This window comes from Carettochelys insculpta, chromosome 22 (assembly GCF_033958435.1).
Source record: "Carettochelys insculpta isolate YL-2023 chromosome 22, ASM3395843v1, whole genome shotgun sequence".
Lineage (NCBI taxonomy): Eukaryota > Metazoa > Chordata > Testudines > Carettochelyidae > Carettochelys > Carettochelys insculpta.
The window spans coordinates 5968754-6035140 of record NC_134158.1 but is presented as its reverse complement, the minus strand read 5'-3'; the positions used below and the strand labels follow the sequence as shown (position 1 = coordinate 6035140).

General features: G+C 56.8%; 2 protein-coding genes across 4 annotated transcripts; both read right to left on the bottom strand.

Moving 5' to 3' along the window:
- Nucleotides 1-8585: 8585 nt before the first annotated feature.
- Nucleotides 8586-22360, bottom strand: LOC142024936 (killer cell lectin-like receptor subfamily B member 1B allele A). The gene is made up of 6 exons (XM_075017301.1): nt 22239-22360; nt 16616-16702; nt 10985-11161; nt 10188-10342; nt 9557-9669; nt 8586-9053 (listed from the first exon to the last, which is right to left on the bottom strand). The coding sequence occupies exons 1-6, from the start codon at nt 22321-22323 to the stop codon at nt 8930-8932; spliced, it is 741 nt and encodes a 246-aa protein (XP_074873402.1). The 5' UTR covers nt 22324-22360; the 3' UTR covers nt 8586-8929.
- A 14826-nt stretch (nt 22361-37186) lies between these two features.
- On the bottom strand, nt 37187-51640 carry LOC142024938 (uncharacterized). 3 transcript variants are annotated; one of them, XM_075017304.1, is made up of 6 exons: nt 51338-51589; nt 49087-49659; nt 47659-47778; nt 46439-46623; nt 39054-39157; nt 37187-38847 (listed from the first exon to the last, which is right to left on the bottom strand). In XM_075017304.1, the coding sequence occupies exons 2-6, from the start codon at nt 49271-49273 to the stop codon at nt 38718-38720; spliced, it is 726 nt and encodes a 241-aa protein (XP_074873405.1). In that variant the 5' UTR covers nt 49274-49659; nt 51338-51589; the 3' UTR covers nt 37187-38717. The 3 variants fall into 3 exon arrangements, 2 of the variants coding, with proteins under 2 accessions (XP_074873405.1, XP_074873406.1); XR_012648533.1 differs by lacking the exons at nt 37187-38847; nt 39054-39157 and adding exons at nt 39165-40261; nt 41759-42789 and having other exon boundaries at nt 51338-51640; XM_075017305.1 differs by lacking the exons at nt 37187-38847; nt 39054-39157 and adding an exon at nt 41268-42789 and having other exon boundaries at nt 51338-51640.
- Nucleotides 51641-66387: the final 14747 nt, after the last annotated feature.

Sequence of the window (66387 nt, the reverse complement as noted above, 5' to 3'; positions counted from 1 at the left end):
CCAGGGAGCCCTGTGTAATCAATGTCTTACCCAGCTATGGTGACTGACCTCTCCCCCACAACAACCCAGAGCGTTGGTGAGATCTCACAACTCCCGCATTCAGTGTCAGCATAAATTGTGATTTTACAACAATGTGTTCACAATAGACCAAATCTCATGGCTGACTTGCTACCCGGTAGGCTTTGCCTGAAAGGTATCACCCATGCACACCTTTGCATTCTCATGCAAATGATCTCTGGGAGACACATTCAACCCATCCTTCAGCAGCATTGGGTTCCTGATGCCACATTCCTTACAGATATAAGAACTCATCCCTGCCAGGGACAGGTGTGGCCTGCAGCCACAGCCACCCTGGTATCGGGGAAATGGCACAGCCCACCTGTGTCGGGGCTTCAGCCTGCCCCTGTCACTAGCATGCGCCTGCCGAAGTGCAAACTGCTCCTCTTTCACTAAAATGTGCCACGCCTGAGTGCCGGAGGGGTTCAGTTCACTTTTGGGATGGTCACTGCGGCAGGGGGAGTCTCTGGTTGGTTTTGGTTAGCTCCTGGGGGGAGCTAACGCCCGTTAGCACAGGATGTGCTATCACGCAAGCTGTCATCTTTGCCACAGAGGCACCAGCTTGAATATTTACAGATCCAGGCAGCTCCCTTGATGGAACTGTGTAGGGAGGCTAAGCTGGAGTGGTCTGGATCAAGCAGTGCCTGAAGCTCTCTCTGTGCACCGCAGGGGACACTCATCCAAGGCTCAGTGCCGGTCAACCCAGATTTTAACAAACCCTTCCTGGTGTTTACCAGAGCCTCAGACACTGGGCTGGGCAAGGTGCTGATGCAAACTGCCTAACGGGGAGAGACAGCCGGTTGTGTACTAGAGCAAGACGCTGCTGCCCTGGGAGCAGCACAATGGGAGAAGGAGAAGGAATGCTTGGCTCTGGTGCGGGCCCTTGAAAACCTACATACGCATTTATCGGAGCAGCACTTCCTTGTGCGCACTGAGCACTCTCGCCTGCTGTGGCACCATCAAATAAAAGAGGCCAATGCCAAGCTGCTGGAGTGAGTTTGGGCCTACAGGATTCTGACGTGGAAGTGGTCCATGTTAAGGGGAACGCCAGCACAGCCAAGGCTTTATCGTTGAGTGGTAGCCCTGCAATTCCCCAGGTCACCGGCTATGTGACCCTGCTCAGTTCAGACCGGAAGGGGGAGTGATGAGGGGAAGTGGAGGATTTGTGGGGCTGTCCAAGGGGATGCAGACAGAGAGTGGGGGGACTCCATGTCCCAAGGCATTACTGGATTATTGAGGTGAGTGAAGAGGTAATTTGCTGTTACAGGGACCAGCATGGAACTGGGGACCCACAGCAAATGGGAGCCGGGAGGCCCAACTCAGACAGCACAACTGGTTCTGGCCAGTGGGAGGACAATAGGCTGCAGAGAGAGGAACCCCAGTGACCTGAGCAGCTGGCTCCCACCGGAGGGGGGACAAAGGACAGAGCTGAGAGGAGAGATGGAGAAGAGAGGCCCAAGCGATTCTTTTTACCTGGACTAAAGACAAGGGCCAGGGGAGGGTCTGCTGGGGAAGGGGTATCGGGCTGCACTGAAAGGAAGGGTAAGAAAGGTGAGATGTTCTCAACAGCGTTTATTACATATTGCAGATGTGTTGGACAAACAATTTCCTTCCCAAGAGAACGATTTTGTTTGATTTAAAAATGTAAAAAGGTTCACCGGGTTTAGAGTCTTTGAGTGCAGACGTGTCCTTACTGAACGGAGTAACGTCGTCAGCGCCTCGTAAGAGCGCGTCAGACTGCTGCGTGTATAGTCCTTTCTCGTAGCTCTGAGCAGCGATCGGCTCTTAACTAGATTTCCAAGCCTGGTGATTTCCAAGACCAGCATCTGAAGAAGTGAGTCTGTGCTCACCAAAGCGCATGCTCAGAACTTTTCTGTTCGTCTAGAAGGTGCCACAGGACCCTTCGTTGCTGTTACAGATCCAGGCTAACACGGCTCCCCCTCCCATACTGGTTCTTAACTAGACACTTGTGTCTTCTGTTCAAGGCCAATTGCACCTGGACACGCCCTCAGGAGCAGCCCTCTGATGGTCTGCGTTCAAACACCACTTTGAAGAGCTCTTACTAGGCACTGACAATGTTACTCCGTTCAGTAAGGACACGTCTACAATGGAAGATGTTAAACCTGGCGAACTTTTTTACATTTTCAAATGGATCCTCCTGGGTTACCTGGTTTTATTTTTGTTTTAAAAAGAACGATTTTGACCTGAGCATTGGTACTTTTCATTCATTCGTTGTACCTTGAGTTTCATGAAATAATTTGGCTGTTTTGTAAATATCAAACACTGAGTTGGTCTTCAGTTTCTAAATCCCTGATAACATTGGGTCAATGACTTGATTAGCTTCTTCCTGCATTACCTAATTAACTTGGCTTTTTTCTTCCCTTTCAATGTCAACCTTATTCCACATTGCCAGTCCTCCACCAAATATGCCTGTGAGACTGTGCAGAATTCTCAGAGGACTGAGCCCTTCTTTTCTCCTAGGAACATAAAGCTGTGTTTGACTCTCCAGACTGAAGTTAGCAATTCGCTGTGGTCATTATTCTTATTCACAAGGCCTGGATATTACTGAAAGCTTCCAAGCCTGCTTCCAAACTTAATCCAGCTCTGTATCTGTTCTGTATCTGCCCACACAAAGAGCTCCCCCAGCAGCTAACGCTTCAGTACAAAATCCCCCTCTCTGCCCATCGGCTCACCCAGCTGCTCGCCAGCATTCAGTGGAGGTAGTGAGTTTTACCCAGGAAAGTTCATGACCTAATAACTGTGCTGAGGTGCTACAGGACGGCTTGTTATTTGTGAAGCTACGGACGGCTGCTCCCTGAGACTATACAACAGGTCAGAGTGAGGAGTAAACCCCGAATTCCAAGCCGGGTTTCTAGCAGCACAGACACCTTCAATGTCTGTGCAATAGCAGCAACCCCCAGCCCTGACTGAGAGCTGCCCAGCAGCAGAGCTCCGAGCATTTCTGCTGGGGGAGCTGAAGCGCAGAGCCCAAATGTCTGACAGCCAGTCGCCCACCGGACTCGTAGAGCCCTGCAGGCACCCGTGCTAATGGGGAAGGGAGGAAGGGCAGGAGCCAGGGGCCAGCAAATGCCAGCACGGCCCTTCTGCAGCAAGGCCAGGAATGGAACACAGAACCTTCCACGTCCCACGCCAAAGCGCTATCCACTAGGCCCTGCTGCCCCCCTCCAGCGACATCACCGTAAGCCTAGCGCAGGGATCAGCAACCTCTCTGAGGTCGAGCGCCGAAATGTGACCTTTGCCCTCTCTGTACAGTCTGAGAGCTGGTGCCACGTGAAGCCTCCCCATTACCCTTCCCCCCATCTGTGGGGCACGTGTGTGGAAGTGAGACTTACCCGCACCCCAGACTTTGGGGGAGGAGGAAAGTGTGGGGCTGGGCCAGCCCTGGTGCATGTAGGGTTAATTAGAGAAAGTTAATTAGTCCTATTTGATTATTCCTTTGTATCGGTTTATATTTGTACAAATTCATATCTAGTTCGGTTATAACTGCAAAATCATTTGAACAAATCCAGACCCCTTATTGTACCAGACTCCATCCTGCATCCTGTGAGCTCTCTTGGGGCTGAACCCTGGCCTAGTTCAGTGACTAGGGTGTGAACTGTAGAATTGTGTTCGATGTGTGAATGGGGTTTGTGTGATTGACCCTCCACGCCAGCCTGTCCTGAAGATCAGACACCAGTGGCTGAAGACGCTGAAGAAGTGCAGACAACGCCCTGAAGGTGAGAAAAAAATCCACCCCCAAGACAAAAGAACAAGGTCCCACTAAGGACAAGCCGGAAAGTCGTGTCTGGACATGCCTCTGAGGCAGCCTGACACAGCAGGACCCATAGGCTGACATCTAGCCTGTGTCCTATAAAAGAAGGGGTGAGAAGGAAGGACCTCTGGGTAACATTCTGCCTGCAACACCAAAGAGCATCGGTGCGCGCCCGACAGAGACCCGGCTCTTCCCTGTGCCCGGCGTTCCTGGCCCCTTAGCCGCCACAAGCTACGAACCCAAGCTGCCAACTCAGGACTGGTAATTATGCAGCAGCTGCAGAACATCTGGGATGAGAGAGAGAGAGAGAGAGAGAGAGAGAGAGAGAGAGAGAGAGTGTGTGTGTGTGTGTGTGTGTGTGTGTGTGTAAGGGGTACGTAGGTAGGTATTAAGTACTCTTATGATAAACGTGCCAAACTGCCCTGTCCCCCGAAAAAGCTCCTGTCTGTATTTTCTGCATAACACGCGCGCCCCTCTGCCCGCCCGGCTCCGTCTCTGCTCCCCCACTGCCTGGTGGGAGGAGGCCGGAGCTGAGCTCCCGCCACGTGCTGCTGAAAAGCACTTGGGTGCTAGCAGGGGCACTGCTGGGGGTGGCCGCTGCCTCTTGGCCTGGTGTGTTCACCAGCTCTGGGGACCAAGCCGTGAAGGGGGCAGCGCTCACCAGCCCCCTCTCTCCTGCACACCGGACACGTTCTCTCCTGTGGCACCCACAAGCTCCCTGGTCTTGCGGGGGAGGGCTGGCAATGAGGCCCCTAAAGACTTGGTTCCGTTCAGCAGGTCGCCCCTGAGCCTGGCCAGCCACCTGCCCTCCAGCTGTCCCAGGCCGCTCCCTCCTGGGGTGCCGGACTACTGAGTAACGGGTGTGTCGGCCCCCAGCCCTCTCCCTAGTGCCCCCCCTCACTGCCACAGAGCACCAGCCTGGCTCCTCCGGCAGAGAGCGACGCCAGAGAGCGTCAGGTGGCACACGGGGAAAAGGTCCCTCTGGGGTCCCGGGCAGGGTGGGAGGAAGGATCTTCCTGAAGCTCCTCCAAGGAGGCGGCAGTCGGGCAGCTCGTCAGGGCGGTAGAGCTCTGAGCTGGGGCCTGACTGGGGAAGCCGAGACCCCGTCGTCAGTGACTGGAGTTAAGGACCCATTCGGGTGAGGTGGGCAGAGGTGTGACGCGTCACAGGCTGGACGGGAGCGACGGACGGGCGAGGAACAGAGCTGAGGGTGGGACCTGACAGCGGTGCCAGGAACCTAACAGGAGTGAAATACAGGTGGAAACCCAGATCCCCAGCTGGTGTGAGCAGAACGGCAGGTCCCTTCATGTCTCTGGGCCCGATCCCCAGCTGGTGTGAATGGAGGCAGAGCTCCCCGGTGTCACTGGCCCAATCCCCAGCTGGTGTGAATGGAGGCACAGCTCCCCGGTGTCACTGGGCCAGATCCCCAGCTGGTGTGAATGGAGGCAGAGCTCCCCGGTGTCACTGGCCCAATCCCCAGCTGGTGTGAATGGAGGCAGAGCTCCCCGGTGTCACTGGGCCAGATCCCCAGCTGGTGTGAATGGAGGCAGAGCTCCCCGGTGTCAATGGCCCAATCCCCAGCTGGTGTGAATGGAGGCACAGCTCCCCGGTGTCACTGGGCCAGATCCCCAGCTGGTGTGAATGGAGGCAGAGCTCCCCGGTGTCACTGGCCCAATCCCCAGCTGGTGTGAATGGAGGCAGAGCTCCCCGGTGTCACTGGGCCAGATCCCCAGCTGGTGTGAATGGAGGCACAGCTCCCCGGTGTCATTGGCCCAATCCCCAGCTGGTGTGAATGGAGGCACAGCTCCCCGGTGTCACTGGGCCAGATCCCCAGCTGGTGTGAATGGAGGCAGAGCTTCCCGGTGTCACAGGGCCAGATCCCCAGCTGGTGTGAATGGAGGCACAGCGCCCCGGTGTCACTGGACCCAATCCCCAGCTGGTGTGAATGGAGGCAGAGCTCCCCGGTGTCACTGGGCGAGATCCCCAGCTGGTGTGAATGGGGGCACAGCTCCCCTGTGTCACAGGGCCAGATCCCCAGCTGGTGTGAATGGAGGCAGAGCTCCCCGGTGTCACTGGCCCAATCCCCAGCTGGTGTGAATGGAGGCAGAGCTCCCCGGTGTCACTGGGCCAGATCCCCAGCTGGTGTGAATGGAGGCAGAGCTCCCCGGTGTCAATGGCCCAATCCCCAGCTGGTGTGAATGGAGGCACAGCTCCCCGGTGTCACTGGGCCAGATCCCCAGCTGGTGTGAATGGAGGCAGAGCTCCCCGGTGTCACTGGCCCAATCCCCAGCTGGTGTGAATGGAGGCAGAGCTCCCCGGTGTCACTGGGCCAGATCCCCAGCTGGTGTGAATGGAGGCACAGCTCCCCGGTGTCATTGGCCCAATCCCCAGCTGGTGTGAATGGAGGCACAGCTCCCCGGTGTCACTGGGCCAGATCCCCAGCTGGTGTGAATGGAGGCAGAGCTTCCCGGTGTCACAGGGCCAGATCCCCAGCTGGTGTGAATGGAGGCACAGCGCCCCGGTGTCACTGGACCCAATCCCCAGCTGGTGTGAATGGAGGCAGAGCTCCCCGGTGTCACTGGGCGAGATCCCCAGCTGGTGTGAATGGGGGCACAGCTCCCCGGTGTCACAGGGCCAGATCCCCAGCTGGTGTGAATGGAGGCAGAGCTCCCTGGTGTCACTGGCCCAATCCCCAGCTGGTGTGAATGGAGGCAGAGCTCACCGGTGTCACTGGCCCAATCCCCAGCTGGTGTGAATGGAGGCAGAGCTCCCCGGTGTCACTGGCCCAATCCCCAGCTGGTGTGAATGGAGGCAGAGCTCCCTGGTGTCACTGGCCCGATCCCCAGCTGGTGTGAATGGAGGCACAGCTCCCCGGTGTCACTGGCCCAATCCCCAGCTGGTGTGAATGGAGGCAGAGCTCCCCGGTGTCACTGGCCCGATCCCCAGCTGGTGTGAATGGAGGCAGAGCTCCCTGGTGTCACTGGCCCAATCCCCAGCTGGTGTGAATGGAGGCAGAGCTCCCCGGTGTCACTGGCCCAATCCCCAGCTGGTGTGAATGGAGGCAGAGCTCCCCGGTGTCACTGGGCCAGATCCCCAGCTGGTGTGAATGGAGGCACAGCTCCCTGGTGTCACTGGCCCAATCCCCAGCTGGTGTGAATGGAGGCACAGCTCCCCGGTGTCAATGGCCCAAGCCCCAGCTGGTGTGAATGGAGGCAGAGCTCCCCGGTGTCACTGGGCCAGATCCCCAGCTGGTGTGAATGGGGGCAGAGCTCCCCGGTGTCAATGGCCCAATCTCCAGCTGGTGTGAATGGAGGCAGAGCTCCCCGGTGTCACTGGCCCAATCCCCAGCTGGTGTGAATGGAGGCAGAGCTCCCCGGTGTCACTGGCCCAATCCCCAGCTGGTGTGAATGGAGGCACAGCTCCCCGGTGTCACTGGCCCAATCCCCAGCTGGTGTGAATGGAGGCAGAGCTCCCCGGTGTCACTGGCCCAATCCCCAGCTGGTGTGAATGGAGGCAGAGCTCCCCGGTGTCACTGGCCCTATCCCCAGCTGGTGTGAATGGAGACAGAGCTCCCCGGTGTCACTGGCCCAATCCCCAGCTAGTGTGAATGGAGGCAGAGCTCCCTGGTGTCACTGGCCCAATCCCCAGCTGGTGTGAATGGAGGCAGAGCTCCCCGGTGTCAATGCCCCAGTCCCCAGCTGGTGTGAATGGAGGCAGAGCTCCCCGGTGTCACTGGCCCAATCCTCAGCTGGTGTGAATGGAGGCAGAGCTCCCCGGTGTCACTGGCCCAATCCCCAGCTGGTGTGAATGGAGGCAGAGCTCCCTGGTGTCACTGGCCCAATCCCCAGCTGGTGTGAATGGAAGCAGAGCTCCCCGGTGTCACTGGCCCAATCCCCAGCTGGTGTGAATGGAGGCACAGCTCCCCGGTGTCACTGGCCCAATCCCCAGCTGGTGTGAATGGAGGCAGAGCTCCCCGGTGTCACTGGCCCAATCCCCAGCTGGTGTGAATAGAGGCAGAGCTCCCCGGTGTCACTGGCTCAATCCCCAGCTGGTGTGAATGGAGGCACAGCTCCCCGGTGTCAATGCCCCAGTCCCCAGCTGGTGTGAATGGGGGCAGAGCTCCCTGGTGTCACTGGGCCAATCCCCAGCTGGTGTGAATGGAGGCACAGCTCCCCGGTGTCAATGGCCCAGTCCCCAGCTGGTGTGAATGGAGGCAGAGCTCCCCGGTGTCAATGGCCCAATCCCCAGCTGGTGTGAATGGAGGCAGAGCTCCCCGGTGTCAATGGCCCAATCCCCAGCTGGTGTGAATGGAGGCACAGCTCCCCGGTATCAATGGCCCAATCCCCAGCTGGTGTGAATGGAGGCAGAGCTCCCCGGTGTCAATGGCCCAATCCCCAGCTGGTGTGAATGGAGGCAGAGCTCCCTGGTGTCACTGGCCCAATCCCCAGCTGGTGTGAATGGAGGCACAGCTCCCCGGTGTCAATGGCCCAGTCCCCAGCTGGTGTCAATGGCCCAATCCCCAGCTGGTGTGAATGGAGGCAGAGCTCCCCGGTGTCAATGGCCCAGTCCCCAGCTGGTGTGAATGGAGGCAGAGCTCCCCGGTGTCAATGGCCCAGTCCCCAGCTGGTGTGAATGGAAGCAGAGCTCCCCGGTGTCAATGGCCCAATCCCCAGCTGGGACACACTGGATCTGGGCTGATTTACGTGAGATGGGGATCTGGAACAGACTCTTCTCTCCCAGTCTTACGGGTGTTAGGGATGAATTTCCCCAGGGCTCTGCAGAATCGGACGCCCCCCAGCCCACGCCTGCCCCTGCAGCGCTCTCCCACCCCTGCATGAGCAGGCAAAGCCCGAGTTTGGAATCGCTCTTCTACAGGCTCATGTAGGATCGGGAGCCAGGAGTCCTGGAGTCTAGTTCCAGCTCTGGGAGAGGGGGAAGGGCTGGGAGCCAGGACTCCTGGGTTCCATTTCTCACTTTGCCGTTAGTTCTCAGTGCGATTTGGGAACGTCCGTATCTGTGGCTCAGTTTCCCCAGACGTCACCAGGGGATTGTGGCATGAGGACAATAGAGCCGCGCTCTGAGGGCTTCTCCAGGCCCTGCTCAGAGTGGGACGGCTTCTTGCTGGCAAATCCATTGAAATGCAGCACTGCAGCTTCCTGCACAAATCCGGTTCCCCTTCATTGCACCACAGTTGTCCCCCTCGGCTCGGCCTGACACCGGGAGCCTGCAGGACAAAGCAGAGAGTCCATGGCAGGGCCTGGGGCTCCATGAGCTCACTTGGTGGCAGCTTTATTGTTAGTGGGATCTATGGACGCCCTGTCGTCTCCTCCATCAGATCTGCCCTGGGGCTGCCCCCTCTCTGCCGCTGCCTGGTCAGCGTCTGTAATGGCCTCTCCCTGTCCAGAGCCCAGGGACCTGCTCCAGCCTCCTCCTCCCTGCTGTGGTAGGCCCAGTCCCTCTCCTGCCTGCTCCATGGCTCCTCCCCCCCAGGCTGTGCTCACACTGCCCCTCCTGGTCCCCTCCAGCCTCTAACTGGTCCATGTCTGCCCCTCCCGCCCCACTCTCCGGGGGGATCCCCAGGGCTCTGCTCCGGCCCCCTTGCGCCTCTCCCTGCACACCCCAGCAATGCACAATCTCATAGTCATTCCATACTGAACCTCCTCCTCCTCTTCCCTCCCCTGCCCCAGCCCCTCTGCCCACAGAGTGGTTGACTCAAGAAGCACTCACGGGCTCTGATCCAGTCGGGAGCCGTCCAGCCAGGTCCAGGCCTCCCCCGGGGAGGGGCGGGACAGTCCCACCCAGAGCTGAGCTGGGTCTTGTGTCAGGTTCTGGAGGGACTCCTGCAGGGAGGGTGGGACAGGCAGCTGGGGGCCAGAACCGGCTCTCAGCCTCTTGTCTTGCATGTCCATAGCGTGAACCGCTTCAGCACCAGGACTGCTGATTCTAGCCCTCCTCACACCCCGCCAGCATCTCTCGGTATCCCACTGCTGCCGCCCACCCCCACCACCCCAGCTCCGCCTTTCGCCGGCTCAGACACCCAGTCCCTGTGTCTCGCTGGGCTGTGCTGGGCACACCCCAGAAAGGGCGGGCGGGAGTTCCACTGGCAGATTCGCAATACCTGTGTGCGCCCCAGTCCCGAGTGTAATGCCTGAGGCTGGGATTGTCGAAGCTGCCAAAGGCTTTCGACACCCCATGACTAAGAATTAATGGGAACAAGTTCTCAGATCCCCTAGACAGCTGTGAAACTCCCAGCCCTAAAGTGTAGCTAACGAGTCCCCACCGCCCCCTTCCCTGGACTCTGCTACCAGGGCCCAGCCCTGCAGGGGCAGCTCCAGCAGGGTGTTACCGGCCCCTTTACCAGCTCCTCCTGCTCCTGGATCACCGGCAGCTGGGAGCCCCTCGCTGCGCAGTCGCTGCGGCTCTCGTTCCACGTTTTACTGTCCTCGGAGACCCAGTAGCACTTGCCCCCGTGCAGCCGCCAGTCCGTGGGGCAGAGTTTGCACCCGGAGCCCCCTGCAGAGAGACAGGCACCAGTGATGCTCTGAGAGCTCCCGGCCGTTCCCTTCCTGGCACTGGGGCATGGATGGAGATAAAATGGGGCTGATCTCCTTTGTGCTGCCTGACACCTGGGGCTGGGCTGAGCCCTGCCTGGTTCTCCGTGTCCCTCACAGCAGCCCTGGGGCTGCTCTGTGTGATGCTTTCCTCTCCTGTGGGCCCCGTAGTGCACTGCGCTCTCGCCACACCTCCACTCTGCCCCCGGAATGGGGGCACTGGGAGGAGGAGGGTTCCGGGCTCCGCCCCCAGTGCAGTTGCGGGGGGGTCTCGGGGCAGTGTGCGTTACTCTGCCAGAGTGACCTAGAAGGGGCGTAGGAGCACTGAAGAGGCGGTGGAAGGAGGGTGTGGGGAGAGGAAATTTACTAGGGTGCGGAGAGGGGCTCTGGTGCCTGCCCCAGGATTAGGGTATTTTAAACCCCACGTTTTGTACCCACCTGAGCAGTACCGGGCATGGCCACTAGATGTCGCTGCCCCACACTCAGGCCCAGCCAGGGGCAGCGCGTCATTCACCTGCAGGATTCCCACGGCCTGGGACGGCAGCTGGGTTCCCACGGGCAGTGCCAGGGGAGGGCGGCTCAGAGACACACGAGCTGGGGTTACCTGCTGGGCCGGGCTGGGCCAGGGGACACAGCTGGGATCGGACACGATCCAGGCGGGCGCTGCAGGTTGCTGTGCTGGGGTCTCCCCTCCCAGGGGGTGTCACTATGTCTCTGCTCCCGGCTCCGTCGCTCCCAGGAGCTGCTGGGGTTGTTCCTTTCTTGGGCACCAAGTGGTAAACTGCAAAGCAGGGTGGGTGGATGTGAGGATGGCTGGCCAGTGTGATGGGTGTTGCTGGGTAAAAGCACTGCCACAGACCTGCAGAGACACAGGGCCTGGCCCAACGCCCATTCAACCCATCCCCTCTGGCTCCCATGAGCTTCAGAGCAGCCCCACTGGACTATGGTGTAAAAAAGTGGGTGGGATTGGAGATCAGGGGCAGGGTGCCTAAACCCCTTGGACCTTTTTGCAAAACTTGCCCATTTTTTCATCTAAGTTACCCACTGCTGTATCAGAACGCCTCAGGACCAGCCCTAGAGCTCTCTGATTGACACCAGCTGCCAGCCAGACAGGGAGCTGTTGATCACCACCCATTGGGCCCAATGATCTAGCCAGCTTTCTGTCCACCTTGTAGTCCATTCTTCCAGTCCATGCTTCTTTAACTTGCTGGCAAAGATACCGCAGGCCACTGCACCAAAAGCATTGCTCAGCTCAAGATATGTCATGTGTTGTCCACTGCTTTCCCCATAGCCACTGAGTCAGTTACGGCGTCATAGAAAGCAATCAGAGCGGTGAGGTACGGCTTGCCCTTGCTCAGTCCACGTTGACTCTTCCCAATGACCTTCCTCTCCTCCAAGTGCTTCAGAATGGATTCCTTGAGGATCCCCTCCTGGATTTTTCAGGAGACAGAGGTGAGGTTGACCCGTCTGTAGTTCCTTGGATTCTCTCCCTTTTTAAATGATGGGCTCTTATAGTCACCTTTTTGCCATCATCCGGGACTCCTCTGATCTCTCTGAGTTTTCAAAGTTTCTGGCCAATGGCTCTGCGATCACATCAGCCAACTCCCTCAGCATCTTTGGAAGCATTAGATCCCGTCCCATGGACATGTGCTTATCCAGCGTTTCTAAATAGCCCTTAACCTCATCTTAATCACAACCTTTAAAGAGACGGTGACATCATTTCTCCCAAGATTCATCTAACTGTTATCTCCTCCACATCTCCGATCACTGTCTCTTAACATGGCTAATGACTAACAAGACAAGTAAATACATACATTTAGCATCACCTCGAATTCTCTAACAATTCTTGTTTACACTTGCTGTGTGTCTGTGCAGCGCCCAGCCCAACGGGGCCCTGATCTCAGCTGGGGCAGGGACTGTCTCTCGCTGTGTGTCTGTGCAGCGCCCGGCCCAACGGGGCCCTGAGCTTAGCTGGGGCAGGGACTGTCTCTTGCTGTGTGTCTGTGCAGCGCCCAGCACAACAGGGCCCTGATCTCAGCTGGGGCAGGGACTGTCTCTCGCTGTGTGTCTGTGCAGCGCCCGGCCCGACAGGGCCCTGATCTCAGCTGGGGCAGGGACTGTCTCTCGCTGTGTGTCTGTGCAGCACCCGGCCCGACGGGGCCCTGATCTCAGCTGGGGCAGGGACTGTCTCTCGCTGTGTGTCTGTGCAGCACCCAGCACAACGGGGCCCTGAGCTCAGCTGGGGCAGGGACTGTCTCTCGCTGTGTATCTGTGCAGCACCCGGCACAACAGGGCCCTGATCTCAGCTGGGGCAGGGACTGTCTCTCGCTGTGTGTCTGTGCAGCGCCCGGCACAACAGGGCCCTGATCTCAGCTGGGGCAGGGACTGTCTCTCGCTGTGTGTCTGTGCAGCACCCGGCCCAACGGGGCCCTGAGCTCAGCTGGGGCAGGGACTGTCTCTCGCTGTGTGTCTGTGCAGCACCCGGCCCGACGGGGCCCTGATCTCAGCTGGGGCAGGGACTGTCTCTCGCTGTGTGTCTGTGCAGCACCCGGCACAACGGGGCCCTGAGCTCAGCTGGGGCAGGGACTGTCTCTCGCTGTGTGTCTGTGCAGCGCCCGGCCCAACGGGGCCCTGAGCTCAGCTGGGGCAGGGACTGTCTCTCGCTGTGTGTCTGTGCAGCGCCCGGCCCAACGGGGCCCTGAGCTCAGCTGGGGCAGGGACTGTCTCTCGCTGTGTGTCTGGGCAGCACCCGGCACAACGGGGCCCTGATCTCAGCTGGGGCAGGGACTGTCTCTCGCTGTGTGTCTGGGCAACTCCCACCAGCCTTCAGCTCAGGTGGGTGTCTAGCTACTAGTGCAATGTTAATAAAACTTTCCATTGACATAAATGACCTTTGTAGTTGATTCAACTGCTCACTGCCCAGTCTAATGTCAAACCAGCTCCTGTTCTCATTTCACTTCCTCTGGAGTACTACAAAGAGAAACCAGCAGCATCTCCCCTACCGCCCAAGCAAACAAGATTATGAACAGGGATAGAGCAGCAATTGTCATCTTCTACCCAGAGCCCAACTGGTTCTGTACAGCCCAGCACAGATGTACAGCACAACTCTTCCTGAAGGGGAGCTCTAAAAAGGAGGGTGAGAAACTGTTCTCAGTGGTGTCAGATGGCAGAACAAGGAGTAATGGTCAGAAGTTGAAGAGGGAAAGGTGTAGGTTAGATATTAGGAAAAACTTCTTCACCAGGCAGATGGTGAAGCACTGGAATGCGTTGCCTGGAGAGGTGGTGGATTCTCCATCCCTTGAGGTTTTTAAGTCCCGGCTGGACAAGGTCCTGGCTGGGATGACTTAGTGGGGGTTGATCCTGCTTGAAGCAGGGGGCTGGACTAGCTGACCTCCTGAGGTCCCTTCCAGCCCTGTGATTCTGTGATTCTAGGCTGCAAAGAGGCAGTAGGCCGTGGGCCTTGGAACAGCCTTTGATTATTCCTATGTCTATTGCCCTAGCTGAGCTGAGGGCCCCCGTGTGCTGGGAGCTGCCCAGACACACAGCGAGAGACAGCCCCTCCCCTAAGAATTTATACTCTGTGTAGACACAGGGGCATGATCCCCAGATTGCAAATGGGGAAACTGAGGCCCAGAGCAAATGAGTGACTTGCCCATCATCACACAGACAGAGACATACTGTGGTCCCAAGAGGTAGATGCTTACAGCATGGGGATATTTAACATCAGTGTCAACATGATGTGCCTCAATCCCTCAGGGGCGTCGCTTCTGGGAATCTTTCCCAAAGTAGACAAGGGAAACCCTGCTGAGAAGGGGGGATAGAAACAAAGTGATTTAGGCGCGGTCACCCAGCACACGTCGGAGCAGAATCCTGGTGTCTTCAGAGATCTGGTTCTCTCACTATGCGGCCATTGGTGTGTGTCTCTCTCCATGTGCGCGCGTATTAGACAGAGTAGGGAAAAAATCTATGAGAGAAAATTCCCAGTATCTCCACATTTGTTTATGTCCCAAAATTGGCACAAAAAGTGAGACGTGTCCGAAATGTGTTGTAGAAGGAAAGTGCAGAAATAAATGTGGTTTGGAAGTTGTGACGTATTTCTTGTCTAGTTGGTTCAATATTGAAACTCATCTGCCCAGGCTACTGCAACGCCTCATAGGAATTGTTCAGTGCCTCATGTCTGCCTTAGGAGCTGGGCTCCATGGCTGGACTGCATCTTCCATGATGCACCGTGGGCACAGGTCTCCCAACATGCCCTGTAATGACTCAGCCGGAGAGGGGAAGGTTTTACCCACAGGTCGGAGACCCTTGGGAACAGAGGACGTCAGTAACTCTGGAATGTTCGCAGCTCTGAACGAAACCTGGGGATTGGTCTTTGGAAAGTTTGCAACTGAACATTGACCTAATACAGGCCTGAAACCACAGCTGCCGACCACGCAGGCGCTGCAGGGCTGGAGCACCCACAGGCTAAAATTGACACACAGTAGCTGTGTCTACACGTGCACGCTACTTCGAAGTAGCGGCACTAACTTCGAAATAGCGCCTGTCACGGCTACACGCGTCGGGTGCTATTTCGATGTTAACATCGACGTTAGGCGGCGAGACGTCGAAGCTGCTAACCCCATGAGGGGATGGGAATAGTGCCCTACGTCGACGTTCAACGTCGAAGTAGGGACCGTGTAGTCATTGCGTGTCCCGCAACATCGAAATTGTGGGGTCCTCCATGACGGCCGTCAGCTAAGGGGTTGAGAGACGCTCTCTCTCCAGCCCGTGCAGGGCTCTATGGTCACCGTGTGCAGCAGCCCTTAGCCCAGGGCTTCTGGCTGCTGCTGCTGCAGCTGGGGATCCATGCTGCAGGCACAGGGTCTGCAACTCGTTGTTGGCTCTGTGTATCTTGTGCTGTTTGGTGCAAGTGTGTCTGGGAGGGGCCCTTTAAGGGAGCAGCTGGCTGTTGAGTCCGCCCTGTGACCCTGTCTGCAGCTGTGCCTGGCACCCTTATTTCGATGTGTGCTACTTTGGCGTGTAGACGTTCCCTCGCAGCGCCTATTTCGATGTGGTGCTGCGCAACGTCGATGTTGAACATCGACGTTGCCAGCCCTGGAGGACGTGTAGACGTTATTCATTGAAATAGCCTATTTCGATGTCTCCGCGTCGAAATAGGCTACTTCGAAGTAGGCTTCACATGTAGACGTAGCCAGTGGCAGCCAAGCTCCCCAGTGCCTCTCCCTGCTGGTGTCCCTTCCTCCCAACTCCTCCCCTTTCTCCCAGGGTCTCTGTAGCACTGCAAACAGCTGTTTTGCAGCATTGGGGAAGTTTTGTGAGGGAGGAGGCGAACCAGGGCTGGGACCTACTTCAGGGAGGAGGCAGGAAAAGACAGGGGCTTGGGGAAGGGCCTGAGTGGAGTCGGGTGGAATGGACTAGGGGCGGGAAGAGGCAGAGTGGGGCTGGGATTTGGGCGAAGGGGTGAACCGGGAGCAGGGCCAGGAGTGGAGTGGGGAGAAAAGCCACCCCACCTGCGCCCACCAGCTAGCGGGGAAGTCAGCACCTACGTGTGAAACTTTATTAAGTTAAAGAAAAATGCTGCTTTTAACCCTCTCAGTTTAATTGAAACCAGCAAACAAAAAACCCATTTTCCTTCCCTTGTCAAATCGCGTGTTTTAACTTTCCCTTTTGCAGCACATACGTAACAGGTACTGGCTGGGCTTGCCTTTCTTTTCTTTTCTTTTCTTTTTCTGTGTCTTCTTCTCTTTCTCTTCCTATGTCTCCTGCTACCCGCTTCGGGTTCACAATGAGGAGTGTGGGTGAGCTGGCACGTTTACTATATCTCTCATAACTGAACGCAAGGTCCGGGTTTGGTTGTGCCTGGAAAATGGGCTGTGCCTGGGATGGGATTGCTTTTCATAACGCCACACAGAGACAGAATTAGCAGGCAGGTGAAAGGGGCTGGCTGGGGGCACTTCCCCCCTGCCGGGACTGCCCCACCCTGAGCCTCCCACCCCTCAGGCTCCATTTAAGAGGTCAGAGGGGCTGATGCTCCCTCCCCACCCCACCCCTGTGGAGATGGGAACATTGCTGGCTGTTTCTCTTCATCGGGAAGCGAGGGGAAGGTGCAACCAGAAGCATCAAAGATATTCATCAGCTAGTGGGAGGGCGCCAAGGGATTCTGGAGGGACAGGACAATCCATGCCAGTCACTGACAGACCCGCACAAATCACTGATGGCGCCGTCAGCTACTCACCCCAAATCCCCAGCACTATCACAGCAATCACCAGGACAACGTTCCCAATCCAGCCGACCCACAGCGCTGTCCGCTGCCACCGGGCACCTGGAAGAGCCAATGTCTGGTGAGACACGAGCAGGATCCGGTTTCAAAGAAAAATCCCGCCCCAAACACCCTGCGGGCAGAGTTCTGTGCCTGTGTGGAGCTTGTTACAGGATTGGGGCCTAGGTTCCTTCTCATGTTTTCCATCCATGTGTGCATTAAAGTTTGTGATGCGCACCGAGGTACGTGCAGATGTGCGGCACTGGTAGAAACAGACCTCGCTGTGGGCATTCGGCTGGTTAGCTGAGCGGCAGCTGAATCCTACTGGGCAGCTGCCCAAGTGCTCAGCTTACAGGTGAACCCTGACCGAGGCACATACCCTCCCCTGCTCCTCCTGGGCTGTGTAGGCTGGCGGGGGCGATGGCGGAGCTGCCTGGCTCGTTTGTAAAGGTGAGGGAGGTGACATTTTGGCCACTTGCTTGAAAACGGGAATTGGAATGAAAATAGGGACGTGTTCTGGGTATTTCACATGTTCCACATTTTTAAGCAGAAACTTTCTCCTCTTTTATTTATTCCCCACCGTGTGTGTTGGTTGTTCCTCAGGTTCTCTGTTTCGCTGCACTGTTCTGAGCCGTGACAGTTAGCTGTTGTGCGTATTGTCAATGTGCATGCTTGGGGTGGGGTCTCGGGGTGTGGCGGGGTCTCCAGCCCCCGCCCCAGAGCTTTGTGAGGGCTTCTGCGCTCTTGCGCCAACGTGGGGCTGGAAGGTACCTGGTGAATGCGCCTTCCCTCTCCCTTGCCCAGTGCTGAGGCAGGACCCAGTTTACCCTGCACCCTCCCGGACAGGCAGACCTGCCAACGGGGCAGGGGCAAAGGGGACGTTGCCGTTTGGCCCCTTTGACTTGCCACAACAGCACTGTTTCACGTGGCTGGGGCGGGCAGTGCTGAGGTCCGGGCGGTACTTGGGGCCGAGTGCCCTAGGCCGTGCCCCTTCTGCCCTGGGCCCCGGTTCCTCCCGGGGCGTGGAGCCAGGCCCCCGCACGTAGCTCTGGGGCCCACGGTGCCGGTCAGCGCCGCTGTGCCAGGCGTTCGCTCTTCTTCGAAACCGCCAGTGACTGACATGGCACAACCTCCGCAGCTAACCTGCTTCAGAGCTCAGCTGCCCTGACTGGCGCCAGAAAGCTTCTCCAGTCGAACGCGAAATCCCCTGGGCGGCAGAGTAAAGTGGTTACGCTTCATCCCGCCTGCAGCAGCCACTGAGAGCAGCTGGTCAACATCCTCTGCCTCGTATCCTGTCTGAGAGTGGGAGACTGGCATCATGGCCCTCCCCCAGGCTCTTGCCTCTCTGAGACAGAAGCCCGTCCACTTCCTTCCGCCTCCCGTCCTCCGTCTGATTTCCAACCCCTTTCTAAACGGCTTTCGGTCTTCAGATCAGGACCGTTCCCCGTTTCAGAATGATGGCGTCTGGAAACAACACCTGGTGATTGACAAGCGTCTGTGCTACAGGGGCAAGAACAAAGCTACCAGCCCCTTTCAACCGCAATTGAACTACAAGCTGCTGCGAGACGCAAGGCCGGAAGGGACCGTTCTGTTCATCGTCTCTGACTTCCTGGATCACACAGCCGCAGAGTGTCCCCAGAACGCTTCCCAGAGCAGAGATTACAAGGAACGTATCCAGGGGTGATAAAAAACTTGTGAGGGATGGAGAGAACCCCCCCTCCCAGGACCCTGGGTAAAGAGTTCCCACGACTAATTACTCTCACCATTAAAAATGTGCCTCTTATTTCCAGCCTGAATGTGCCTGGTTCTGCTTCCAGCCATTGGCCATGTCAGACCTTTCTCTGCTAGACTGACGCACTTTATTCAGTCCTGGGTTCCTGTGGGTATTTATAGACACTTCCTGAGACGCCCCCTCATGCTCTCTGTGTTAAACAGCCCGAGCTCTTTGCGTCTCTCATTGTAAGGCCGGCTTGCTAATCTTTTAATCACTCTCGTGGCTCTTCTCTGACTCCTCTCCAAATGATCAACTCTCTCCTGAAATTGTGGGCACCAAAATTGGGCACAGGATTGTTCCAGACGCAGTTACGCCAGTGCCAGAGGTCGAGTAACATAATCTCTCTGCTCCTCCTCCAGATGCCATTGTTTATAACTCCAAAGATCTTACTAGCCGGTGTGGCCACAGCACCCCACAAGGATCTGATGTTTAGCTGATTATCCCCCAGGCGGCACTCAAGAAGTCATCTTGGGGTTGTCCCCTGGTGCGCTGATGAAGCCACTGACACCTGCCTTCCTGCCCTTCAGGCCACCCCATCACCCTGTCCTGCTGGACCAGAATCTCTGGTCTCCCCCAGCAAAGGCACAGAGTTGGGGTTACCCCCTTTCTGCAGAGCTGCACAGACACTGAACCAGTTTTGCTCCGGAAGGGCTCAGCTCTAAGGGCTCCACTCCCAGGAAACCAACCTCCAAAGGGACCAAAACCCCAAGTAAATCCATCTTGCTCTGTGTAATCTGTGTAAAAGATTACACAGAGAACACTCATAAGTTCTGCCTCCTTATCAACAGCAGAGAGAGATGCACTGTGGTTTCTCCCCCCAGTAACTATTATTTACACTGGGCCGGATAATAAACAAAAGTGCTTGTGTGAAAGTCGGGCATAGGTGGTTGCTCGTGGAAACAATCAGCTCAAAGTAAGTCACTGAATAAAAATGCACAGCGAGTTCTAATCCACTAAGAAACTTGCTACATGCAGATCCTTACCCTAACCAGCTCTTCTCATCTCATGTAACAGCTTCATATCAGAGTTGATCTTTTACTCTGACTTGGGTCTCGAACTTCTTCAAAGTTCTTTGCTTCCCCTGAGGCTGGGCCAGGCAGTTTCAAAGGCCAGCTGATGACAAAGGCTGATGGCTTCCCATTGCTTAAATAGACTTTCTCCTGGGGAGGAACCTTTTGTTAGGCATTTGCCATCCCAATGGAAAAATACCTGGTTCAAGATGGATCCCAGTCCCAGGAGTTATGGCCCCATGTTTTTCTAGGACCAACTATAGTTTGGGCTTTCAGGACAGATAAGACTAAGACTAGTTACAGGTCATTGGTTTGATCACCAAGCCATTAGGTTGACAGGACACCAGTGACGGCTCTCATTACCACATTTAAAATTGTAAACAGATACACACATCGTATGTCTAACTTCATACTACAAGCATGACAGATGAAATTCACCTCATGTAAAGAACCGACACAAAAGCAAGACACCACTTAAGATTCGTCAGACAGAGACAAACATCACAAGGTCTTTACCAAGCTTTCCTCAAACTACAATACTCACCTAAGGAAGTGAAGAAACAGATTGACAGAGCCGGACAGATACCCAGAAGCCACCAGCTACGAGACAGGCCCAACAAGGAAAACAAGAGAACACCACTGGCCATCACATACAGCCCCCAGCTAAAGCCACTCCAGTGCATCATCAGTGATCTGTGACTCATCCTGGACAACGATCCTTCACTCTCACAGACCTTGGGAGGCAGGCCTGTCCTCGCCTACAGACAGCCGGCCAACCTTACACAAATTCTCACCAGCAACTATAGACCACACACAGTAACTCCAAACCTGGAACCAATCCCTGCAACAAACCTCGCTGCCAACTCTGCTCACATATCTACACCAACGATGTCATCACAGGACCTAACATCAACCACACCATCTGGGGCTCCTTTACCTGCACATCTACTAATATAATATATGCCATCATGTGCCAGCAATGCCCCACCGCAATTTACACTGGCCACGCTGGCCAAACGTAAAAAAATAAATGGACATAAATCAGACATACAAAAACCTGTAGGAGAACACGTCAATCGCCCTGGACACTCAGTAACAGATTTAACAGTAGCCGTCCTACAACAAAAACTTTCCAAAAATCAAATGGAGAGAGAAATCTCTGCGCTGCAATTCATTTGCAAACTTGACTCCATCAGCCAAGGATTAAACAGAGGCTGGGAGTGGCTGGCCCCTTACAAAAGCAGCTTCTCTGCTCTGGATGTTCACACCTCCACATTAGCAACTGACAATGGGCCACATCCCCCCAGATGAACTGACTTGTTTTCTCCTCTCGGTGTATACTACCGGTAATGGGCCATTTCCACCCTGACTGAATAGATCTTATCAGCTCTGGTCATCCCCTTTACTGAGGACCCACCCCCACACCTTTAAATCCTCCTCTGAACCCTGCCCCCATTCGTGCATCTGATGCAGCGGGTCTCTGCCCACGAAAACTTATACTCGAAAATCTCTGTCAGTCTATAAGATGCCTCAGGACTCCTGTTGTTTTGAAGATACACACTAACACGGCTCCCTCTCTGACACTTAAGACTTGCTTTTCGGGCTCTGAGGAGGGCATTGTCCTTTGCAGTGGGCGGAGAGGCAGCAAGCTCAAAAATAGCCCCTGTGAAGTCTGCACTGCCCAGAGTGAGGTTTGAACCACAGCCTTCTTGTTAGTGCCGTGCACTGCAGAGACTCTGTGCAGCACCGGATGTGTGACCTGGGTCTTGTGAGTCTGGGCTTCTTCAAAACAGCCCCAGGTGTCAATTAGAGCAGCCTTGGGGCTGCTTTACTTTATGCACCGTCCAGAATAACTCAGATTATCTGGAGCCCCAGAAACGCTCATCACTGCTCCATAAGCCATCCCAGGAACCCCCCGGGCGGGGAGGGGGTGTAATTCATGGCCCCCCTACATTGCTCCTGCACTGGGGAAAATTCCCCTCTGGCCACTTGCAGCAAACTCCTGCCCCTCTGTGCTGCCAGTGGTTGCACAGGGACGAGGCCACCTGGGCACTGAGTTATTCAGTGAAAACTGGCTCCAGCTGTGGCAGGGCTGAGCACTGGAAAACTCTACCTCTGAGTAAGACCCACCAGGGCCAGATTCCCATGCAGCAGCTGAAGCCGGAAGCCAGCCTTCCTCCCACCCAGCTCAGCTTTCTAACGCGGACCATCCCAGGAGACCCCTGGCTGCAGCATTACAATTGCATGTACCAGCTTCCCTCTGAAGGCGTGTCAGTCACAGCAGCACCCTGAGACCTGCGTGAAAGGTGGGCCCAGCCTCAAAGAGCTGGCAGGAGGGTGAACAGAGGCGTAGGGCGACTACTCCGTGGTGCAGCCAGGCCTAGACCACCTGGAGTCAGCTGCTAACCCCTCCTGCCCCAATAGCACTGAGGGTTCATATAGCACCCGCAGCCGATCCCCCTCCAGGCAGGTGTCTGAGCTGTTTTTATCCTTTCCAATTCCCCAGTAGCCTGGATCCATCCTGTGACCAGCCGGAGCTCGGTGGGTCGTCGCTGGAGAAGTGTCGCCTCAGGCCCCCTCCTGACTGGCGTGTGGGTGTCTGCACTTCCCCTTTCCACCCCGGTGTTCTGCACCAAGAGACCTGCACACGCCAGTGAGCTGTGACCGAGAGCTGATCACAAGTACCCCTGCCACAAACTGCCTCCCCTGGCACAGCCCTGCTCTGGCGCAGGCATTGGAAGGAACTGGCTGCCCAGCAAAACCCACCCTTGGGTTATAATGAACCCCACCGCCCTGGGAAATCAAAGCCACTTACCAAGGGGCTGAGCTGAACGGGGCATCCTGGAGTCAGGAAAGCCAGAGGGGAGGTTCAGATCCACATAGACTATCTCCCCTGCCATGGTGCGAACAGCTGATAAGAGCACTCCCAGCTGGCTGTGTCTGCAGGGCAGCCGGCAGTGCCTACGTGCATGAAATTAACTTCAATCCTACTGTGCCAGGAAGTGTCACCTCTCAGAGAGCTGAATTCCACTCCCCTCACATGTGACTCTGAAGGGTCCCTTCAGAGCGAGAGCAGACTCGGTAGTACAGCCCTAAACCCATGTCACTGGCTGGCCTTGAAACGCTGAGACTGGGGCCCTCCTGGGGACAGGGCGTTCAGAGGCTCCACAGTTTTGAGGGAGCTGTTCTAGGGGCTCGGCACAGGGGCTAAGCTGCTGGGATGGGGTTAAAAGATGCTGGCTTCATTTGACATGTTGGAGGGTAGAGAGAGAATCCAGAGGGACCTGGATAAATTGGAGGACTGGGCCAAAAGAAATCTGATGCGGTTCAATAAGGAGAAGTGTAGAGTCCTGCACCTGGGGCAGAAGAATCCCAAACATTGTTACAGGCTGGGGACCGACTGGCTCAGCAGCAGTACAGTGGAAAGGGACCTAGGGGTTCTGGTGGATGCAAGGCTGGAGATGAGTAAACAGTGTGCCCTTGTAGCCAAGAAGGCCAATGGCATATCAGGGTGCATTAGGAGGAGCCTTTTGAGCAGATCTAGAGAACTTGTTCCCCTCTGTTCAGCACTGGTGAGGCCACATCTGGAATATTGCATCCAGTTTTGGGACCCCCAGTATAGAAAGGATGTGGATGTGCTGGAGCAGGTTCAGTGGAGGGCAACAAATGATTAAAGGGCTGGAGCCTATGACCAATGAGGATAGGCTGAGGGATTTTGGGCTTATTTTGTTTGCAGAAGAGAAGACTGAGGGGTGATTTGACAGCAGCCTTCAACTTCCTGAAGGGGAGATCTAAAGAGGATGGAGAGAGGCTGTTCTCAGTGCTGTCAGATGGCAGAACAAGGAGTAATGGTCTGAAGTTACAGAGGGAGAGGTGTAGGTTGGATAACAGGAAAAACTACTTCACCAGGCAGATGGTGAAGCACTGGAATGAGTTGCCTGGAGAGGTGGTGGATTCTCCATCCCTACAGGTTTTTAAGTCCCGGCTGGACAAGGTCCTGGCTGGGATGACTTAGTGGGGGTTGATCCTGCTTGAAGCAGGGGGCTGGACTCGAAGACACCCTGAGGTCCCTTCCAGCCCGGGGATTCTATGAGTTCATGATCTGAATCTCCCTTCTGACCTGAACTGTGAAAAATTGCAGAGGTCACTTCTGTTCCCTGTGCCCCCATTTTCCCTCCTGCTTCCTGTCGAGTTGTATAATGAGCTCTGTGGCACGGATGCCCTGTGTGTCTGTGGAGTGCCTGGCCGGCACAACAGGGCCCCAGTTGCAGCTGGGGCAGGGACTGTCTCTCGCTGTGTGTCTGTGCAGCGCCCGGCCCAACGGGGCCCTGATCTCAGCTGGGGCAGGGACTGTCTCTCACTGACTGTGTAGCGCCTGACACAATGGGGCACCAATCGCAGTTGGGGCAGGGACTGTCTCTCGCTGTGTCTATGCTTTGCCCCCCACAATGATCTCAACTGCCTTTGTAAACCCCCCTGAAAGTCTGGCCCTGAGTGACTTACCATGTTTGCACTCGAAGTTACTAGCAGAACTTTGTAATACAAACCTCCTGGCTCTCAGTGCAGTGCATCTACCAGAAATCCATCTTCTGTTCCTTTCCCCCAGCACTCGGGGGCATTCGTTCTGCCCGGCAATGATGGGCCCAGTGCCACCGTTGGGCCTGGCTGTTGTGGTTACGAGGTTTACTGTGCTGTACCTTTACAACTCAGCAAAGGGTCTATTGGAAGAACTCACTAGGCAGATCAGTTGTTGACTCAAGTCTTGGATGATCTATTTTGCAAGAGTGGCCCGAGCACGTCGGAAAATATTACTGTGAGCCCACAACTGGCCGGGCGAGAAAGGTGATGTGTGGCTGTGGTTAACAACTGCTAACAAGGCACTAGGACTGGACCCCCAGCGGCTGTGAACAGGCCCTGTTTCTGCAAAGCCGGAGCCGCAGCCAGAGTGAAGTAATTTTTTCCAACATACCAAGTCGTGCACAGGAGAGAAACAATTCCAGCTCCATCGAGGGAACACCGGGCTCCACGCTGGCGGTTAAAGAGATTTTGGCATCTCCGGGGATTGTTTTCTGGAAATGCCGCTCGGTGCAGAGCAGGCGCCATCAGGGAAGTGAAACCAAGAGTACTGTAGTGCCCCTGGGCAGGTATCAGAGGGGGGCCATGTTAGGCTGCTCTGCAGAACAAGGATGAGTCCGGTGGTACCTTAGACACTAACAGATTTATTTGGACCTTCGATGTGGCAGGTTTTGCCCTTGGAAAGGTTGTGGACAACTAAATTGGTTAGTCCCTAAGGTGCTGCAGGACTCCCTGCTGATAGTGCCCCTAACTCCATCCACAGAGCTCGTCAGCTCACGGGATGGAGCCAAGGGCAGCAGGGGGATTTTAGCCCAAATCCCCACAGGTCCCTCAGAGCAGGAGTTCAGCATACGCCTTAGGGGTGCGGATTCACAGCTGCCTAGGGGATTTGGACACCCCATTCCATTAATTATTAATGACAGGGTGCCCAAACACCCTAGGCGACATGGGCAATCGCCGTCTCGGTCACTGGCATCAGCGTGAGAGGCACAAAAAGGCGACTTAAAGCCACTGGCACAATCCCTCCTCTGTGTGCGCCCAACACAACTCAGCTGCAGTGGGGGGGCAGGTGGGGGACAGAGAGCGGCAGAGGTAAGGGGACGAATGGATGGATGGTGGTTGGGCAGATTTGAATGGGGACAGACAGACAGACAGTAGTTCTGGTGCCGAAGTTTTTCAAGACTGCAAGAAAAGCGAGTTGCGAGAAAGCCTGTGAGCCGGTTCTGGACACGACCGCCATGTTCCAGGCTCCCTGCAGGAGTCCCTACATCACCTGACGGAAAGCCCAGGGTGGGACCATCCCACCCCTCCCCATAGAAATTCTGGGCCCAGCTGGGCAGCTCCTGGCTGGATCAGACCCTGTGAGGGGTCCTTGACTCAAACCCTGCCCTGTCTCATCGGGGGCAGTCGGGGCTGGCGGGGGTGGGACGGAGATCTGGAGTTCAGGCTTGTAGCAGAGGTGGAAGGACCTGCTGGCTTAAGTCGCGTCTCTGGAGTGCAGCCCTAGTTGGCAACACTAGTTGAAGGGGCCCTGTCCCGCAGGCTCCCGGTGCTGGGCCTGGCCGAGGGGAGCAGCTCTGGGGCAGGGAAGGGGAATCGCTTTCGCTCTGATGCCTGGAGCTCTGCATGGCCATGGGTTTGCCAGACACCATCCTGCACTGAGGGGGAGGCCACGTGGCCCTGTAATAATGGACCGGAGCCTTTCGTCAGTAACAGCATCAGAAAAGACCTTTTCCACTAACTATCACAGGTGTCACATGAGGGACTTCAAGCAGCTCCCAGTGCTCAGTCAGCGCCCATCACCCCCTCCATTTCACAGCTGGGGAAACTGAGGCACTGTGCATCCTGCTCATTTCACCCAGTTGCACCGGGTAAGGGATGCGGGGGGGGTTGACACCTCACACCAAAACCCAGGGTGGGAAATTCATGGGGCTGCACAGAGCACCTGGTGTCATCAAAACACCCCTCCCCTCCCCTGATCCAGCTCTCCCTGAACTGCGCCCCCCATGACCCCTGCTCACCCCCACCCTGTACCCTGATCCACCCCTCCCTGAACTCCATCCACACACGTCCCCTGCTTACCCCCACCTGCGTCCTGAGCTAACCCGCTCCCGGCACTGCCTGCGCACGGCCCCTACGCTGCCCGTGCCAGGTGCATTTCTCTGAGCGCCTGTAACGTGGGATTTCTGCCACTGGGGTGTTTGCGTTGCCAGTGCGAAGGGAACGCGGGCGCTGGCTGTGTGCAGCAGGGCAGCTGCTGTGGCTGTAATAAATAAAATACATGAGACGTCCTCATGCAGTGCCGAGGGCGGCCCCAGCGCCTCCTGCAGTGCCTGGGGCAGCCGCGGGGGAGCGGCTGGGGCAGCCCAGCCCTAGAGGACACTGTCCCCAGCCAGGCAGAGCTGTGTCACTAAGGGCTGGGTTCCAGCAGGAGCTCAGGGCGCTGGCGCCAGCCTTGGATCCAGTTCGTAACACACGTGTCTGCTACTGGCTGTGAAACCCACCCGTTCTCCAGCTGCACTGGGGAGCGACACCGACGGTCACACCTGGGATGAAGGGCAGTGCAACACGCTGCCCTGTCCCTTGGCTTTACCGGCCTCCAAGTGCTGGCCCAGAGTGCCCCAGTGGGACCGCTCTGGCCAGCCCCTGGAACTCCAATGCTCTGCAGCCAGGGGAGCGGGAAAAGCCCTGGGAATGTTTGCAGGTTGTTCCCTGTCGGAGCAGCTGGGGGAACTCTGCAGCACAGCTGAGCGAACAGGCCAGCGGCAGAGCTCTGCAGCCGGGATGCTTCAGGAGAGACGCTGCTGGGGCCCCGGGGGAGCAGAGCTCTGAACCAGCCAGAGAAATGCCTGTGGGCGGGTACGGGCCACGCCAGGGCCACAGCAATGCCACGTGGCAAGAGAGGAGCTGAGCCACACGTCCCACAGGACAAGGCTGGTTCTGAGCCCCAGAGGTGGGAGGCTGAGGACGGACAACCACTCACAGCACCGGCTTCACCCCGAGGTGGGGGACCCCGACCCAGTACTGCTGCAGGGCCCGCAGGCAGCGACCGCCAGTGCCTCACTCCCAGCCCGTGCAGCGCCCGGCAGGGAGGGGCACCGCGGCCAGCTGGCGAGGACGTGCGCCATGGCGGCCGTCACAGCTGTCGCGCCAGGGCCCATTAAATACCCTCCGCCTGACTGCACAGAGCCAGACAGCTCGTCTGGGTCCCGACCGAACCAGCCGCCTTCGCGCCCACCCGACGCTGGACGGGGCTGAGCTGTCGTGGGGCAGATCCACGCCCCGGCTCTGGCGGCAGCGCTGCTCTGGACACACAGGCTAACCCGGCCTCCTCCCCGCGACTAGGGGTGCTACCGCCGTGTGTCCCGGCCTCAGAGGAGCAGCACGGCGCGGTGGGGGCCAGGGAAGAGCCCGTGTGTTTCACACCATTCCTGGGAAAGGGCAGCACAGAAGATTCAAGGGCAGGGGACCGAGTCCCTCCCAGCCAGTGGTGGGTCAAACGAGGGGCATTGAAAGCAGCTGCTCCGACCCCGTCCAGGCGGAGGAGAGCGAGCGAAAGCGTTTCCCCTCCAGCCCCAGGACAGAGTCTATGCAGAGGTAAGTCAGGCCCGTGTCTGACCTCGGTCCCCCAGCTGGAGCGGGGCTGGGTACAAGGCAGGACGTGACAGACAGCAGAGGGCTGCAAAGGCAGGCGGGCAGCCCGGGCGAGAAGGACGGATGCAGAGACTTGCTCCCAGTTTATGACGCCTTTGGAAGCTCCCCTGGTGCCAGGCTGCAGCTGCTGTCCTGGCCACCCCATTGGCTTGGGAGCCGCCATTCACACAGCAGCACAGAACCACGGGGTCAGAAGAGACCTCGGGAGGTCGTCAGATCCAACCCCCTGCTACAGGCAGGACCAACAATTACGTCATCCCAGCCAGGGCTTGGGCAAGCCGGGACTTAAAAACCTCCAGGGATGGAGATTCCACCACCGCTGTAGGTAGCACATTCCAGAGCTTCACCCCCCGCCTGGGGAAACAGCTTTTTCTAACATCAAGCTTACAACTGCCCCCACTTGCAGCTTGAGACCATTGTTCCTTGTTCTATCATCTGTCACCACTGAGAACAGCCTCTCTCCTTCCTCTTGGGAACCCCCTTCAGGAAGTTGAAGGCTCCTATCAAATTGCCCCTCAGTCTTCTCTTCTGCAGACTAAATAAGCCGCAATCCCTCAGCCTCTCCACATAAATCATGTGCTTGTTATTTTTGTTGCCCTTCACTGGACTCTCTCCTGTGTGTCCACTTCCTTTCTGCAATGGGGAGGCCCAGAATTGGACACACTACTCCAGATGTGACCTCAGCAGTGCCGTATGAAGGGGAACAGGAGAGGGCTGGGGTGGAGGTGTGGGTGCAGGGTGTGGGTGGGAGGGGTACAGGAGAGGGCTGGGAGTGGAGGTGTGGGTGCAGGGTGTGGGCGGGAGGGGTACAGGAGAGGGCTGGGGGTGGAGGTGGGGGTGCAGGGTGTGGGTGGGAGGGGTACGGAAGAGGGCTGGGGGTGGAGGTGTGGGTGCAGGGTGTGGGTGGGAGGGGTACGGGAGAGGGCTGGGGGTGGAGGTGCGGGTGCAGGGTGTGGGGGGAGGGGTACGGGAGAGGCCTGGGGGTGGAGGTGTGGGTGCAGGGTGTGGGCGGGAGGGGTACGGGAGAAGGCTGGGGGTGGAGATGTGGGTGCAGGGTGTGGGCAGGAGGGGTACGGGAGAGGGCTGGGGGTGGAGGTGTGGGTGCAGGGTGTGGGCGGGAGGGGTACAGGAGAGGGCTGGGGGTGGAGGTGTGGGTGCAGGGTGTGGGCGGGAGGGGTACAGGAGAGGGCTGGGGGTGGATGTGTGGGTGCAGGGTGTGGGCGGGGGGGTACAGGAGAGGGCTGGGGGTGGACGTGTGGGTGCAGGGTGTGGGCAGGAGGGGTACGGGGGAGGGCTGGGGTGGAGGTGTGGGTGCAGGGTGTGGGCGGGAGGGGTACGGGAGAGGGCTGGGGGTGGAGGTGTGGGTGCAGGGTGTGGGCGGGAGGGGTACGTGAGAGGGCTGGGGGTGGAGGTGTGGGTGCAGGGTGTGGGCAGGAGGGGTACGGGAGAGGGCTGGGGGTGGAGGTGTGGGTACAGAGTGTGGGGGGGAGGGGTGCGGGAGAGGGCTGGGGGTGGAGGTGCGGGTGCAGGGTGTGGGCAGGAGGGGTACGGGAGAAGGCTGGGGGTGGAGCTGTGGGTACAGAGTGTGGGGGGAGGGGTACGGGAGAGGGCTGGGGGTGGAGGTGTGGGTGCAGGCAGGAGGGGTACAGGAGAAGGCTGGGGGTGGACGTGTGGGTACAGAGTGTGGGGGGGAGGGGTATGGGAGAGGGCTGGGGGTGGAGGTGTGGGTGCAGGCAGGAGGGGTACGGGAGAAGGCTGGGGGTGGAGGTGTGGGTGCAGGGTGTGGGCAGGAGGGGTACGGGAGAGGGCTGGGGGTGGGGGTGGGGGTACAGAGTGTGGGCAGGAGGGGTACGGGAGAGGGCTGGGGGTGGAGGTGTGGGTGCAGGGTGTGGGCAGGAGGGGTACGGGAGAGGGCTGGGGGTGGAGCTGTGGGTACAGAGTGTGGGTGGAGGGGTACGGGAGAGGGCTGGGGGTGGAGGTGTGGGTGCAGGCAGGAGGGGTACGGGAGAAGGCTGGGGGTGGACGTGTGGGTACAGAGTGTGGGGGGGAGGGGTACGGGAGAGGGCTGGGGGTGGAGGTGTGGGTGCAGGCAGGAGGGGTACGGGAGAGGGCTGGGGGTGGAGGTGCGGGTGCAGGGTGTGGGCAGGAGGGGTACGGGAGAAGGCTGGGGGTGGAGCTGTGGGTACAGAGTGTGGGGGGAGGGGTACGGGAGAGGGCTGGGGGTGGAGGTGTGGGTGCAGGCAGGAGGGGTACGGGAGAAGGCTGGGGGTGGACGTGTGGGTACAGAGTGTGGGGGGGAGGGGTGCGGGAGAGGGCTGGGGGTGGAGGTGCGGGTGCAGGGTGTGGGCAGGAGGGGTACGGGAGAAGGCTGGGGGTGGAGCTGTGGGTACAGAGTGTGGGGGGAGGGGTACGGGAGAGGGCTGGGGGTGGAGGTGTGGGTGCAGGCAGGAGGGGTACGGGAGAAGGCTGGGGGTGGACGTGTGGGTACAGAGTGTGGGGGGGAGGGGTACGGGAGAGGGCTGGGGGTGGAGGTGTGGGTGCAGGCAGGAGGGGTACGGGAGAAGGCTGGGGGTGGAGGTGTGGGTGCAGGGTGTGGGCAGGAGGGGTACGGGAGAGGGCTGGGGGTGGGGGTGGGGGTACAGAGTGTGGGCAGGAGGGGTACGGGAGAGGGCTGGGGGTGGAGGTGTGGGTGCAGGGTGTGGGCAGGAGGGGTACGGGAGAGGGCTGGGGGTGGAGCTGTGGGTACAGAGTGTGGGTGGAGGGGTACGGGAGAGGGCTGGGGGTGGAGGTGTGGGTGCAGGCAGGAGGGGTACGGGAGAAGGCTGGGGGTGGACGTGTGGGTACAGAGTGTGGGGGGGAGGGGTACAGGAGAGGGCTGGGGGTGGAGGTGTGGGTGCAGGCAGGAGGGGTACGGGAGAGGGCTGGGGGTGGAGGTGTGGGTGCAGGCAGGAGGGGTACGGGAGAAGGCTGGGGGTGGACGTGTGGGTGCAGGGTGTGGGCAGGAGGGTTACAGGAGTGGGGCACAGGTTTGGGTGGGGGGAGGGGTGCAGGAGCAGACTTCCACCCAGACACCACAGTCAGACAAGTTGTGAATTATTGAAAATCTTGTTCCTCAGTTGAGAAGTTGCTTCAGTCCCCACGGGGCCGACGTATTTCCCCATCTGACAATGTAACCAGGAGCATTGGCCATAATGGCACCAGCCGAGCACAGAACAGGAACCGACGCCGGCACTTGGACGGGGTTGTGTGGAACATGCAGCCGCCAAGGTGTCATGGCAGCCAATGGACATACAGAGGGAAAGGGGTGAATTCATAAATAACCAGTAGAACAAGGACACTTTAGCATTAGTCAGGCAGGATGCAAATAAAGAAGAGGAGAGAGACCCCCTGCAACGTGCATTAGGTATGGTCTTGGCACCACAACACTTGATAACGTCGCATCCCCAGGCAGCCGGGGCACGGCCATAGACCTGGGAAGGGGCCAGACTGGGGCGACCGGTGAAGATGGGGACAGTGACGGTGCTGCAGAGGACAATGGCTAACATGGCAGGTTGCATTGCAAGGGATACTTCTAATAATAGTCTAACTGGGCCTGACTAGGGTTAGGATTCTGGGACAGGAACCCACCAACCCTCACAGTGATCGCTGGGAATGTTTATTCATAACCTTTAGATCAGGCGACACAAGAGCTTTAGAGGATCCAAGTTCTCATCTGCATTAACGAAGGAGAGGTGTAACTGACTCGTCAGCGGGTTCTGGATGAGCTCTACGGACATCTACTGGTGGGCTGTGGAACAGAACTTCACGAGCTCATCTTACGGGCATGGGCTCGCCCACCCCGCCTGGGTGTCAAGCATGATGGGATTGCTTGCCTCAAATTGTCACTTGTGGCTCATTTTGGCTCCTGGTCTCCTTATTGTTAGGAATGGGGTGATAAGAGGCGTTCGCCGTGCATGAACCGAGGGCAGCAGATGCTCTGGCTTGGCACTAGCTGTGAGAGGGATGCAGAGAAGGGCCAAGTACCAGAGGGCCGGCCCTGTTAGTCTGTATCTGCACAAACAACGAGCAGTCCTGGGGCACATTATAGACTAATAGATATTATGGGGCACAAGTGCTCGTGGGCAAAGACCTGCTGCATCAGAGAAGGGACAGGCCTGTCAAAGGGACCTTTGGTTGCAAGTTCCTTTTCTGCCCTCAGAGGGCCATGCTTGTGAGTGGGGAAGCATTGGCGCCCACAGGCACCCGGGGGGAGGGGTGAATTTCCCAGGTCACAAGAACAGAGCTTGAGCTGGTTTCGTGTTGTATGTTGGAGAACCCCCCCGCCCCCCAGCTATTAAATGCAGCCCTTGTTGCAGCCAATTCCATGGGCCAGAAGGGTTACGTGCTGGAAAGCCCCTCTCACACGACATCCATTTATTACCCTCAGCGAGGGGGACCCCGTGGAATGGTTTAGCTGAGCTGTGCAGGTAATGCTGTTCACAGACACCAGCCTGCAGCACCGGGACAGGTGATTCCCAGGCTGCTCTTTGCATCACATGTAACACCAGAGGCCCCTGCAAGGTTTTCCCCTTTCCAGCTCCTTTGGGGGTGATCTCAGGGGTATCCCAGACCTCCACCAGGAGCCTCCAGCGGAGCAGGAGACCTGAGTCCCAGGCTCAGCATCCGATAATCTCTTACAGCTCCAGGGACAGCTCGAGATACTCAGGGGCTTTGCCAGAGAGCACCTGCTGCAAGGCCAGCAAGCTCAAAAACGGCTGTATAATCAGGGACCCCACTACAGATATCTGACCTGGAGACCAGGTTCTTCTGTTGTTTCCATCGTCCAAGTCAAAGGCTGAGGGCAGGTCCCACCGGAGGTGGGGGCCTGTTATTTGTGTGTCACAGCAACAAGAAGACAGAATTTCCCATGGACCTCCCAAGGGCTGGGAAAGCCCACGAGGGCTTCCTGACAGCCCCTCCCCCTTTTCCCCCAGCGGGGAGTCACTCAGGAGTCCCACCAGAGCTCAGCCAGGACGAACATACACAACTGACTCAGCTAACCCGGCGCTCCTGCTGTGCTCTCGTCCCGGCTGGGGAAAGCCAGTTACGTTACCTACTCTAGACCGGACAAAGGGGTAGTGGCAGATTCCCCCAAAGAGGACATCTAGGCTACATCTACATGTGCCCCAAACTTCGAAATGGCCACGCAAATGGCCATTTCGAAGTTTACTAATGAAGCGCTGAAATGCATATTCAGCGCTTCATTAGCATGCGGGCGGCCGCGGCACTTTGAAATTGACGCGGCTCGTCCAGACGGGGCTCCTTTTCAAAAGGACCCCACCTACTGAGCGCATGGGAATAAGGGGACTTCGAAGCAGGCGGGGTCCTTTCGAAAAGGAGCCCCGTCTGGACGAGACGCACGGCGCGTCAATTTCGAAGTGCCGTGGCCGCCCGCATGCTAATGAAGTGCTGAATATGCATTTCAGCGCTTCATTAGTAAACTTCGAAATGGCCATTTGCGTGGCCATTTCGAAGTTTGGGGCACATGTAGACACGGCTCTAGAGAGAAACCAGCTTTCTCTGCCCCACACCTGCTGGCCTGTGTGGACAGCCACCATCTTCCGGCAGTTAATGGATCCATTATTGTGACCTATACACTGCTGCCTAGATTGGTGATATAGCGAGTTGGTCACAGAGCCCCCTATGATACCACACCATGATATTTCCTTGGACCAACAGGCTATTAGGGTATATTGTGTTTCATATTATGACAATAGACCCGTGCTATAGACCTCACAGAAAGGCTCCTGCACACAGAAGGAGTAATGGACGCTGGTTGGTGACTGGCTTGGTGAAATCTATAATTATAAAATAAACCACCAGTTTGGGAGACCGTCTGCTCCGTTCTTTGCAGCTTGCTCGGATAGCACGTTATGTGCATCGCCCTCCAGGGACCACAGCCAGACCATCACGGTGCTGCTGGTTGTAGGATAACAAGGGGTTTCCCCAGGCCAGAAGGTAGATGCATGCAGGCAGCAAAAGGAATATTGATGAAGATGCTGGGGTAAAATAGCAGCAGCCCCCCTGGCTGACTGAAGGGACAGACTCCAAGTGTTATTAAACCCAAACCCTGGGGCTGCTCTCAGACTGGGCAGGCCCCAGCTCCCCCCTCATCCCATCAGGAAGGGCCCAGCTCTTTTAACTTTGAAAACAATTTATTTATCCCTTTAACGCCCGTGGAACATGGCTGCAGGTTCCAATAAATGAAGAACCTGAGGTTCACAGCATCTGTACTTTGGCCACTTCAATCCAGAAAAAAACACAGGTTTTTGCCACAGGCTCCTCCAGCATTTACATGCCAATGGCACAAGAGTCACAGACCCCTGCCTGGTTCTGGAAATAAACTTCCAGCCCCACCAGGGATTTCTCTTTCCCCTTCCCTTTACTGCTCCCCCCCAACACGCAGTGTGGGTCACTGGAGCTTTTTTCACTTTCTTTCCCAGCTCGACGTCTCCCACCATGCCCCAGGTCATCACTCAGGGCAGCGTTTTGAGCTCTGCCATTCTGCAGCCAGGTAAACAGAAAGCGCCCTCTGCCCCTTGCACGCCTGGGAACTTTGGAGAAGGAGCAGAGACAGTCGCATCCAAAGGTGAGGGAGGCAAACCGCTGCTCTGGTGCTGCGCCCAAGCCTTGCTGCTTTATAGAACTGGACTCAAGGGTGGGAGGGTGGGGACCCCCGGTCCCCAGGCAAGAGCCCTGTGGGTGCTAGCGAAGGCCCTGAGGCAGCAGAAAGAGGACGTCTTCTGGTGGGTTAAACTGCAGGTGAAGAGGCAGAGCTGGGCGAGGAGATGGGACTCACAGAAGGGTCGCTGAGTGTGGCAGACAGCCAGGAACTGCTCTCAAGTCCTGAGGCCCACGGGCACTCAGCAGCAACTGGACGTGGAGCAGGGGAAGAGAGGGGGGTGAGTGGCTCTGTCTTGAAGAGTACAGAGGGGAGGAAATCACAGAAGCAAATGGGGGGTTGTTTCTGGGAGCTGGCTTAGCCCTGCATGGCTACTCCTTACATCCAAGCAGGCCTGAAGTGCCCTGGAGATGTCCCACTCCCACTTGTTGTGGCTGTCAGGCTCCAGAACTCAAAGCCAGACCCCGGGTTTCAGAAACCTGAACAGCAAGCAAAGGCTAGAGCCACACAGGAAACATGCTAAACCCCATATCCAACTGCAAGCTACGGAAGCCATATTCTGTTAAAACTTTGCCAGTTAAGCTGTGTTTTTATACTTGCTGATGTTATAAAATCTAAAATTTGCTCTCATTCTTTGATACAATAAGCAGAGGCTAGCCAATGGGGATAAGGGTGCCTGAGCAGGTGATCATACCAGCCTTTCAGCCACCAATTAAAAGCTATCCTCACAGCAAAGATAAGACACAAAGCAAAAAATAAAGTCAGTTGAGCAACATAAGGCAATAAAGTAAAATAAGCCAAAAATAGCATGGGAAGCAACCAATATTATTTAAGGGAAAACCCCAGAATATAAGTATAAAAAACCTTATCAGTCAGTCACTCATTGCGAGCTGGAGGACAAGGGACCTTAAGGTTGCCATTTGGGGACACTCAATAGGACAGCTGAGCGCTGCCATTGCCAGCCCAAAAAAGATACGGGGGCCGCCCGCAACATCTGTACACCAGATCGTTTAAATACCTCCATGCTCCAGGAGGACTTGGCTTAGGTGAGACCTCACCCGGCTAGGGGATCAGGCCCCAGTCATTAGTAACAGCTCCCAGGAGCAGTAAAATGGCCTCAATAAATGTAACCTGAAACCAAAATTGCCCTCAGGAACACAGGAATTAGGGGAACCTCTGGTAGAGGGTCCCCACTGTAAATGCTGGCAACAATCACCAAGAGATAGGTCTCGTCAGCCCCCACTTGGCCCTGGAAACTCCACATCTTTAGCTGTGAGGTCAGCAACAGCATAATCAAAAAGGAAAAAAAAAAATCAGTGTTCTGTGTTCCAGGTCATCCCTGGTTACACATTCTCCCTGCTTGTGTCGTAAACACCAGTGTATCTTTAATTGTTCTTCTCCTGTTCTTCTATTAATAAACTTTATAAAAAATAAGTACTATTTACACCTTAAGGCCTTTTAATCACAATAATTACTAATTATTAAAATAAACATCACTAATTAATAAATATTAAAACAAACAACAACATTTATCAATGACCTGGATGAGGGGATTGGATTGCACCCTCAGCAAGTGTGTGGATGACACTACGCTAGGGGGAGAGGTAGATACGCTGGAGGGCAGGGACAGGGACCAGACTGACTTAGATAAATTGGAAGACTGGGCTGCAAGAAATCTGATGAGGTTCAATAAGGACAAACATTGTTACGGGCTGGGGTCCAACTGGCTCGGTAGTAGTTTTGCAGAAAAGGATCTGGGAGTTGTAGTGGACGAGAAGCTGGACATGAGTCAACAATGTGCCGGTGTAGCCAAGAAGGCTAATGGCATATTAGGTTGCATCAAGAGGAGCGTTGCCAGGAGATCCAGAGAAGTGATTGTTCCTCTTTATTCGGCTTTGGTGAGGCGGCATCTGGAGTTCTGTGTCCAGTTCTGGGCCCCAGTTATAGGAAGGATGCGGATACACTGGAGAGGGTCCAGCAGAGGGCGACCAAAATAATTAGGGGGCTGGAGCGTATGACGTATGAAGAGAGGTTGAGGGAATCGGGACTGTTTAGTCTGCAGAAGCGAAGACTGAGGGGGACTTGATAACAGCCTTCAACTTACTGAAGGGAGGCTGCAGAGAGGCTGCAGAGAGGCTGTTCACAGTGGTCACGGATGGCAGAACACGGAACAATGGTCTCAAGTTGAGGTTGGGAAGGTCCAGTTGAACATTAGGAAAAACTTTTTCACGAGGAGGGCGGTGAAGCACTGGAATGGTCAACCCAGGGAAGTGGTGGAGTCTCCATCCCAGCAGGTGTTTAAGTCTCACCTTGACAGAGCCCCGGCAGGGCTGACCTGATGGGTTTGGTCCTGCCTTGGGTAGGTGGCTGGACTCGATGGCTTTTTTAGGTCTCTTCCAGCTCTTTTGTTCTATGAATCAACAATATTAATAAGAGGGGTAAGAGTCCACACCCACTCCAACCTGATGCATAACAGTCGGTAGCAAGCGGGAATCACCAGCCGCGACCCAGCAGCTGCCAACCAGCTTCTCTACCAAGAGAGCAGCTCTCACTCGCTCTCCTGGCACCACAATTCACAAACACACCATTTTTTGACATAGCCTCCTGCCAGCATTTATACTCCAATGCCCCAAGAGTCACAGACCCCTGCCTAGTTCTGCGAATAAAAAAACTTCCACCCCACCAGGGACTTTTCTCTTTCCCCTTCCCTTTACTGCTCCCCCACCACGCAGTATGGGCCACTGGAGCTTTTTTCACTTTCTTGCACAGCTGGACGTTTCCCACCATGCCCCAGGCCATCACTCAGGGCAGCGTTTTGAACTCGGCCATTCTGCAGCCAGGTAAACAGAAATTGCCCTCTGCCCCTTGCACACCTGGGAACTTTTAAAATCCACGTCCTGCGGGCTGGCTCAGCGCAGAATGTGCTCACAGCCTGTTCTCAGGCAGGCCGAGCTGGCTATGGCTCCAACCACTTGGCACGCCCCAGAGCTTGGGATCGTATCCGTGTGTGGGGTGAGGAGTCAGCGATGTAGAACTTGGACACATTCAGCCACGTTTCTTCCTCCCTGGTTAAGAAGGGGGCTGATTGGAACACACTGCACAGCAGCGGCAAGTCTCACCCAAAGATGAGGGAGGGAAACCATCGCTCCAGTGCTGCACCTCAGCCTTGCTGCTTTATGAAGAACTGGACACAATCGTGGGGGGAGCCCCTGTCCCCAGGCAAGAGCCCTGTGGGTGCTAGTGAAGGCCCTGAGGCAGCAGAAAGAGGACTTAACCCAGCGGATGAAGAGGCAGAGCTGGACGAGGAGGTGGGACTCGCAGCAGGGACGCCTGATGTGGTAGACAGCCAAGAACTGCTGTCCAGGCCTGAGGCCCATGGACACTCAGCAGCAACTGGATGTGGAGCAGGGGAAGAGAGGGGGGTGAGTGGCTCTGCCTTGAGGAGGGCAGAGGGATGGTGGGGGGAGTCAGAGAAGCAAAGGAGGGAGGGGTGGTTCTGGGAGCTGGCTTAGCCCTGCACGGCTACACCTTACGTCCAAGCAGGCTGAAGCGCTCCGGAGATGTCCCACTCCCACTTGTTTTGGCAAGGTGAGCGGTGCTACCATGGGGAGCTGTGTCCCATCACTTGCAGAAGTGACCTGTTCGAATGGTAGAGGAGCAAAGTCAGCCACTGTGTCACCCCCATTTCCCAGGGGCACAGTCCTGTGCAGCCAAGTGCAATTTATCACCCACTCCAACCTGATGCGCAACAGTCAGTAGCAAGCAGGAATCCGCAGCCTCAACCCAGCAGCTGCCACCGGCTTCTCTACCAAGAGAGCAGCTCTCACTCACTCGCCTCGCGCCGCAATTCAGGGGCCAGCTCAGCACACAGCTCCAAGCAGGTGGTTTTGCACTTCCCAAAGTTATTTAGTCCCTGGTCTTCATCCCACACATGCATGACAGTAACACCCTGCCACACCGTGCTGGTTTCCCGAGCCCAAAAATGACAGTCTGCCCTGTACGCGTGCTTTGAAATAGCCAAATGCAGTGCCAGGTCATTGCTGTCCCTCTCACTCAGTGTTGTCTACCTCCAAGTCCTCTCCCTCCAACAGTAAGTTCAACACTAGCTCTGCTGCAATGGACTATGTCCTCACAACCCTGAAGAGCACAGGAGCAAAGTGTGAGATCCCTGATTTCTCACAGCAGATGTGGAGAGCGCAGCAACAAATGACAGTTTCACAAATGGTGCAAAAAAACAGTCAGAAGCCCCTCTACGGCTGGGAGGCAAAGAGGTGCTGTTAGGAGCTTTTCCACATTCCCAAGATGCCCTCTGCTCCATTGTGCATTTCCACAGCGCCTAGCCAAAGTAGCTGTTGCCAGGTATGATGGGATGCATATCCAGTGCATTGCTCATCCAAATCACAGTCACATTGCTAAGCTTCCTGGTTTCTGTCCTGCTCTGCTGCAGAGCCAGCGGCCTTCCCTGGAGCAGCCTGAACTAGCAATATCGTTGCGGTTCAGAAAAGCACACTTTTCTCGTCCCACGATTTTAAACCTGGAAAAAAAAAATGGTAATAAAGTTATTAGAGTAGGTTAAACCAACAGCAAAAATCTGGCCCTGAGCAATGTGCCCAAAGGTCACAGCACGAGGTGGGTAGAGCCATGAAGTGAACCAGATTTCCCAAGTCACAGCCCAGGGCTATAACCACACGGCTATAACCACACACAGTTACTGAGCTAACAAAACTAAAAGGAACTCACCAGTTATTGAATTCGGTACCATTGGTCCATTTCCAGGGTTGAGTTGGTTCCCTCCACAGGCCGATCCAATAATCGGCACGGCCTTTATAGCACATCAGGAAAGTCTGTTAAAAAGGGAAGTGACTATATTACATCTGTATTATGCACCATTTCAGGTGTGCCCTGATTCTCTGAGCTACCAGCAGGGCACTGAGCAGGTGGACCAGGCTGAGAATTCTACACCGATAAATGACAATCCAGGCTCTCAAGCAGCACTTGTCTGCTCCATGAACTACAGGGCAGTTATCCCTGTGTGGGCATCATGCCAAGTCCAGTCTTGTGTATCAAATGGAGCTGGATGGAGACTTTCCATCAAAAATTTGAGAGAAAAATGTATTGTCGGCAAAAATGAATTTTCCCACAGATAAATGTCACTGTCACTGACTTTTTTCCAATTTTGCGCTGAGCAATAATTTTGTTTACATCAGTTCAACGCTGAATTACCAGGATGCCTCATACCTCCAGCCTCCTCTACGGGTTGGACTGCTGCCAACTACATCTCCTGTCATGCACTATGGTTTTGGTGACACCCTATATCCCCTATTCACCATTTCTAGATGGTTGTTACATTGTGTGTGAAGTTTGCCTTGTGAGCAATCTTTTGAAAATTCATAATCTGCTGAATATTATGATTCTGGTGAAATATGTATAATATCACTTCATGACAATATGGGAGATTTTGCTGCATAAGTTACTGAAATATGCTGTCAAGTGTAGGGAACGCCCACAAACCAGAGACCACAACTCTGGCAACCCCAGGCAGATATCAAACACAAAGGGGCTATCATTTAAGCAACTATTTTTCAGCAATGAGAAGTTGTAAACCAAGAATTTGTATTTTCTCTCAGAAATGCTTCAAAAAACACACACACACACGTTTCTGCTTATCTGTAGCCTGGTGGGGGAATGGGCAAAATGAGGTGGGATACACAAGAATAGTGACAGTGAGCTCATCACTCTCTCTCCATGGCCACTTACAGGAAGGTGATCAATTTAAAGATAAAAGCAGCATCATTGAACAGGGTGAATGGTCCAGTCCTGTTGGTTTTCCAACCAGCACAAACTGCACTAGACTTTTGGTGAGAAACTCCTTTGTTCCTTTAAAATGCATTGCCTTGAGTAAATGGCTTTGTTCCTTTAAAATGCATTGGCTTGCATCTTTATTACAACTGTCAATTAAAACACAGTTAACTCAAGGAATTAATGCAAAGCAAATTAACTATAATTAAAAATAGTAACAATTGCTGATTTAATCACATTTTTAATCAATAGCCAAATACTAATTAAAATGTATTCATTCTGGATGTTTCTCTACATTTTCATATACATCGATTTCAATTGCAACACAGAACAAAGTTTCAGTGAGCACTTTATATTACAAGTGCATGAATACCTGTTCTCAGTTTCAGGTAACACTAAGGAGTGAGCAGAATCATCTCCTATAATTGTGAACTTGTTTGTCTTAGAGATTGGCTGAAGAAGAAGCAGGTCTGAGTGGACTTGTAGACTTGTTTTATATCACTGCACTCAAACAGGAAACCTGTTAGAGAGCCTGCATTTTTAAAGTCGCGCTTTCAAAATAAAGGGACTACAGTATAGCACGTGTATGAGATGAATGGAAAAGCACCATTTCTCTTTTTACAGTGCAAGAATGTGTGATAAAAACGTAACTGAGCAGTGTACACTTTCTATTCTGTGTTGTAATTGAAATTGATCTCTTTGAAAATGTAGGAAAACACCCATAACATTTTATAATACCTTTAAATTGGTATTCTATTACTGCTTAGCAATGCAATTAAAACAGATTATTTCTGACCTCTTTAATCTCCTGGTTACTTGTAGTTTTTAATCTTCTTCCATCATTTCTTCCGTCACTCTGGCAGTGTCTACACTAGCCCAAATCTTTGAAATTGTCATGCAAATGGCCATTTCGAAGATTACTAATGAGGCACTGAAATGCATATTCAGCACCTCATTAGCATGCCGCCAGCCATGGCTGTTCACAATTGCCACTTCTGGCTGCTGCACGGCTTGTCCAGATGGGGGCCCTTTTCGAAAAGGCCCCAGAAACTTCAAAATCCCCTATCTGGTGATAGGAATAAAGGGATTTTGAAGCTCCCGGCGTCCTTTCGAAAAGGGCCCGTCTGGACGAGCCACACTGCAGCGAAAAGCAGCAATTTCGAAGAGCTGCAGCCGGCGGCGTGTTAATGAGGTGCTGAATATGCATTTCAGCACCTCATTAGTAATCTTTGAAATGGCCATGGCAAGAGTAATGTAGCCCCTACATGTAACACAGGAAGGGCTGGGTACAGCGTTCATGCATTCCCCTAGGAGCGCCTTTACGTGCTCATGGCTGCGAGTGTGCAGGGAGCTGCTGTTCACCGCAGAAGCATTGTAATAAGTACTTCAGGCTGGAGAACTAAGGGGAAATAGCCGCTTAGATTGCATCCTGCTCGTTTCCTACTGGCTGACCTACCACAGTGCATTCTGGGAGATGTAGCCCAGACACAGCTGCCAGCACTCAGAGCAGGGCAGTGAATCTCACAAGTTACAGTACCCAGACGGAACCAGAGGACGTTCAGTGCTGAACCATACTGACCCAGAAGGTCTGGGTTTGACAAACCAAACTGGTTTCATGTGCGCATGTCAAAAGACATTGATCTTACCAAGTGTCCACACCGGACCGTTTCACACCTTTATGGAACTGAACAGGAAAATAAAAGGTGAGTTATTTCAGCCTCTTATCCTGAACCTGTGTGATGGAGTGAGGGATACGTGTGTCTCTCTCAGAGGCTATGGGGCTCCTGCTGAGGGTAACCGAGGCAACCAGGTGACACCTTTGTACTGCAGACAAAGGAGGAGGTGGAGCCTGAGGAGTTTGAATTGGAACTGGGAGTCGGAAAGCAGTGAGTCTGGGGTGGGAGAGAGCGAGACCAAGGAGGGGGCAAGGCCCCAGCTCTGAGGGGCCCTCGGGGCCTCCTCTCCCCAACATGGATTGGGCTGGCTGTCTCTGCCTGCTGCACGGACTCCTCTATACAACGCTGTGTTCTGTTGGCTAATAAACCCACTGTTCTTTTGTTGAGCGAGAGTCACTCCTGCCTGCGGATGGGGTGTAGAGCTTGTGGGACCCCGAACCCCACCACACTGGTGTCAGGAATGGGATGTTCTGCACCCCAAGGATGGAGCATCCAGCAGTAAGTGACGGGGGTCCAGGAGGAAGAGGTGGGACCAGCAAGACCCAGGTGTGCTGAAGGGCAGTGAGGTGCAGTTCCCCAAGGCGGAGGGGCCTGCGACCAAACCCGAGCAACTGCGATCGTGGTCCTCGAGAAGAGGTGTCACACCCGAGGAGGGGTTACTCCTAGGAGTCCGTTGGAATCAGTCCCAGAAGGTGGAGGGGCCGAGGGCCCAACCCCCAGGAACAAGTGACCCGCAAGGAGGCTGACACGCTGAAGGAGTTCTTCCCAAGACAGTGTGGTTGTGGTCCTTGAGAGTGGGTGTCACACTGAAGGGGTTCCTCTGGGAGTCTGTTGGAGACAGTCCCAGAGGGCGGAAGGGCCTACGGCCTAACCCCGGGGAGCTTTGACCCTCAAGGTGCCTGGCACACTGAAGAGATTCTTCCAGGAATCGTAGGGTGCAGAGGGCATCAGCCTGAGAGCCTGCAACCACACTCAGCAACTCCACTGTGAAGTGGCAGCACCTGGAAACCAAATAGGGATTAAAGGAGCTGGACAAGGCAGCGTGGATGTGCAGTGGCAGAGCTGAGGGTTAAGGAAATTCCTGCAGGGGTGAATCCAGATTGGGGCAGGGAACCCTGGACTGCATGGAGCTCTGAACTGAGTGGCCTGCTGCAGCTCAAGGAGGGAAGGGGCAATTCCAACCCATCATCTACTAGTGGCCAAGGCAGGCCTGGGCCAAGGAAGGTGCCTGTGTGTCTGTGCAGGAAAGCAGCTTGTCCACTGGGAATTGTCTGTGAGAGAAGCTGCTTCGCCTTCTGGGCATGTGTTGAGACCAGCCAGGGGGGCTGGGACAAAGGAGATAGTGTCTCCGATTTTCTGTCTGTGTTGAACAGCAGCAGCCTGGGGAGAGAGCAGCGCCTGCATTTGAAACAGGTGCCAACGAGGAAACTAGTCCATCGTTTGAGGAAGATTCCCCAGCCTGGGGTGGCTGGAGAGGGAACGACCTGGAAAGAGCATTCCAGGTGTGACTCTGAATCCAGCCATGGGGCCTGGAACAGAGGGAATGGCTCTGGGATGGGCAGTGGCAACCCTGATTAGGACGCTGGTCCTTGGTGCAAGAAAGGTGCTTCTGCTCCAGGGAAGTGAATTCTGTCTGAGCCTGTGGGAGCTCGAGATGGGGCCAAGATCCCAGAGGTGGATCTGAGGGCAGCTGAAGCCCAGATGGGAGGTGGACCTACCTCTGTGTCTCTCACGGAGGATGATGCATTAACTCGGTCTGATCCAGTTAGTATCATCAGGGAATCCCAGAGGCCAGATGATTCTAGTACTTGTTCTTTGCCTGATGCTGAGGTGTTACTGGAAGGGGTTAGAGGACTCTGTCCTACCAGAGTCATCCTCTAGCCAGGACACAGGAAGAGTAGACTGGCAATGGAGTTACGCTGACTGATGAAGATAAAGAAGCTGGTAGCAGAAGGGAGGAAAGGGACCCTGACCTTCTGTCTGGTGGTCCTAGCTGTCTGCCTGGAGGGGCATTATGTGGGAATCTGCCTGATGGGCCAGAAGTGATCCTGGGCATAGGTGAAAACCCAGGAGCTGGTTGCGGCTCAAGGGAGCAGTGCCCCCGTGGAGGTAGACAGGGGTGAGTTGTTTGAGGGAGCTCTTAAGAGACTCTCCCTGAAACTTTTCCTGATCCATCTGTTGGGACTGCAGAAAATGAGAGGAAAGGGAAGGAGAGTGAACAGAAGAAGTGCTTGTCTGTAACAGCCAGAGCCAGCCCTCTGCCTGCGGAGAAGTTTGTTTCAGCTCCTGATGGCCAGGACCTGCCTGAGAGTGAAACCACTGGCTGTGCTCTGCAAGGGTCCAAAGCAGGCAGGGTAAAGGTTTCTCAGGAATTGGAAGTTGGTCCATGTAAAGCAAAAACTATCAGGGAACGTGAGCAGCCCTGTGATAACCAAGTAAAACAGATGCACAGTCACTCTGTAGGATGCAGGAGAGCACCAGCAATTCCCCATCTGGTGGAAACACTTATATTCTCATACTGGACTCCACTTCTGATTCCCCAGGGAGGCAGAAGGACAAAGGAGCTTTGGGCCTGGTGGGCCAGTAAGGGATAAACAGGGATTCCTTCATGTGCATTCTGTGTCTGGGACTCACAAAACAACTTTTAGAAACCAGTTTGGTTTGCAAATTTCCAGACTGGCTGGGAGAGGGAAGTCTCCCTGAGATCATCAATGGCCCAGCTCTTGTTAGAAGGGAGGGTGCACCCAGAGAGAGAGAGAGAGAGAGAGATCAGATTTCCACCCCAAGGAGCAAGAGAGATTAGAACTTGATGGTGCAAAGAAAGGCCTCAGTCATTTAGCCCCAAAATGCCAGATTCTCCAGGATGTTACACAAAGGTTGTGGTATACTTAAGAGTAATGTAAATGTGTAATTGCAATGGGTTTGTTCTTGTTACTCATGCTGACTGCCGTAACTGATGGATGCTACTACCAGAAGCTGTAGAATTGTACCATGTACTGAATGTTTGGGAAAAAAACATGTAACACGGCGACATTGATGTAGAAGCATGAATTGTATGTTGAAGGAGTTTGTAATTCTGAAATATCACCATTGTTCCCTGTAACTAGTCTTGCAACCTCTCCCATGAGAAGGGATATTCCAAACCTATTGTGTGGCATGGAAGGAGAAACTGACGCACACAACCATTTTGGTGGTCTGGCTAAATGCCAAGGGTGGAAGCATTTGTACCTTCCTTTATTGGACTGTAACTGAATTCCAAACATGTGCTGGAGCAGCTGGATGGACTGGTGGGCAGAGAGGGCAGAGGCCCAGACCAGAGAAGAGCCATTTGATCTGCTGGTGCTGCAGCAGCTGTATGGGCTCTGCCTGCCTCGACTTGAGAACGTGGCTGATGGACCAGAGACCGAAGCAGGGAGACCAACCAACTTGAGCAAACTAAAGGGACTTGTCCGGCTACATCACATGAAAAGGGCCAAGACCAAGCTCCTTACTTGGAGCCCCCCCGAGCAGGATTATGACATGAAGGTGGTAACATCAAGGGGAGCACCAAAGGTACAGCCAATGCCCTATCCTGTGGGGAAGGCCCCAAATTTCCCCAGGTCACCGGCTGAGTGACCCCGCTCAGTGTGGTCTGGAAGGGGGGAGAGATGTGATGGAGTGGGGGATAGGCGTGTGTCTCAGAGGGTGGGAGGCTCCTGCCGAGGGTAACCGAGCCAACCAGGTGACACCTTTGTGCTACAGACAAAGGAGGAGGTGGAGCCTGAGGAGTTTGAATTGGAACTGGGAGTTGGGAAGCAGTGAGTCTGGGCTGCGAGAGAATGAGACCAAGGAGGGGGCAAGGCCCTGGCTCCGGGGGCCCCTCGGGGCTTCCTCTCCCCAACATGGACTGGGCTGGCTGTCCCTGCCTGTTGTACTGACCCCTCTCTACAACGCTGTGTCCTGTCGGCTAATAAACCCGCTGCTCTCCTGCGGAGTGAGAATCACTCCTGCCTGCAGACGGGGTGCAGAGCTTGGGGGACCCCGAACCCTGATACTACATTTGTTTTTACCCTGAATCTCTTAGACTGGAAACTGCAAATTTCGGCCGGGCTCTGCTATGTAGCAGTCCCTTGGCTCTGCTCTCAGCTGCTTTCCAGGCCTTTGGCATTCTGACCAAATCCTGCAATTTTTACTGAGAGTCACATGTATTTTTGGTGCTTTTCTTAACCTCCAGCTCCTGGAGCCAGGGCCGTACATGTTTCCAACCCTCAAGGATAGTGAGGAAAACTCCCAAAGGGTCAACACTAAAAATCAAACTAGAAGCCCCCAGAGCTGGTTTTTAAAGTCAGGCTCATGGCGTTGTGCTTTCTGATGGTGCATATCTTCCAATGCCTGGGTTAGCAACGCTGCTTCTGTCACATAAATGGGTCTGGGAACCGGCTGGATTCCTCTGCTGGGAATTCCCTGGGAGCTGACAGTGTGCTAACCTGCACCGCTCCAACACGTCGTCCGCGTGTACAGACAGGCCAAAGAGCGGCTGGAGCATTCTGCACGGAGGATGGGAAGTTGTCCTAAATTCAAGCCGCATCTGGGGCCCTGGCAGCCCCAGGACAAGCCCAGCCTAGGCTGCCTTTGTCACCCCCACCCTGTGAGCCCAGGAACTTGTCTCACCAGTTCCTGCGGGGTGTCGATCACAGCCAGGGAGGCGCCGTGGGCAGAGCAGTTGTTCTGGCTGTCGGTCCAGTTTGCTTCAACTTCTGAGAAATAGTAACACTTCCCCAGGTACCCGAGCCAGCCGTCGGGGCAGGCGGCTCCGGGGCAGGCGGCACCAGCTGGGCACAGCTCACATGTCCCTGCTGGAGAGGAGAACGTAGCAGGTGAGAGATCTGCCCGTCTGCCGCTGTAGCCAAGGGAACAGCCTCCCCCCGCCCCACCCACAAACACTGACACTGACACTAACATGGAAGCCACCCACCTTAGCAAGCTCATCCCCTCTAACAGAGGCCCCTGTGCCCCCCACCCCCGTGACACCAGCTGTGAATGTGGAGCCACGTTCCAACCCTGGGCTCCTTTGCTGCAGCCCCAGTTTTGTCCCCTGCAGCCGCTGCCAGCGAGACACGACTGCACCTCACATCAGGCACTGCCCCCTCTGGCTGGCCAGGCTGGCGTGTGGGGAGCAACACCCGGGCAATGGGCTGGGCTCAAAACTGTGCTCTGAAAAAAGGCTGGAGGGGCCGAGGCTGCAATTGGTATCAACCAGCCAGTGAGATCCTTATAAACATCCACCAACGGGGCTATTGCTTTGAGCACCCACAGGTGAGGCCAGATACAGAATAGGTGCAGCCAGCCAGCAGGTGGTGCTGGTATCTCTGACGGTAACAGCAGAGGGGCAAAGACCCTCTGGGCCCCTTCACGGAGGGGGAGCCGGGGGACTTCCAGGGAAGCTCAGATCCCGGTTCCCATGGAGCCAGCAGCCCCCCCGAGAGACAGGGCCTGGGCCTGTTCCACAGCAAAGCCGAGTGCAGGGCCAGGGCCGGGTGCTCCGGCTGCGTTTGCTGCTGTTCCCAGCTCACTCTCTCAGTTCTACTTAAAGGAGGCTGGTGGGGGCAGGTAGCTGACAGCCAGGCCTAGGTACAGCCCCTCCTGCCAGGCCGGGGTAACAGTGACTCAGGGCTCTGGGGAGCCACGTGAGTTTGGCTGACAGCGGGGTGAGCCGGTGGATGGTGGATTTGGACACTGGGGATCAGAACACCCCACAGAAACACCGAGGGGTCAGCCGGGGTGGAGATGGGGGAGGAGGCAGGGGAGGGAGAGAAGTGGGTGAGGTTGTGATGTTTCGAACATCGATTGCAAAGGTGCGGAGGTGGGGTCGGTGTTGGCGCTGCACTCACCTGGCTGGGCTGTGAGGAGGACTGTGATGAAGATGAGGAGGAGGATGCTCAGGATGAGGTTGAGAACCAGGATCTGAACTGCCCAGCGACGTGCCCTTGATTTCAACCCAGCCAGGAAACCTGTCACAAAAGTCACAAATGCTCATGCTGCTGCTGTGGCCGGGAGGACTGGGCCCTGCACGGATTAGCAGCAGCAGCTGGAGCAGGGTTAAAGCATAAGGGTGGGAGGATACTTTGCAAGTTAAGCCAGAGAAACGTAGAGAGCAGGACATGGAAATGTTCCTTCCCGGTGAGGAAAGGTCCTTTTGCCTTAAAGCAGGAAAAAAAGTGGGTTTCAATTTCAGATTTCACGTTTTCCCTTCCAACTGGTTCCAGGGAACATGTGTATCTAGAGAAGGGGAGGGGAACGTAACATTTTGAATCCAAACCCTATTCTCCTACTTCAAAAGCACAACTCTTCCCAACGTAACTTGTCGCCATGACACCCCACACCACTTTGGAACAAAAAATCGTGGCGGAGAAGCATCAGCCATGTTGAAAAAGCCTTTCCCACCCAGCAGACGTGGGTGGGCGTGGGATCAGCGCTAGTGAGGCGACGAGGCAGGGACTGACGCAGGTGGACCAAAGCAGCGTTTTCCAGAGCGTGGCACCTCTACCACTGCTGGTCTCAAAAGGACTCAAGGGGAACGTGGCAGAAAATAAATGACTAAAACTCAGGAGATGAGCACTGGGATGGGGACACTGATAAGACAAAGTCCCGAAAGGGACACGCCAATGTTTCAAATCACCTAGGCTGGGGCTACACTAGAGTTTTGGGCCCCAGAAGGGGCCTTCTGTCGACAGAACTCAGGGGCATCTACACACTTAAAGCAACAGCTCAACAGAGCTCCGCATTCGCCTCGATAGCGTTATCCCTCAAAGATCTGAGGCATAACAAGCTCTCAGACTGCTGCCAGAGGTGCCGTGTAGATGCTTCTGGCGACAGAGGGCGGCTTCTGCTTGGCGGGCAGCCCTCTTTGCAGAGCCGCCATTCCGCTTGCTGGCGCCAGAGGGCAGTGCAGTCTGGCGGCTCTGTCCACAGAGCGAGCTGTGTGTATAGATGCAATCTGATGCCAGAGGTTCTGTCCAGATTTCCCTGCCGACAGATGGTTCAAGTGCGGACACAGCCCTAAGAAACTGTTTTGTTTGTTTTTACAGCGCTACAGAACTGCTGGTTTGTTTTGTTAGGACACAGACTGACGCGGCCACCTTGCTGCCACTATTACATTGGGAAACATTGATCACTGATCTCAAGACAGAGCCAAAGGCCTTGGCTGACTCCAGTGTCCTTTACACGGACCAGCCACTAGAGGGACACAGAGGCCCTCCCTGTGAGAGCCATTTGGGAAAAGGAGGTGAGAGGACCCCTGGGGGCAGCTCGGGCTGTACCTGTAGGACCAGTCGCGCTTCTCTTCCCACCCTGGGAAGTGATGGTAACACAAGTGTCTCCGTCTCGGGCCCATGGGGTGTTCTGGGAACCCAGAAGTGGGTCTGGCTCCGTCTTCTCAGCAGCACACGACCCGCTCCTCATCTCTCGTTTCTCCAAAACCCTGGTGGGCTTGAAAACTGGCGCCATGTTCACTGGAATCCCTTCTCTGCAGCCAGCGGTAGCGACGCCCTGGTGCCCCTGGGTCTGGCTGGGCCAGCAGAGCCCTCTGCAAGGACAGTCTCGAAGCAGCTCACTCAATTACAGCCCAGGCGCAGTTTGGCTAAGTGGGGTGATCTGGGAAAACCCCTTTTAAATACAATTTGATGGTGAGTTTTGCCCGAACTCTCCGACCAGCCAGGCTGGGTCTGAGCTGTGTTTGAATGAACTGTTTCAAATCTCTCCTTGGTGCTCCTTTTATCGCCAGGGTCAACCAGGCCTCAGCAGGTGCTGACCAAACCAGTTCCAGGTCACAGAGTCATCTTTGCCTTGGTTCTCTTCACTGGCCTCTGGTGGGGTGTGGGTTCGAGGGTTTCCTGAGGAGAGAGTTTGAGTCGCTCAGGCTGGCTGGTGTTTTATTTGCCCAGCCCCAGCTGACAGAGCTGAGGCTACGCTGGTTTCTCTGCACCGATTGTCACCTGCAGGGTCCCAGAGCACCAGACAGGCACAGGGAAGCACGTGCCGGGCTGGGGTCCGTTCCATGCACAGAGAAGGGGGCCAGACCCCCGGCTGGTGTGACCTGGGGCAGCACCACTAAGGCCAGACCCCCAGCAGGTGAAATTGGCCATCGCTCCACTGTGGTCAGTGGGCCAGAGCCCCAGCTCTGGTTTTACCTGTTCATAGTAGTTCCAGTCACCCCTGAACCGGCAGGAACAATCAGTGCCTCTTATGCAAATGGGCACAAGAAACCATTAGGATTCAGCTTGAGAACCTGGAATAACTCTCGTGGATGGGCAGTTCCAGATTGCTGCCCCAGGGAGACACCCCGTGGGGTCCCTGCACCCCTGGCAGGACAAGGGCCAGGAGAGCAGCAGCAGCTGACGCAGACATCCCCGGCAGGGCCCTGGGACAGCAGTGAGCAGCCGCTGCGCAGCCCTGCAGGGCGCAGCCCACCTGCAACTGCAGCCAGCACCAGCTGCTTCTACGGGAGGGGCCAGACACCCCCCCCTGCACTGGCCAACAATGGAATAACCCGCCCAGAGACGGACTCCCCCGCCCCATTGGTTACACGCTGCGGCGGGTACGTGGCGCAGGTGGGCTCAGGGCCCCTCCCACTGCAGGCTACTGGGTAACACGGAGGTGGGTTCGAACAATGCAGGGTCCCATTGTCCTTACAAAGGCCCAGGCAGGAGTCGGAAAAGATGGACCCAGGCGACGTCCGGGCAGCGAGTCCTGCAGGCGGGGGCGGCTTGGGAACGGGCGGGGCCCTGGGCAACCCCGGCACAACCCCCACCTCCCCCAGCGTATTACGGTATTAACGCAACACCCGGGACTGGCTTGAAATCTGTTCGCGCCCCTCACGGGGCGGTTCCGTTGCACCGCGCGGCACAGGCCGGCCGGCCCCCTCCCTCCGCGCCATTACAGCCCATTGTTTCACCACAATGGCATTAGGGGGCGTGTTTCCCCCCCGCGCCGCCGCCGCCGCCCGCAGACTCGCTGTGCCGGGAAGGACAATGGGTTGTTCGCTGGCGGGGGGCGGGGCGCGGCTCATTGGTCTCCGAGCGCAGCTATTGTTTAAACCAACCAACCAACGGCCTCAGGACACCCCCCGCGGGAGAAGCGGCTCCGCCGCCCGCCCGCCCCGGGGCGCAATGGGGGAGGGGCTGGGGCTGCCTCGGCCGGCTGGAAATCGACACAGTCCCGCTCCCCCCATCACACGGCGCAAGAGCGGCGCCCCCCGCCCGGCCGCGAACCCGAACCCCGGCCGGGCCGCAGGGGGTCTCGGCAGGACACGGGCTCAGACCCGCCCCGCGCGGAGCGGAGCGAGCGGCCGGGCCCAGCCCCGGGGGGGGGGGTCGCTCTGCCCCGGCCCCAGCGCGCAGGGCTCGACCCGGGGGCGCTGCAGGGGAAGGGGGGAGCGAGCGGACCCCGCCCGCTTTGCAGCCGCGTCACCTCCCCCCGCCCCCGCCGGAGCCGCCCGGCCCGTCGCAGGGGAGCGGGACCGGACCGGACCGGCCCCCTCCCCTCCCCTCCCCTCCGCGCAGCGCCGCTCACCTGGCCCGGGCCACGGACTGCAGCGCGCGGCGGCGCCGCGGGGTTTTATCTGCAGCCGCTGCGAAAGTGAAACGCCGCGTCTGCTCCGGGGCGGGAGGGGCCCCCAGGGAGGCGGCTGCAGCCGGAGGCGGCCCTGGCCCGCCGGTAAATGCCCCGTCCGGCTCTCGGGGCGGGGCGGGGGGCGGTGACTCTTGAGCCGGCAGCGGAGCGGATCGGGCCCGGGGCTGCGCTCGGTGTCCCGGGGCCGATCTCATAGAGCCGGAAGGGACCTTGGGAGGCCCCCGAGTCCCGTCCCGTCCCCTCCCCCGCGGGGCCGAGCGCCTCTCCCGCAGGGGGTTTCTGTGAAGTCTGTTGGCTCCAGCCCGCTAATGGCCCCTTCAGGGACTGGGCTCACAGCCCGGGTTTCTCAGGCCGATGCTCTGTCCGCTCAGCTGTGCCTCCTTGTAGCCTCTGGCCTTGTTTAGGTGGTTGCACAGTGGACCCCCAGCTTGTGCAGGGGTCGCTCTTGCTCTGAGTGGCAGGTAGCCCAGCGCCAGGCACCAGCTCCCCATCACTCAGCGACGTTAACCCGAAATACACGTAACTCGAATGTGCATCTCTCGGGGGTCTACTGTAAAGTAAACTCCTGTTCACCCAGTATCCGATCAGCCGGAGCTCTCAGGTAACTGTAACAGCGGCAAACCCTGAGCCGTGGCGCAGCTTCCTTTGCTTTCCTTCAGACCGGCCCAGGGTGCTGCGCAAGGCCCCCCGAGGCTGAGCGGGCTCTGCCGCCTGGAGTCAGCCACCCCGCAAGTGTCTCCTCGCGCTGCTCAGCCACCTCCACCACCCCGCAAACGGCTCCTGCTGTCCCCACCAAAAGGTGAGGGGGAGTTGGCGCTTGGGGGTGGGAGGAGATGAATTTTCTTCTTTGGGGGCCGCTGACCACTGCCTGGGCCTCGCCCCAGCCCCCTCCATTAACTGAGTATTTTAATGTCCAGCAACCTCCCGGTTCCTTGGCTGCTGGATATCGAAGCGTTTACCGAGGGTACTGCTGTGTTGCCAACCTCTGCAGTAAGACGGTAGCCCTGGTACGTTTGAGTAAACATGATGTTTGTGAGCAGATTCAGCTGAAAAAAGTGGTTGTGCTGTGGAAGCGTCTCCCTGAAGTGTGCCGTGTGACTGCCGAAGTTGGGAGCCACCGATCTGTGGCAATAGCTCCCCCGTTTCCTTTTACTGGGAAGAGAGATGGGCACCTGCTCCCTCCACCCGTCAGTCTGAGAGCTCCTCGGATGGGATCGCAGATGGCACACGTCCTTTTAGGGAAGAGAGGAGCAGTCAGTGGAGATGGGCTGGAGCTGCTGTCCTTTCTGTTAAAGTCCAAGCCAGCTCATCCTGGGTGCTGGTTGGGTGCTGACATCAGCCTGGCCTGGCCTGGTCAGGGCAGGAGATCTCTCCAAAGTAGGATGCAGAAGGCCTGGGGTCCCAGGAGAGGATGGGGCTGTCAGGGCAGTCGCCATGGTGGCTGTCACTCCTGTAGCCAAATTTTCACCCCAAAACCTTTTCAAGGCCCCTCCCAGATGCAGAATAGCCGCCACCCCCCTTGCTTTGTTTCCCTAGTGAGGCCGAGTTTCCAACAGTGACCTAGGGACAGATGATGTGGAAAAAGCTGAAAAAATGTGGGTTTTCTTGCCTTTGGCTTCACAGACAAGGTCAGCCCCCAGAGTGCTGCACTGGGCAGGCAGCACAGCATGGGAAGGAGCTGGGCAGCCCTGAGTGGGGAAAGAACAGGTTAAGAACTGTTTTGAAAAACTAAACACACACAAATCCGTGGGTCCGGATTTAATGCATCCAAAGTTACTGAGGAAGTTGGCTGATGTGATCGCAGACCATTGGCGGGTATCTTTGAAAACTCACCGTGATCGGGGAGGTCTCGGACGATTGGGAAAAGGCACATGTAGTGCCCATCACTAAAAAGGGGAGAAGAAGAGTCAGGGGACCAGTCAGTGTCACTCGTTCCCTGGAGAAATCATGGAGGAGATCCTCAGGGAATCCATTCTGAAGCACTTGGACAGGAGGAAAGTGATCAGGAACAGTCCGGGTGGATGTACCAAAGTCATGCCTGACAGATCAGATTGCCCTATATGATGAGGTAACTGGCTCTGTGGAGATGGGGAGGGCGGTAGATGTAATATACCTGGACTTTAGCAAAGCTTTTGATAGAGTCTCCCGTAGTAGCCTTGCCAGCCAGTTAAAGAAGTGTGGATTGGATAAGTGGACTGCAGGTGATAGGAAGCTGTCTCCATGGTTGGCCTCAATGGGTAGAGATCGAAGGCTCTATGTCTGGATGGCGGCCGGTATCAAGCTGAGTATCCCCAGGGTTGGTCCAGGGGCTGGTTTTGTTCGACTCCTTCATTAATAATTGGGATGGTGGGATGGACTGCACCCTCAGCAGATTCGCAGATGACACTCAGCTGGAGGGAGAGGTAGACACGCTGGAGGGTAGGGAGGGGGTCTAGAGAGACCTGGACAAATTGGAGGATTGGGCCAAAAGGAATCTGATGTGGCTCAACAAGGAGAAATGCAGAGTCCTGCACTTAGGATGGAGGAATCCCAACCATAGTTACAGGCTGAGGATCAACTGGCTAAGTAGCAGTGCAGCAGAAAAGGTCCTGGGGATTATAATGGATGAGAAGCTGAACATGAGTCAACAGTGGGCCCTTGTAGCCAAGAAGGCTAACGGCATATCGGGGTGCATTACGAGAAGCATTTCCAGCATATCAAGAGAAGTTATTATTCCCCTCTACTCGGCCCTGGTGAGGCCGCATCTGGAGTATTGCGTCCAGTTCTGCTCACTCTGTGCCAGTGTAGAAAGGCTGGGGACGCATTGGAGGATCCAGCGGAGAGTGACAAAAGTGATTAGGGGGCTGGAGCACATGACCTACAAGGAGAGGCTGAGGGATTTAGGCTTATTTCGTTTGCAGAGGAGAAGACTGAGGGGTGACTTGATAGCAGCCTTCAACTTCCTGACGGGGGGCTCTAAAGAGGATGGGGAGAGGCTGTTCTCAGTGGTGACAGATGGCAGAACAAGGGGATAATGGTCTGAAGTTACAGAGGGAGAGGTGTATGTTGGATATTGGGAAAAACTATTTCCCCAGGTGGGTGGCGAAGCGGTGAAATGCATCGTCTAGAGGGCTTTTTAAGTCCCGGCTTGACAAGGCCCTGGCTGGGATGGCTTAGTTGGGGTTGATCCTGCTTTGGGCAGGGGCCTGGACTCGATGACCTCCTGGGGTTCCTTCCAGCCCTGTGATTGTATGAGTCTATGCTGGAGTCTGTATTTTGGGTGAGGCTCCATCCTGAGAGATACTGAGACTGACAGCTGAAATCACAGGATGGTAGCTGAGGCAACTGAGCGCTGAACACTTGGAAGCAACCCGACTCCATGACTCTCCCAGAGGAAATGAAACTGCAGCTGCTGAGTCCCAGCTCAGAATGACTCACGAGCTGGCCCCGCACTGAGCCAGCTCAGATGTAGCTAACTCATGTTGTCTAAAATAGTCTCACTGGCCAGACCTGCAGGGAGAGGTCTCCCAGGGCTGTTATCACAGCACTGCAACCGGCCAGGGCTGGCGGATGAGATATACGCTCAGGAACCCCCCACCCCAGTGTCCCACAGCGGGCGTACAGCTGTGTCTTGGCTGAGAAATGCCCTTTATGTTTTGTCCCACACATGGTTTGGCATTGGGTCAGTGCTCTGGCTTCCTGGTTTAGTCACTGTGGTTTGTCTGGGGCTGCAGCACGTGGCTCAGTCCCAGGGCAGCAAAGAGGCCGTGTGCAGTGACTCAGGCTGAGCTGGTTGGCTTCTGTGCAGAGCTCTTGTTTCAAAATCCTCCTGGAACCCCTGGTTCTGGGCTCTGGGCCAGGCACTGGGGAGATCAAAGGGCCATGGGGGAGGGTGAAAATTAGGGGACAGGATCCTCCAGAGGGTCCTGCCCCCCCCAGTGCCTTCCTGCACCTCCCTTCCTCCAGGGCAGGACACACACACTGACTCCCCCATGTCTCCCTGCAGCTCCGGCCCCTCCGCTCCCAGCCTCCCACTCCCACCCCTGCAGGCCGAGGAGCAGCGGGAGAGGGGCCAGGGTGCGGCTGGGGCTCAGGGCTGGGCCCAGACAGCAGAGCCCCCACCCCCACCCCCACCCCATGTGATTCCAGCCTCGCAGCAGCTTTAACCCAGCCCAGCCTCTGCCCGCCTGGCCCAGAGCTGGTGCTGAGGGGACCCAACTCCCTTCTCATTCTGAGCAACCCCCGGTGGCTTCCCCTGCCTCCAGACCCTGCCCCCTCGGCCCCTCCAGAGCTCTGCCTGTCGCTGCAGGGCCCTGCCCCTCCCAGCTCCCCCACGCGGTGAAGCTCCTTCCACGTGTGACGCACAAAGAGCCTCCTCGGGCTGTGCAGCGACTCTGTAACGTGACCTTGACCCCAGCTCTAGGGACGTGTGAGAGACCAGAGCGCCCCAGCTCTGTCACTAGACAAACGCCAGTCCCGAGCAACGCGACTTACATGAACACACGCTCGTGTGCACAGCTCTGTCGCAGGACAGGCTCTGCCCCTCCCAGAGGTGGGTTCTCACGGGGGCGGGAGAACTCGCTCCTGTCAGCACAGGGTGTCTGCACCCCATGCGCTGCATCCCTAGACCGCCCGCTGGACGTGGTACAGGGCTGTGGCTGAGGGGAATTGTTATCCAGAGCAAACAGACAAAGGGTTTAGGGATTTGCTGTCCACGGGGACAGTGACTCCCCCCAGCAACGATTTTGAGCTGTGGGAAAGTTTTCCCCTGAGGAGTCGGAGTGAGTTCTTGCAGGAACATGTTCGGTCAAAGTTCCTCTCTGAGGGGAAATGAAGTTTTCACCCCGCTGTGCTGAAGAGCCTCTTCAGGAGTCCAAACTGTTCTCCACATTTACACCCCTGCTGAGCTGAGCACCGACCTCCCCACGCAAGCGCTGGGGGGGAGTATTATTACCCCACTTCCAGAGGGGAAATGGAGGCAGGGAGGTCGCCCAGTACACCTGTCACCAGCCTGATTTCTGCCTTACGGCCCTGCCCCTGGACCAGCCCTGTCACCCCACGGCCCCACTTCTGCTTCTGTTCGGCCCCAGCCCCTCCCTGCATCACTTCCCTCCTCCAGCCCCCTCCACCGCCAGCCCCTCAGTGCCTGTCATGTCCCTTCTCTGCACTCCTCCCCCCAAAATGGTGCCCTGCCCCACGCACTCACCCAGCCCCTGTCCTGAGTCTCATGCCTGAGTTCTGCCCCCTCGCCTCCAACCCCCCCACCCTGCTCTCCTCCTTGTGCCCCCTCCCCTTGCCCTGAGCTTTGCTGTGTGAGCAATGTGGATGCCCCAGGCCTCAAGAGCCGGGAGAAGGTCACAAGAGGCAGGCCCCAGGCTGACGAGCTCAGTGACAGCCCCACCATGTGTCATTTTTATGGGTATCTCAGTAGCACCTGGACGCCCCAGCATGGACCAGCCCCAGCCCACCCGCAGTGTGTGAGGTACAAACCCCTGGGCCCTCCCCAGGGACCTCTGCTCCCAGGCTTTCAAAGCCCCCGTTAGCCAGAGTTGAGGACACAGCGGCGTCAGTTTCACTTCTCCAGCTGTTCCTTACATTCTGGGCTCTGCTGAGAAATGGAAACTGGAAGGAGCTGAGCTCATTAGAGAAACACACAATGCTCCTGTGTCCCTTACCAGGAAACGGCTGGGCTGGCAGCCATCTCAAAGGCTGATTATTAAACAAAGGCCCTTCGCCGCCTTCCTGCTAGACCAGGGCTCAAGCAGCGGCGTGGGGCAAACGTTTTAGGGAAGGGGCGTTAAGGGCCCATCCCGCATTTGAGCTCCACGCTCAGGGGAAAGGACCAGTCTGGGGGCTTTAGGCCCTGCCCTGAACCCCTTGTCTTGCACCCAAATTGCAATAAGCTCCACCCCTCCTGTGACATGCAACATGCCTCACGGCCCCCCGCCCACCCAGAGGCAGGGGCAGAAGCAGCCAGCCCTGTGGGGCGGCAGGGGGCAGGCTGGCTCTCTGCAACGGGCAGGGTCTGGGCGGGTGTTGTGGATGAAGCTGCTGGTGGCCACTGCTGCAGTGGTGGGGGACAGACCAAGGCCCACGTGACCCCCCCCCCCAGTGTGGGAAGGGAGGACGCGGCTGCTGCAGCCTCTCGCCACCAACCCACTGTGGAGGCTCAGGTACTTTAATGCCTCTGCATTGGGGCAGAGATGGGGCCGGGCAGCTCCACAGGGACCTCTGCTGGGTTAATCCCACAGATTGCCCCTCGGGAGGAAGCTGCTGAAGCTGCGTCATGCTCAGGACCCTGCCCCTCCCCCGCAGCCCCCCCAGCACGCCCAGAGGCACAAGCTGCAGCTGAATGGCGCACCCAGTCCCATACACAAGAACCAGCTCCTGCAGGCCCAGCAACGTCCCCAGTGCACAGGGCAGGCTGCGGGGCTGCGGGGGAGAGATTCACCACCCAACGTTTGCTTTCGCTGACACTTTCCTCTTTTTCCCCATGCAGAGTCAGCAGAGCTGAGGACGGAGGGGGCTTGTGGGGGGTCTTACCCCTAGTCTGACAAACTGCAGCCCTGCGATCTCTTCCCCCGTCGCTGGTGACCCCAGTGCAGCCCCCCCCCCAACACCTCCCGTTCCTAACCGGTGCTCGGTGACACCAATCAGACTGAAAGCAACACACCAAGTATCGTGAGTACCAAGAATCAAGTGTGCAATTCTTGCCAGCAATTCCTGGTGAACTTGGAGCACTTGAGCACTCACGCTGAATCCACGAGTGAGTTTTTACATGTTCATGTGATGTGGGGGTTCGCAGTGGAAAGAGAAATGATTTGAAGAACTGAAATAAACGGAAAATGTCGCTGGAATAGCTGCCTCTGGTTTGGGGCTCCCAGGAACCATAGATGTTACACGTAACGGGAGCAGGCTGTCTAAAAATTCAGGCACAAGTGGGGTTTATCTTTCATTTTATGTTCTGTTCTCTACTATCCCTGCACCCAGACAGAGGTGAAAGCAGCGTCCTCGTCCGGGTGGTGGTGCTCTATGCAGTAGAACCCTGAGATACGCACGCTCGAGGTGCACATATCTCAGGTTAACACGACTCGGAGTGGTGGGGAGCTGTACCCACAGTGCCCCTCAGTGCTCGACTCTGGCCGCTGCTCCCCAGGTGCGCTGGAACAGGTAGCAGGAAGACCGTGGATTTCCAAGCGGGAGCAGCGAGCTTGTGGCTGTGGGCTCAGGTTTGTGCGAGAGCCTGAGCAATGGCTTTCTCTCTTTGCTACTGGTGCTGTGAGGGCGTCTGCCCATTGCAAACAGCCCCCGCAGGGAGTTCGTGGCTCTGTCGCTACTCTTGTTATTCTGCACTGCCTGGTGCCAGCCACTGCCCTGCCACACCACGTGGCAACAAGGTTTTGGGAGGGGGGGTTGTGCTTGCATAAGACACTGAGAAACTTCTTCTCGGCAGTTTGCACTTTTGCACGAACCCCTCTTCCTCCCCCACAGGTGCCACACAGTCGTGGTCTTTCCTGCGCTCAGCCACATCACGTGGGCTGCCCCCGACCCAATAACAGGGCGTGCCTGCCGTTCGGTGCTGACCATGCTGCCGGGCAGCTCCATGGCCTAGCTTGTGCGCAGATAGGGTTCCAAGGGCGGGAAGGAATTCTGGGGGCTTGCAGCCGCCGGGGGGATGCCTCTCCCAGCAGCTAAGGTAGTCAGGGGGAACCACTTCAACTGGCCCCCCACTGAACCCCCCCACGCCCCAAGCAAGGGACCTGTGGTGCTTGCAGCTGCTGGGGGGAAGTTTCCCCCGGTGGCTAACATAGTCGGGGGACTAGTTCATCTACTTCATTCCAACCTTCTCTGAGGGGGGCAAGTTTGTGTTCCTGGGAGAAGTGTCTAAAAACTGAGAACTGCCGTGAGCCGTTGAGGCAAGCCGCCTCACAGCCCACCAAGACTCATGAGCTTCGTCATGATAGAATCACAGAGGTACAATTTCTAATGTATGTTTGTTCTGTTCTCTGCACAACAGTTTGACTGTAGCCTCTTGTTGACAATCTACATGGAGAACATTATGGCTGCATCATCACCTATAGTCCCCAGCCCAAACCCCTGCATCGCATCAGCAGCAACCTGTAGCCTATTCTAGATCACCATGCTACACTCCAGAAGGCCCCAGGTGACAGGCCTGTACTCTCCTATAGACAACCTCCTAACCTAAGAAAGATTCTCAGTAGCAAAGCAATCACAGCCTACACCACAGTAATGCTAATCCCAGAACTTTTCCTTCCAACAAACCCCACTGCCAACTTTGTCCACATATTTATTCTGGAGATACCATCACTGGACTTAACCACGTTAATTACAAGATCAAGGGCTCATTCTCATGTACCTCGATCAAGAATAAATATGCCATTATGTGCCAACAATGCCCCTATACAATGTACATCAGACAAACCAGGCAAACACTTTGCCAAAGAACGAATGTACACAGAACAGACATCAAGAATCCCAATGCACGTAAGCCTGTCATTGAGCATTTCAGTGGAGTGGGCCTTTCTATTAAAGACCTGAGACTATGCGTCCTACAACAAAGAGACTTTAAAAGCGGATTACACAGGGAGATGTGTGAACTGGGGTTCATTTTCAAATTCAGCACATTAACACTTGGTATGAGCATAGACAGCAATTACCTGACCCATTACAAGGACTGCTTCCCTTCCTTTCAGGTTCCTAATGATCTCAGGAAAGGCAGTTAACATCTCCCACCCATCACCTCACCTCCTTCAGTTCACGTATTTGATTTGTCAGTTTTCATTGCAATTTTTTGGACCTCTGTACTATATATCTGGTTCTGGACTGGAGAGTCTATTGATCTGAAGAAGTGGGTCTGTCCCACGAAAACTCATCACCTAATAAATCATTTTGCTACTCTTTAAAGTACTACACGACTGCTGGTTTGTTTGGTTAGAATACAGACTAACACAGCAACCTCTCTGTCACTGTGCAACATACACAACCCTGCAGGAGAACACTTGGATCTCCTTTGTGTAGAGCGCTTTGCTTTGGTGCTGGCTTTTTGTTTTCATTCTGTGGGGCTGTCAGGTTCTTATCTCTGCCTTGTTGCCATTTCAAATACTCTTGTTTAAGGCACAACATCTGTTTTCATGCCAGAGGTCTGTCTCTGTTGTGGAAGCGTTGCCCTCTGGCACAGGCAAAGCTTGGTTCCCAAGGAGCCCAGTTAATAGTGACAGTGTCCCTTCAACCTTGAACCATTAAAAGAGAGGTGGGGAACCTTTTGGGGTCAGGGCCACAGAGCCACAGAAAAAGCAATTGGGGGCCATAAAAAGAGCCCAGAAACCCCACAAGCCCCTCACTGATGCAGGCCCTGAAGGAGACAGCTCACTCCTTCGCACTCCACCATCACAGGCCAGGCAGGGGAGTGAGGAGGGCTTCTCCCAGGCCAGCTAAACGCTTCTGAATGCTCAGGGTGAAACCAAAAACAGGAGTTCAGGGGTCAGTGCCCAGGAGGGGGCTGCTGGGGACTATATGTGAGGTCTGGGCAGGAAGGAGGGAGCTGGAGCAGGCTAGGGTGGGTGTTCAACATCTGGGTGGCAGAGAGGGAGCCGGAGCAGGCTGGGGTGGGTGTTTGGGGTGGGGCAGGAGGGCGGGAGCCAGAGCAGGCTGGGGTGGGTGTTTGGGGTCTGGGCAGGAGGGCGGGAGCTGGAGCAGGCTGGGGTGGGTGTTTGGGGTGGGGCAGGAGGGCGGGAGCCGGAGCAGGCTGGGGTGGGTGTTTGGGGTCTGGGCAGGAGGGCAGGAGCTGGAGCAGGCTGGGGTGGGTGTTCAGGGTTGGGGTGGGAGGGAGGGAGCTGGAGCAGGCTGGGGTGGGTGTTTGGGGTGGGGGCAGGAGGGCGGGAGCCGGAGGAGGCTGGGGTGGGTGTTTGGGGTGGGGCAGGAGGGCAGGAGCTGGAGCAGGCTGGGGTGGGTGTTTGGGGTGGGGCAGGAGGGCAGGAGCTGGAGCAGGCTGGGGTGGGTGTTTGGGGTGGGGCAGGAGGGCGGGAGCCGGAGCAGGCTGGGGTGGGTGTTTGGGGTCTGGGCAGGAGGGCGGGAGCCGGAGCAGGCTGGGGTGGGTGTTTGGGGTCTGGGCAGGAGGGCAGGAGCCGGAGCAGGCTAGGGTGGGTGTTCAACATCTGGGTGGCAGAGAGGGAGCTGGAGCAGGCTGGGGTGGGTGTTTGGGGTGGGGGCAGGAGGGCGGGAGCCGGAGCAGGCTGGGGTGGGTGTTTGGGGTCTGGGCAGGAGGGCGGGAGCCGGAGCAGGCTGGGGTGGGTGTTTGGGGTCTGGGCAGGAGGGCGGGAGCCGGAGCAGGCTGGGGTGGGTGTTTGGGGTCTGGGCAGGAGGGCGGGAGCCGGAGCAGGTTGGGGTGGGTGTTTGGGGTCTGGGCAGGAGGGCGGGAGCTGGAGCAGGCTGGGGTGGGTGTTTGGGGTGGGGCAGGAGGGCGGGAGCTGGAGCAGGCTGGGGTGGGTGTTTGGGGTCTGGGCAGGAGGGCGGGAGCCGGAGCAGGCTGGGGTGGGTGTTTGGGGTCTGGGCAGGAGGGCGGGAGCTGGAGCAGGCTGGGGTGGGTGTTTGGGGTGGGGCAGGAGGGTGGGAGCCAGAGCAGGCTGGGGTGGGTGTTTGGGGTCTGGGCAGGAGGGCGGGAGCTGGAGCAGGCTGGGGTGGGTGTTTGGGGTGGGGCAGGAGGGCGGGAGCCAGAGCAGGCTGGGGTGGGTGTTTGGGGTGGGGCAGGAGGGTGGGAGCCAGAGCAGGCTGGGGTGGGTGTTTGGGGTCTGGGCAGGAGGGCGGGAGCTGGAGCAGGCTGGGGTGGGTGTTTGGGGTGGGGCAGGAGGGCGGGAGCCAGAGCAGGCTGGGGTGGGTGTTTGGGGTGGGGCAGGAGGGTGGGAGCCAGAGCAGGCTGGGGTGGGTGTTTGGGGTCTGGGCAGGAGGGCGGGAGCCAGAGCAGGCTGGGGTGGGTGTTTGGGGTCTGGGCAGGAGGGCGGGAGCCGGAGCAGGCTGGGGTGGGTGTTTGGGGTCTGGGCAGGAGGGCGGGAGCCGGAGCAGGTTGGGGTGGGTGTTTGGGGTCTGGGCAGGAGGGCGGGAGCTGGAGCAGGCTGGGGTGGGTGTTTGGGGTGGGGCAGGAGGGCGGGAGCTGGAGCAGGCTGGGGTGGGTGTTTGGGGTCTGGGCAGGAGGGCGGGAGCCGGAGCAGGCTGGGGTGGGTGTTTGGGGTCTGGGCAGGAGGGCGGGAGCTGGAGCAGGCTGGGGTGGGTGTTTGGGGTGGGGCAGGAGGGTGGGAGCCAGAGCAGGCTGGGGTGGGTGTTTGGGGTCTGGGCAGGAGGGCGGGAGCTGGAGCAGGCTGGGGTGGGTGTTTGGGGTGGGGCAGGAGGGCGGGAGCCAGAGCAGGCTGGGGTGGGTGTTTGGGGTGGGGCAGGAGGGTGGGAGCCAGAGCAGGCTGGGGTGGGTGTTTGGGGTCTGGGCAGGAGGGCGGGAGCCGGAGCAGGCTGGGGTGGGTGTTTGGGGTGGGGCAGGAGGGCGGGAGCCAGAGCAGGCTGGGGTGGGTGTTTGGGGTGGGGCAGGAGGGCGGGAGCCAGAGCAGGCTGGGGTGGGTGTTTGGGGTCTGGGCAGGAGGGCGGGAGCTGGAGCAGGCTGGGGTGGGTGTTTGGGGTGGGGCAGGAGGGCGGGAGCCGGAGCAGGCTGGGGTGGGTGTTTGGGGTCTGGGCAGGAGGGCAGGAGCTGGAGCAGGCTGGGGTGGGTGTTTGGGGTCTGGGCAGGAGGGCAGGAGCTGGAGCAGGCTGGGGTGGGTGTTTGGGGTGGGGCAGGAGGGCGGGAGCCGGAGCAGGCTGGGGTGGGTGTTTGGGGTCTGGGCAGGAGGGCAGGAGCTGGAGCAGGCTGGGGTGGGTGTTTGGGGTCTGGGCAGGAGGGCGGGAGCCGGAGGAGGCTGGGGTGGGTGTTTGGGGTCTGGGCAGGAGGGCGGGAGCTGGAGCAGGCTGGGGTGGGTGTTTGGGGTCTGGGAAGGAGGGCGGGAGCCGGAGCAGGCTGGGGTGGGTGTTTGGGGTCTGGGCAGGAGGGCAGGAGCCAGAGCAGGCTGGGGTGGGTGTTTGGGGTCTGGGCAGGAGGGCGGGAGCTGGAGCAGGCTGGGGTGGGTGTTTGGGGTCTGGGCAGGAGGGCGGGAGCCGGAGGAGGCTGGGGTGGGTGTTTGGGGTCTGGGCAGGAGGGCGGGAGCTGGAGCAGGCTGGGGTGGGTGTTTGGGGTGGGGCAGGAGGGCGGGAGCCGGAGCAGGCTGGGGTGGGTGTTTGTGGCCTGTGTTGCAGAGAGGAAGGTGCAGGAACAGGCCGTGGGTGGGAGGTCTGGGTGGGAAGGCTTGTGCGGGAGCAGGCTGGGGTTGGGGATCTGGGCGGGGGACAGGTGGGCTAGGGGCAGCAGTGGGGGGTTCAAGAGGAGGCTGGAGGTGAGGGGTCTGGGCAGGAGGGAGGTGTGGGCCTGGGTGGGAGGGGGCAGCAGCAGGGTGGGGGGTCTGGGCAGGAGGGGGTACAGGAGCAGGGGGGTCTGGGCAGGAGGGGGTACAGGAGCAGGCTGGGGGTGGGTGGGTCTGGGCAATGCAGGGCACTTACCGCCATCCCACCCCTCCCAGGCACTGCCCCCTCCACTGTTACGATTGGCCAGAATTCCAGCCAGTCCCAGCAGCAGGGGAAGCCTCTCCCGGCAGTGCTAGGCTGTTATCCCCCAGCTGGGGGAGGGGAGAGGAGGGGGAGCGGGAGGGCAGCAGGCGGAGCCTGTGGGTGGGATCCGGCTCCTGCTTGCCTGACTCTGTTCTGTCAGGCTGGGGCTTCCCCCCCACCACTGGCCATGGGCAGGAGGCTGCAGAGGGGATCCCCCAGCCTCGGGGGCTGGATCCAGGCCAGTCATAGCTGGATCCAGACAGCCCTGGAGGGGGGGTCCCCAGCCCTGCATTACACGCGGGGGCGGGGGGGTTCTCAGCACTAGCTGGGTCACTCGCTGGCCCCATGACAGGCAGTGTGAAGTACAGAGCAGAGGTGGGACTTTCAAACCCTTCAGCCAGAGGCGACTGGTCAGTGGGGGCCAGGGGGGAGGGCAGTCATGTGACACCCCCCCCACCAGGGAAATGCTGAGAAATGCCCCCCCCGGCCCAGCCTCTCCCCGTCCTTGCTCGTTCCCTCGCCCAGGACAGCCCAGGGGGAGTCGCGAGCTCCAGCCTCACTGCTCTGCTTTCTGCCAGGCAGCGTGGGGCACGGCCGGGAGAGCGCAGCAGCTGGGGTTCTTCGCGTCGCTTGCCGCTGGTGGTGAGGGTAGGGGGCAGGCGCGGGGTCTGGACCCCTCCTGCCAGCACCAGGTCTCCCGCCCCTCCTGCCCGCAGAGTGTGGGGACACGTGACCCCCTTGTGCGCCCCTCATTGCTCCTGCTTTCAGTCTTGGTTTCAAAGACACCAGTAAGAGGAAGGGAGAGTGCATCAGAAATTCCCTTTCTAGAGCTAGTGAAGTGCAACGCAGACACCTACGCCAGGCCAGGGAGACCACCAGTTGCTCCTTGACCCCTGAAACTCAATCATTAATTGTACCCAACTCTTCCTCCCCATTGTCACCCCACAGGCCGCCTCGCCCAGTCAGCAAGAAACTGGCAGGGTCATTTCAGCCAAGGCAAAGCCAGAGGAGGGCAAACACACGCCCAGTTTCTGGGAAGAACAACATATTTTGCATTCCGCCCCACCCCACGCTTGCAAGCCCGAGGAGCAATTCAGATTGGATTAGATTCAAATGCAATGACCCAGTGCAAATAGCAACTGACATGCTCAAGTTAGTACTGTATGTACCATGTTAGTATTAAATACTCACATTACCATAGACCCAAAAGGATCCAACCCGGACCAGTGACTCATTGTGACAGGCCCTGTACAAGCAAATATAAAGGCACAAGCTCTGCCCCATTAGAGAGTGCAGCATCACAAGACGGATGAGACCCAACAGTTGAGGCACAGGGGAGAGGGTACAGGGAAAAGGGGGAGACTTAATTATCCCCATCGCTAATGAACAGCTCTTCCTCCGTGTGCCAGTCTGATTGGTCAGTCGCAGCCAACCAGTGCCCTGCGCATTTCAGCTCTGCATTTCTGGTTGCTTTCGTGACAAAAGAAGTGAGCGGGAAATTGCCGTGGCGGCAATTGCTGTGACTTTTCTCACAAGTCTTGTGCTATCGGGGTGTTTCTGAATGCTCCAGCTGCAGGAGTGGACGAGATGAGACTCTCCGGCTTTGTCTGCATTGGCAGACGTTCGACACCGCAGTTACAGCATTGCTGACGGAGTGGTACCTCTGGCAACTATCCCACCGACCACCTCTTCCCCGTCTGCTGCTGAGGCTTGTGGGAAGTTGGAGGAGGTGGGATGTGGGGCATCCTGTGTCCTATCCCAAAGCCCCATGGGGCATCACGTCACATCACAGAATCACAAGGCTGGAAGGGACCTCAGGAGGTCATCTAGTCCAGCCCCCTGCTTCAAGCAGGATCAACCCCAACTAAGTCATCCCAGCCAGGACCTTGTCCAGCTGGGACTTAAAAACCTCAAGGGATGGCGAATCCACCACCTCTCTAGGCAACACATTCCAGTGCTTCACCACCTGCCTGGTCAAGTAGTTTTTCCTAATATCCAACCTACTCCTCTCCTTCGGTCACTTCACACCGTTGCTCCTTGTTCTGCCATCTGACACCACTGAGAACAGTTTCTCACCCTCCTTTTTAGAGCTCCCCTTCAGGAAGTTGAAGGCTGCTATTAAATCACCTCTAAGTCTTCTCTTCTGTAAACTAAACAAGCCCAAATCCCTCAGCCTCTCCTCATAGGTCTTGTGCTCCAGCCCCTTAATCATTTTTGTTGCTCTTCGCTGAACCTGCTCCAGCAAATCCACATCCTTTTTATACTGGGGGGCCCAAAACTGGACACAATATTCCAGATGTGGCCTCACCAGTGCCGAATAAAGAGGAATAACTACT

Excerpts from the sequence above, each read along its gene's own strand:
- LOC142024938 (XM_075017304.1), bottom strand. The coding sequence starts at position 49,273 with ATGGCGCCAGTTTTCAAGCCCACCAGGGTTTTGGAGAAACGAGAGATG. Across the intron at positions 47,779-49,086 it reads AAGCGCGACTGGTCCTACAG|GTTTCCTGGCTGGGTTGAAA; the intron begins GTACAGCCCGAG and ends CTTTTGTGACAG. Across the intron at positions 39,158-46,438 it reads TCGACACCCCGCAGGAACTG|ACTTTCCTGATGTGCTATAA; the intron begins GTGAGACAAGTT and ends CCTTTTTAACAG.
- LOC142024936 (XM_075017301.1), bottom strand. The coding sequence starts at position 22,323 with ATGGCAGGGGAGATAGTCTATGTGGATCTGAACCTCCCCTCTGGCTTT. Across the intron at positions 16,703-22,238 it reads CCGTTCAGCTCAGCCCCTTG|GTGCCCGGTGGCAGCGGACA; the intron begins GTAAGTGGCTTT and ends TGGCTCTTCCAG. Across the intron at positions 11,162-16,615 it reads GATAGTGCTGGGGATTTGGG|TTTACCACTTGGTGCCCAAG; the intron begins GTGAGTAGCTGA and ends CCTGCTTTGCAG.